This window comes from Medicago truncatula, chromosome 8 (assembly GCF_003473485.1).
Source record: "Medicago truncatula cultivar Jemalong A17 chromosome 8, MtrunA17r5.0-ANR, whole genome shotgun sequence".
In the NCBI taxonomy this organism is placed as follows: domain Eukaryota; kingdom Viridiplantae; phylum Streptophyta; class Magnoliopsida; order Fabales; family Fabaceae; genus Medicago; species Medicago truncatula.
The window spans coordinates 21405340-21477163 of record NC_053049.1 but is presented as its reverse complement, the minus strand read 5'-3'; the positions used below and the strand labels follow the sequence as shown (position 1 = coordinate 21477163).

The 71824-nt window shown below is 34.4% G+C and overlaps 7 protein-coding genes across 8 annotated transcripts in view; 1 reads left to right on the top strand and 6 right to left on the bottom strand.

Moving 5' to 3' along the window:
• LOC120575745 (uncharacterized) overlaps positions 1 to 860 on the bottom strand; it is a 2523-nt gene extending 1663 nt beyond the window's left edge. The window contains exon 1 of the mRNA XM_039828615.1: positions 1 to 860. This exon is cut by the window's left edge and continues 1663 nt beyond it. The gene's annotated coding sequence lies outside the window, so the exon portion shown is untranslated.
• Positions 1 to 4158, bottom strand: part of LOC25502475 (cell division control protein 2 homolog) — a 6140-nt gene extending 1982 nt beyond the window's left edge. Inside the window, exons 1-8 of the mRNA XM_013590009.3 lie at positions 3649 to 4158; positions 3289 to 3564; positions 3063 to 3198; positions 2807 to 2980; positions 2001 to 2164; positions 1826 to 1913; positions 1672 to 1725; positions 874 to 954 (exon numbers count right to left, since the gene is read on the bottom strand). Coding sequence (XP_013445463.2) covers positions 874 to 954; positions 1672 to 1725; positions 1826 to 1913; positions 2001 to 2164; positions 2807 to 2980; positions 3063 to 3198; positions 3289 to 3564; positions 3649 to 3695 — 1020 coding nt within the window. The 5' untranslated portion in view covers positions 3696 to 4158. The remainder of the gene's footprint in view (positions 1 to 873; positions 955 to 1671; positions 1726 to 1825; positions 1914 to 2000; positions 2165 to 2806; positions 2981 to 3062; positions 3199 to 3288; positions 3565 to 3648) is intronic.
• A 933-nt stretch (positions 4159 to 5091) lies between these two features.
• LOC25502474 (cold-responsive protein kinase 1) lies at positions 5092 to 9016 on the bottom strand. Its single transcript, XM_013590008.3, has 7 exons — positions 8847 to 9016; positions 8247 to 8395; positions 8003 to 8115; positions 7675 to 7885; positions 7309 to 7546; positions 6465 to 6615; positions 5092 to 5608 (listed from the first exon to the last, which is right to left on the bottom strand). Exons 2-7 carry the CDS (start codon positions 8317 to 8319, stop codon positions 5222 to 5224), a joined length of 1173 nt encoding a protein of 390 aa, XP_013445462.1. The 5' UTR covers positions 8320 to 8395; positions 8847 to 9016; the 3' UTR covers positions 5092 to 5221.
• A 3212-nt stretch (positions 9017 to 12228) lies between these two features.
• LOC25502473 (cold-responsive protein kinase 1) lies at positions 12229 to 14221 on the bottom strand. The gene is made up of 6 exons (XM_013590007.3): positions 14129 to 14221; positions 13911 to 14014; positions 13578 to 13788; positions 13223 to 13445; positions 12986 to 13109; positions 12229 to 12683 (listed from the first exon to the last, which is right to left on the bottom strand). The coding sequence occupies exons 1-6, from the start codon at positions 14181 to 14183 to the stop codon at positions 12453 to 12455; spliced, it is 948 nt and encodes a 315-aa protein (XP_013445461.1). The 5' UTR covers positions 14184 to 14221; the 3' UTR covers positions 12229 to 12452.
• A 3893-nt stretch (positions 14222 to 18114) lies between these two features.
• LOC25502472 (cold-responsive protein kinase 1) lies at positions 18115 to 20012 on the bottom strand. Of its 2 annotated transcripts, XR_005643348.1 has the most exons (4): positions 19377 to 20012; positions 19079 to 19284; positions 18791 to 18902; positions 18115 to 18407 (listed from the first exon to the last, which is right to left on the bottom strand). XR_005643348.1 is itself a non-coding variant. In XM_039828384.1 (3 exons), the coding sequence occupies exons 1-3, from the start codon at positions 19306 to 19308 to the stop codon at positions 18285 to 18287; spliced, it is 465 nt and encodes a 154-aa protein (XP_039684318.1). In that variant the 5' UTR covers positions 19309 to 20012; the 3' UTR covers positions 18115 to 18284. The 2 variants fall into 2 exon arrangements, 1 of the variants encoding a protein (XP_039684318.1); XM_039828384.1 differs by having other exon boundaries at positions 19079 to 20012.
• A 5134-nt stretch (positions 20013 to 25146) lies between these two features.
• Positions 25147 to 36052, top strand: LOC25502471 (DNA repair protein recA homolog 1, chloroplastic). The gene is made up of 13 exons (XM_013590005.2): positions 25147 to 25499; positions 28024 to 28115; positions 28274 to 28349; positions 28734 to 28796; positions 28901 to 29030; positions 29149 to 29234; positions 29331 to 29456; positions 29597 to 29701; positions 29891 to 29947; positions 32393 to 32455; positions 32530 to 32606; positions 33286 to 33358; positions 35604 to 36052. The coding sequence occupies exons 1-13, from the start codon at positions 25299 to 25301 to the stop codon at positions 35709 to 35711; spliced, it is 1257 nt and encodes a 418-aa protein (XP_013445459.1). The 5' UTR covers positions 25147 to 25298; the 3' UTR covers positions 35712 to 36052.
• A 15512-nt stretch (positions 36053 to 51564) lies between these two features.
• Positions 51565 to 52156, bottom strand: LOC25502470 (auxin-responsive protein SAUR71). The gene has a single exon (XM_013590004.2). The coding sequence runs from the start codon at positions 52071 to 52073 to the stop codon at positions 51720 to 51722; it is 354 nt and encodes a 117-aa protein (XP_013445458.1). The 5' UTR covers positions 52074 to 52156; the 3' UTR covers positions 51565 to 51719.
• Positions 52157 to 71824: the final 19668 nt, after the last annotated feature.

The following is a 71824-nucleotide window of genomic DNA, read 5'->3' as shown; positions in this document are numbered from 1 at the left end:
GGTTAAGCTGAACTCAACCTATCTTATGAATGACATATAATCGGCTCAGACTTTCCTATTATACACAAGGAGTTCATGAGAGTGCCAATAAGATTTAACTTTGAAAAACTTCCATCTCTCATTAGTAAAACGATCACAATATTAGTTGCTACTTTATGGTTAAAGGAGACATCAATGTTGATAACCACCAAAATGTATTTACTGAAATTGTGCACAACTTAATGATGGCTCTGATGGATGTTGGATTGCCCAAAGAATATGGAGCAATTTATGTGGAGGCTCTATCACAACGGCGAAGATGGTGATTCCGTTGATGGCGTTTTTGTGGATATAGAGAGGTAGTGTGAAGGGATAAAGGAGGAGCAAGATGATGAAGGAAGGACTCCCAGAGGGGAGGGAATTGGAAAGAAAAAGTCATGCGATTAGAAAAAATCTCATTCTTCATACAGTTATATTTGCACTAGCATGCTCTTTACCGACAGACATGAGAATTAGGAATCACTGGCATGAGTGAAGTTGAGGATGGTGAAGTTATTTTGGAAAATCAAACTGAATTCGTTTTTTATTGTTTAGTTATTGGTTACAAATAGCGCTAATTTGGTAAGGAAAAAACTAATGTAGTTAAATACTGAATAGAAAAGGGTATAAAAAGTTTCTAATGTTATTGCTACATTTAGGGAATTAGGTAGTATTGAATAGCTTAATGCTGGCTTTTATTTAAATTTTTGTGATGATTGTTAAATAGTCATCTACCATTGCATAGGTCTTACATACCTCATTCTTGTAGGTAGCTTTGAACACACACAGGCACAGATAAAATAAAAGACGTAGCAACAAGAGAGAGATAGTTTAAGAGAGTAGAATAGGATATACCGGATCCAAGTCATCAAAGTAAGCATGTCTAAGAGCAGCTTCGGCAGAAATCCTCTTGTTTGGGTCCAAGCAAAGCATCCTCTGCAATGCATAAGAAACCGGCATGAAAGAAAGTATTGAAAATGAGACCAAGAAAGGAAAAGATATAAAAAAAATTAGTAAATCACTGATTTTGTTCTTACAATACCAGTGATGATATAACTTGATTTATAAAATGAAGTTGAACAAAATTTTAAATTGTTATCTGAAATTTAAAATTCTTAACCACATTACTTGCTCTGTAAGAAATTTTTATAAATAATCTGATCAAATATTTTCAATTTCAAAAATTTGTTTATTTGATATATCAAATTTTCAAACACTTGCTATTTCATGCATTACATTGGTAACTATTTATAGTATTAAGGGAATGGGAAGAGAAAGAAAGTGAGATATGTGTGATACATTGACACAATGAAAAAGAAAAAAACATAAGGTGTGAAAGTGATGATAAGGTAAATTTTTAGTGGCAGAAGATCAATTAGTAATTAGCAATGTATATACGGATCTTCACAGCAGGGTGTCGCTAATGCGGTTTACATGACCACAAATTCACCTTCAATGAAAATATATATAAGCAATTTAAACTTAGGATTGTAAAAGCATTCATTTTTAATTAGGACATATTTTCAAGACAAAAGGGGTGAACTAATGTTATAGCAGCACCTTCACAGCAGCGTGTGGCTAATGCGGTGCAGTAAACCTAAGGATCTTCAAATCATGTTACCAAACCAAAATTAGTGAGAAAATGAGACTCACCATTAGAAGATTAAGACCAGTTGGATCAAAAGGAGGAAAAATTGATGACAGGTCCTACAGTACACACAGTTGCACAGAGGCACATAAGCAAGATCCAATAACAGGACAATTGGTGAAAAATAACTCATATATTTGAGAAGTGAAAATTTGGTACCATTGGTCTAAATTTGGGATAGGTTTGAAGGTTAGCACATAAAGTAGTGACCCCTGGCCATGTTTCCTCTGTTGGGGTGCCGAACATTCTTCATATATAGAAAAAAGGCTTTGTTGGTTTGATTGAAAATAAAAAAGGGGAAATAAATCCTGTTTTGTGTGAGTGAAAAAATTACCTGAAAATCGTCTCTAGTTCATCCTTGCAATCAATTGCTCGGAGAATTGGTAGTCCAAGTACCATCTCACCAAAAATACAGCCCACAGACCAAATATCAATTGGAGTTGAATATTGGCCACATTCAAACAATAACTCAGGTGCCCTATAAAACCGAGTTGCTACCTGTGACAATAGTGTAAAAGATATTTCAGGAACCATTACATTACATCTACTTTCATTATAAGATCTACTCTCAGAAACCATTACAATATCTCAGGTGTTTTTGGAAATAAATAAAGACAACTACTATGGTTATATCAGGAACCATTACATCAACTTTCATTATAAGATCACAAACTATTCCATTATAATTGACCACTCTTGTGAATAACTATTTCTTTTTTAATCCCTTTCAGTTACTCTAGTTGTAATGCTTTCAAATCATGACTTGTCTCTGTGTATATCTATGTCCAAGTGTCCTAATCAAAAATAACATTGTTTTCCAAAATTGACATATAACTAGATCTCTTACGCATATGGTCATGAGTTAAATTCTTGACTAGTGCGTATAGAAGAGCATCTGTTTCGAGAAGAGACAACTTATAATGCAGGAAAGTACTAACTCCGACACAACAATTTGAATCACCACAACTGGCTAACATTATAAATCTAATTTTATGTCACAATGATAATATGCAACAGAAATAGTGTTGAAAGATTAAATTTAACAACTATGCACTAAAAACATTAATACATATTAATTACATATGCACAAATACGCACGAAAAAGATCTAAGATTACTTGTGGAACGAGAAAAACATTACCTTCGGCGAATATAACACGTCAGGATCTCCCAACTCTCTAGCCAAGCCAAAATCAGCCAACTTGATTATCTCTTTAGAATGATCAATTAAAAGGTTACTCGGTTTCAAATCTCTATGAATAATCTTCCGAGAATGACAGTACTCCACCGCAGATAGTATCTGATACAGAAAACTCTGCAATAACACCAAAGTTAAATAAAAAATCACATTAATTACAAAAGATTACAACAAAATATCTTAGATAAACCTTATTTACCTTTTTAGTCATTGGATTGTTAATAGATGAATTGAAGCGTTCTGCGTCAATAATGTAATCATGAAGATCACAATCAAGATACTCTAAAACCAAGTGCACGAGTCTTGTTCCCTTCTTGTACCTTACCTTCAACAACCTGTGCATAACACAATCGTACAATTAATTGATAATTCTTTAACCTAAAGAAGAAATGAATTAAAAATGTTTCAATTTTAGTAATAATTACCTAACAATGTTAGGATGATTCAATTCTCTAAGAAACGAGACTTCTCTGATGATGGAACCAGGAACAGCATTATAAGTGTCAAGAATAGAGATTTGCTTAACAGCCACGATTTGTTTAGTTTCGACGTCGCAGCAACGGAAAACTGTACCAAAACCACCTTCACCAAGCTTCTCAAGAAACTCCATATCTTCAAACGGTTTCCCTTCATTGATGTTTTTCTTGCGCCTTGGATTACAAGTACTGCAGCATAATTCGCATGCTATGATGCGAACAAACCTAATCACAAGAAATTCGATTGATTAATTAAATAAATTAAGTAGAATTACTGAATGATTAGAGTGTGATTGATGAAGAACTTACAGAGAATCAGAGTAATTTGAATCGTGTTCTTGGAGATTTCTCAGCATTGTGAAATGGGAGAAGAGAAGAGAGAAAGTGAGAGGATTTGAGGAAGAAACCCTAATTCTTGAGGAGAATGATGAAATAGCGATGCGAAAGAAAGAGTGAGATTTTGAAGAAGAAAGGGTTTTTATTTATACTTTGATCTGTGTTTGGCGCGAAAATGTGAGTAACGAAATACGGTTACGAATATACATAGTTGCTTGCCACGAGGTATTTCATTGATTAACCAAACGTTATTACCTTGGTATGTAGGTAATGAACGCCAAGTAATGGCTTCTCTGCTCCTAGGACGACGGTGTAAGAATGCGTTGAATATGTGAAGTTTTTAGCGTATATGTATAGAGTTGTTAGTTAGTCGTTATACGTATATGTGAGTAGATTAGAGTGAGGACAACATATCATCCAAAATAGACGGTTTAGATTCATGTATGCGATCATGATTTTGTGTATTTCAGGCAAGTCTATGCAATAGCTCGTTTATTGGCTAGTAACTTGAGGTGGCGTGGTCTATTAACCAATTGGCGAAGTGGGGTGAGAGAGTTTTTTTGTGTGTGTTAACCCTCTAGTTTTCAGGATGAGTTTGGCCGCAAAGAGTATATTTTGACCAAGACTTATTTCACCATGGAATCGAATTCAAATTCTTCCGAATGATTCATCGTTTGACATAACTCATTAACCACTTGAGTTCAATCTATTGGTTGAAAAAGCTTTATTTTTCTTTCTAAAGATTCAATTTAATATTGTCTTTTAGTACTTATTCAATCTCATGTTGATGACTGCTCATCCGTGAGCACGGATTAGTTTCTTTTCTTTTCTTGTTCCCTTGTTTTTTTTTTTCCTGTGTTCTTTTATTTTCCAATTTATCAAAAAAATAAAAATAATAATAAACATGAGAAAAAATAAAATAAGCTGTGTACTTTTCTTTTCAATGCGTTCTTTCTTATTTTCCAAGTCAATTTTTTGGGCCTATAAGCTGCGTGTTAAGAACGCTCTAATCTAAAAGAAGCGTGTTTAGGGACCAATAGGAAAGGTCTTCGTATCATGAAGACTTTTGTTACATTGCCAAATTTCATAAGGCCAAACATAAGCATGTGACAGGTGTCCAACCTGTTTCCAACCCATACACTATATGAATAAGAAAACATGAAAACATCATTATTTTTTTTAGTAGATAGACGAAATGGTAAAACCATTATAAACTCACACACATAAGTGAAGGTACCGGGATTCGAACCTCGGTCATGGCATCCGACCTAACAATTTCGGTATTTTGCTAGTTGAGCTAGAACATCTGGATTGAAAACATCATTTCTACTATTTAATTAAATTAATTGTACCTTCAATAAAAAAGATATACAAGATTGTACATTTTACAAAACTTCCTAGTGGCACAGTATCAAATAATTTTAACAAATGAAATTATGGAATCGTCAACAAATTTACATGAGATAACACACCTCATAAGAAAGAAATAAAAAGTTATCTTATATCAATTGGAAAAATCATTGATGACTAGTTATGTTTACTTGCTTTAATCATATTTTACAGTAAAACTTGAAGTTGTTGCAGAACTTGAAGCAGCCAATGAAATGGTAGTAGTACCCTGGCTATCTGAGCTAGAGGAAGCATTGTATGAAGATGGAGCTGTCCCCATATTTATATTTTTTTTAGGTTCTCTAATTTTAAGGTCCATGACATCTGAAATCAAGCCTGGTTTTGTTATCTTGGTTTCATTGATATCCATTTCTCCGGTGAGCATTTTGACCACAGAAGACATGGTTGGCCGGAGCTTAGGTGTATCCTGAGTACAAAGAAGGGCAATCTTCAGAATTTTACAAGCCTCCTCAGCATCGAATTCGCCATTTAGTGATATGTCTACCAATTGTGCCAATTCCTTTCGCTCATAAAGTTGCCATGTCTGTAATTAAAGAAGCTTAACTAAGAGTTGGTCTAAAGATACCATAATGCAGTAGAGTATTATTTAATATCAATGTAATGAGTAAGCAGTACTAAGAATTACGTTTTGGTATCTCAGTTCACTGTTTCAAAATGACAGTAAAGTCATGTGGTGTTTCAAGATATAATGCAGATGCACAAACAAGTGAAATTCTATGTTGAACAAAGCTTGCAGTCACCTTTTGTTTAAATTAAATTGTCATTTTCTGTCCATAAACTAAAATATACTGTAAGAAACTGGTATCTTATTGCTGGAAATGGGGAACCCTTGTGCCTTTGATAACAAACAGTGGCAACTCTTCGAGGGCCTGCTAACTTCCTAATGCCGAAAGGCCCTATTTCACTCAACAAACATGATATCTCACTCGCTAAAATTACCCTCTGATTTATAACCAACTATCTAACACTTATTAGGATATGAACAGAACATACTCCTCTCAGGACTGTACCTATGACATATATATATGCGAAGAACAAGCACAAGAACAATGTTTTGCTTTTGATTATTGGAAAGAAATTCAAACGCAGTAGAACTAGATTTGTTAAAGATACAAAACACTGTTGTATGTTTAGATATATTTTCATAGCAAAAAGAAGAAGAAAAACACCAATAATTGAGACCAACAACACAAGGATTTGACTCCAATTATTTCATAGTTATTCCCATGCAACTTGAACCATAGAAAGGACTTATTTTGCTTGTTAGTTAATAGGGAGACGAGCACAATAAAGTGTAACATATTTTCCGTCTTACTGTCCATTTTAAAAATGTGAAAGATACTCGAACACAACAGAGGAAATAAGGTACACACACATACCGTTTCTAGAATATATTGATCTGCAATTGGTAATCTTGTATTTGTGTTAGACCTCCCACTGACTATCTCAACAAGGAGTACTCCAAAACTGTAAATATCTGCTTTACGTGTCAACTGCCCCCTTATTGCATACTCCGGTGCCAAATAACCTCTGAAATAAAAAAAAACAGCATTGAGTTCCTGATATACGTAATTGGTGAGAAATGGGAGATAACGCCACAAATAGTAAAAGAGATATGATTTCCTCATTCTCCCTTATGAAGCAACAGGGTGATGAATGGACATAATATACAAGATTATCCAGAAGAAAATATGGGTTTCCATCAACAAATGATGCAGTTTAGCAGCACTCTTAATTAGATTATGGTTATAGGTGATACATGAATTTAATACCAGCCAAACAAGAGTGTGCTGCATTTATTGGACTACAAAGTTACGCACATACCGGTTGACACCAAAATGAACTAAATTCGATATGAAATTTGATATGACACAAGTAGAAACCCCAATAAGGAGAGTTGATCAAATGGAGGGTAGTTTCAATTGGAAAGAAACGTAGAAAAACTATGGGCCAGACCATTAAAAAGAACATTGATTAAAACAGTTTGTCTCATTTATGATATGACATCATGACAGCATTTGATTTACGTAGCTAATTCACACAATATGAAAGATGAATGACCTTTGCTGTTGTTGTATAGTTAGACATTTTGCGTTTAAAATAGGAATACATAAGTGGTGGCACCCAGGTCGTACAGTCGGGAAGGGTACCCTGCTCTTTCAACGGGTAAATCAAAATAAATGCTTCCAAATTTTGTACGGACTGTAAATTTAAAACACTTACATCGTTCCTGCTACACGTGTGCTGACATGAGTCATGTATGATGGAATCAGCTTTGCAAGACCGAAATCTGAAATCTTAGGTGTAAGATCTTTGTCGAGGAGAATATTGCTTGCTTTTATATCCCTGTGAACAATATGTGGCAGTACTTCCTCATGGAGAAAGGCAAGTCCACGTGCAACTCCAAGGCATATCCTACGTCGTGTTTGCCAATCGAAGTAGATATTACTGTGACCTCCAGCTGCAAGTACAGAAAAAATAAGTCAAAGAGTTATTAATATAACAAGTCCACGAAATTCTGATGAAATACAAGTCCTTGTTCTCAAATTCTCGCAGAAAAGTTTGCAGAAAAAATGATAATGCATTTACCTAGAAGGGTTTGTGAAAGGCTATTGTTCTCGAGGTAATTGTAGACTAATATTCTGTGATCTCCTTCGACACAGCAACCATAGAGTATAACCAAATTTTCATGCTTTATTTCCGAAATCACATTAATCTCAGTCAAGAATTCCTTCACCCCCTGTTTTGATTCAGTCGAAAGGACTTTTATGGCGGCTAACTTCCCACCTTTTAGCACTCCCTGATAATCCACCAAAATATCGTTAAGGTTTCATTTTCTAAAGCAAGAAAGGAAAAAAACAATGATCAAAACAAATGATACGGTGATGAAAGAAATACTAGAAAATTGTTTGGTTACCTTATAAACAGAACCAAAACCACCCTCCCCGATTTTATTAGCCGGGCTGAAATTGTCAGAGGCAATTTTTAGTTCTTTGTAGGTATAAACTTTAATTCGAATGCCGGAAAGTCCTGTTAACAAAGTATGTTGAATTAAAATCAAGCATTGTAAATAGGTATTTGTTCATTATTTACATCGCAAGTATCTCAATAAATGAACGTTCTATTCCTAAAAAAATATCAAATGTAGGCCAGTTAGTTACCTTGATCGATTTCAGGATCTCGTCTTACATCAGAAGACACTTTCTTTCCAAATAAGAAAGGAAAGCAAGTCATGAGGTATTTCAAATGCGGCTTCGAATGCTGAATGGAATCAATATCTTCAAACCTAACCAGTTCCAACGTCACCTGGCTGATCCATATAAAGTGGAAAATCAGCAAAAAAATAAAATAAAAATGAAAAAATTCGGAAACTACATTATGGTATACTTGTATATCAAATTAGACATAACAGATATCATGGTTCCAACATTTTCAGCAATATTTCAATCATATCAGCATCGAAATTCGGGTCTTACAAGAAAGTTCTATCTAAACTAAACTACAATCAAACACAGATATCAGCACCAAATTGATGTTTGAGTAACACAAATTTAACTGATTAGTGATTACATCAATATTTTCAGTTATTAATCAATTAGAGTCTTATAACTCTTCCATAAAAAAAATAGTCAACTCACTGTATCTAAACTCAGAATTTGTATCCTAGACTATGGTACAGTTGAATTAGAGGGAAAACAGAAGCGATGATATTAAATTAAAAAACAAAAAATAGAAGAGAAAATAAAATTGTTGAAACAAACCTTAGAAGTTTAGAAAGAGGAGGATAAACTGAATCGGAAGAAATGAGGTTTTTGAGAATGGTAAGAAGAAAAAACGAAGAAGGTGAAGAAGATAATTGAGAGAGAGAGAGAGACGGCAAATAAATGTAAGAAAGTCAAGAGAGGACTTTTTGATGTGTAGTTTGGTTAGTCTGACCCGACCCTGCTCTTTCTTCTATTAATAGTACCAACTATTGCGGTTTGTTACTGCTGCTGAGTGCTGACTGACTCCATGGCGCGTGAACGCGGATAACATCAACAAGTTTGTGTAGTAGTGTGAATCTATCAAACTCTTTATGGACTAGACTAGACTAGACTCTAGAGTAGACTACACTATTTCAAATTGTTCAATACTTTACTAAATAAATTACTAACAACTTACTTAAAATAGACCTACCTACTTTTCCTATAATTAACAACAATGGAGACATAAGACTTTCAACTATCATTTACCTTAGACACCAAGGAAACATTTGGTGATTCATCAATAGGTCTTCCAAATTGCTCAATCACCCGTGGTGTCATATTTTTCGATGGCCATTTTTTGTGGAGAAATGATATTTGTACAACCACTTTTTAACAACTTTTGTAACAGTTTTCTCTCTCATACTCACATTATGTTTTTACTTTCTCTCTTTGTTGCTTTGGATTTTGTGCCAATACCTCTTTTTCTTTGTGAAATTATGGTTGTCCCAAAAGTTGTCAAATCAAATGGTTGTTTAAATAACACAACTCTTTTTGTGAGTAAATGTTAATCGTGTCGTGATTCACGATGGTCATTTTTATATAGATGTGACTAAATTAAGGGGTTTATTGAGCAATCATAAAAACAAAACAAAAAACTCTCCAAGAAGACTTGTATAAATAGTTTTACTAGATCAAGGTGGCAATATATAAGTAAGGGGATGAGGTGGTCACAATTATCCGAGTTAAAGTGCCACAATAAGGGTCACGATGAGGATTACAGTTACAATCCACCATTGAAGTTTAAGCACTTGAGAGACGTTTTGAAGGGCACTGAACTCCGGTGGTATAAGACCTTACCGACACTCTTGTCAGACAATTAAGTTGACTTAAAATAGGTGCCTTGTCCTGTAATAAGTTTGTTATCCTTATAAATATTTTCAATTTCGTTTTTAGTCCCACTAAAAAATTTTGGTTCATTAATTTTAGTGTTTTAAAGTTATATATACAGACACACACGCATACACATATATGCATATGCAAGTTGTGAGGCCGACTACATCCTAAACTATCCATATATATATATCTGTACCATTTAAATTTACGAATAATTACCCGAACTCAAACTCAAATCCATAAATGTTGCCATTTATCCTGCTCTTTAAATGTTGATATTTATCCAAGGGCGGTTCTAAGGCCCGGTGACCCCGGGCACTCGCCAGGGCTCCGGGTCAAATTTTTTGCAATTTCTTGTGTAAATCCCTATGAATTTCTTATATAAACCCCTATAAATTGGACAATTTCTTTACATTTTTTATTATTTGCTTGCAATTTCTTATGTACGCCCTATAAATGTGTTGCAAATTTGTTTTTGCCCGGACTTTACAATATTCCTGGCTCCACCACTGTATTTATCCTACTCTTTACATGTATTGTTTGCGGATGCCAAGGAGAATTGAGGTGAATTTCTTGCATAGGGACAAACCTGAATTTAAAAAATTTAGACACACTCGTACAAATAATTTATTTTTAAAGATAAAATAATTTAATGATATTGTTGAATAATTTGACTAATTTATTTATCTTTTAGTTTTCTTCATTATTGTGTGTATATCAAAATAATTTTGTTTGTATTTAACTCTCTGTAGCATCCTTACATGTAATCTTGTCTTGTACCATTTTTTAGTTTTATCCAATGTCTGCACCTGACCATAAATACAAAAAGGAAAGTTAAAAGAAGTTTTCCTTAATTTATATATTCAAAATCAAATCATGGAAAGTAGGAAATCAAAGAATGGCTGCCATAGAAAAACGAGTAGTATATGAATATCAATCACGTGGTTAGAATATTTTTGTCAAATAAACAAAAGAATACTTTTTCTTTTCAAAACGTGGTTGACTTAAAATCCAAAAATTTCTTACGTGCCCATAGATGGAAGAGTTGTAACCTCAAAATTCAAGAAAATTAAACTAGATAGTTACATCAAAATCAATATTTTAAAGGCTTAATTACTCTTTTGGTCCCTTAACTTATTTTTTGGTTTCGTTTTGGTCCCTTAACTATTAAAAGTTTCATTTTGGTCCCTTAACTTACTTTTTGGTTTCGTTTTGGTCCCTTAACTATTAAAAGTTTCGTTTTGGTCCTTTAACTTACTTTTTGGTTTCGTTTTGGTCCCTTAACTTTTCCTCTGTCAACCACTTTGGTCCTTTATGTTAGGATGAATGTATTAGAGTTAAGGGACCAAAATGAAATCAAAAAATAAGTTAAGGGATCAAAACGAAACCAAAAAATAGGTTAAGGGACCAAAACGAAACTTTTAATAGTTAAGGGACCAAAAGAAAACCCAAAAATAAGTTATGGGACCGAAACGAAACTTTTAATAGTTAAGGAATCAAAACGAAACCAAAAAATAAGTTATGGGACCAAAAGAGTAATTAAGCCTATTTTAAATTAAATTAAAATGAGTCCTCGTAAATATATAGCTCAATTGTAAGCTTTTATATCAAATTATGTATTCTTTTTCATTTTATATATTTGTATTTTTAAGCCCCTAAAATTTTCTTCAAACTTTATTCCTTATGTGTCTTTTTTTTCTTTTGAAGGATGTATACTACTTAAAAAGAAGTTTTTTTAGGAGGCTAAAATGAATTATATTACCACATCAAAAGGTCCTTCCTAACACAAGGTATGTCAGAGAAAGACACCAGAGTCACAAAAATATTTACAATGGAAATAAAACACAGTAACTTATAACATGGTGAAGGAACTAAGTCACCAACCATGATAGTTGAAGGGAAGAGATGGAAACTTCGCTTTCAACCACATGAATGACAACGATGGTTTTTTCTAAACATAGGATTTGATGTTATTGAATACATAATTCATGGTTGCTATTTTTGATTAATGTAGCTTACCGTATAACCTTTGTATTTGCAATTAGGGGTAAATTACCCCCAATTTATCAAGGGTTAATATCTCACCTTGTTAGTTTTGTTCATTTTTGTTAGTGTGTATCCACAATTAAGAGTGAAGGCATGTCTATCTCCAACACATGTCAATGACATACAAGACATGGACACAATCAACCCTTCAAGTGTTCCAAATCAACCCCTACAGGAGAGGCAAACATCCAACATTTTTCTACAAAATTACCTATTAGCCTAATTTTTCATCAAACAATTTCAGAATCAGTGTAATTATATAATTGATTGGCCATAATCTATAACCATACATTTTTCTGCAAAACTAAATTAACAAATAAAACTGGTGGAATAGTCAAACACGTTTAAATGAAACAAAACTCCTCATGAAAATGAAATAAAGTATTCTTAACTAAATCAAAGGGAAATTGCAGTATTTGAAGCAGTTATATGAAGCATTGTATGAAGATGGAGTCTTCATATCTATGGAATATCTGATACCAAGCCTGGTCTTGTTATCTTACTTTCATCAACATCCATTTCTCCAATGAGCATTTTGAGCACAGAAGACATGGTTGGTCGGAGCCTAGGCGAACTCTGAGTGCACAGAAGGGAAATCTTCAGATATTTACAAGCTTCCTCGAGGCACCATCCCCAGTCCAGTGATGTGTCTACCAACTCGACCAATTCCCTTCGGTTATAAAGTTTCCATGTCTGTCATAAGAACATAATCTTTAGTAAGAGCTGGTCTAAAAATACCATAATGCACTAGAATAAGATTAATATTAATGCAGTGAGTAAGCAACACCGAGAATTTTGTTTTCGTCTCGCAGCCCAGTGGCTCAGAATGAATGTAAAATTAGTCATGTGGTGTTTCAAGATTTAATGCAAAAGTACATGTGAAATTTTATGTTAGTGCCTATACACAAAAATTATTAATAGGGAGATGAGTACATGAGCACAAGATAGTGAAAGATACTTAAATTGTACTAACAGAGAAAATAGGACACACATACTTGTTCTAGAATACGTCGATCAGATCTCCCACTGACTATCTCCACCAGGAGGATTCCGAATCTGTAAACATCTGATTTACGTGTCAGCGGCCCCATAAACACATCCTCTGGTGCCATAGGACATCTGAAATAAAACACACAACATTGAAGAAACAAGGCGATTGATGAATGAAAGAATGAAAATAATATATACAAAGCAACTCATACATGCTTCCAAATTAATTTGTACACACTTACAATGAGATGAGACGAGTGACATCTTGTCGAATAAGGTTTGCAAGACCAAAATCTGAAATCTTCGGTTTAAGGTCTTCATCGAGGACTATATTGCTTGCTCGTATATCCCTGTGAACATTATTTGGTTGTTCTTGATCATGTAGAAATTCAAGTCCACGTGCAACTCCGATACATATCCTACACCGTGCTTGCCAGTTAAATTTGATATTGCTGACACCTTCACCTGCAATATGGGGTTGAAAATCAAAGGTTTCTGCATTAAGTTCATGAAGTATATTTTGATGAAATAAAATGTACATTGTTCTCAAATTCTCCCAAAAAAACTTTATCAAAAAGAAAATTATAATACATTTACCTAGAAGGGTGTGTTCAAGGCTACTGTTCTCAAGGTAACCGTAGACCAAAATACGGTGACCTCCTTCGACACAACAGCCATATAGTTCAACTAAATTTTCATGCTGGATTTCAGAAATTACACTAATCTCGCGCAAGAATTTATCGGCATTCAGACGGAATTCAAGTGATAGAACTTTTATAGCAGCTAACCTCCCATCTTTTAGCACTCCCTGGTCATACACCAAAATATAAATCCTTAAGGTTTCAATACTAAAGCAAGGAAAGAAAAAATGGTGATCAAAATATATGAGATGGTGATGATATAAATACTTCAAAGTTGTTTTTTGGTTACCTTATAGACCGAACCAACACCACCCTGGTTGATTTTATTAGCAAGGTTGAAATTGTTAGAGGCCTTTTTTAGTTCTTTGTAGGTGTAAACTTTCATTCCATTCCCTAAAAGTAATGTCATGAAGTATTGGTTCATTCATTCATTAATTATATCATAAGTATCTCAATACATGAATGCAACTATATTACATAAAAATAAAATAGAAGTGGGTAAATTACCTTCAAAATTGCCACAAGGCACTTTCTTACCAAATATAAAAGGTGAACAAGCCATGCCTGTATCAAATGGTTCGAATGTGGCTTCTAATGTCAAATGAGATCAATATCTTCAAAAGAAACTAGTTAAACTATCAATGTCTAGAAGGATATATATAATATAGTGGAAAGCCAATAAAAAGAACTCCTTCTATTCCAAATTATATGTCATTCTAGCTAAAAAAAATTGTTACAAATTATATGTCATTATTCCTTTTACTATTTATTACTTGTCTTTTTCCAATTCTTTTAATTTATGTTTTCCATGAATGATATTTTTGAAAAATAATTTATAATTACTCTTTTTTATTCAAAGTTAATTGTATTTCTAAATATATATGAAGTTACAAAAATGAAATATAATTTAGAACGGAGTGAGTACATGATGACAATAATGCAAAAACAATCAAGAGACAAACAACATTCATGGAAGTTATGTATTGCAAAACCCTAGCCTAAATGGAACCACAATCAAAGCACAAATATCAACATTGTTGAGGCCGAATTGTCAATTAAAATATATTTAAATAGGAAAAAAATTGAAAAGTTATATAACGAAAAAGTGATCTTTGAAACAAAATAATTTCTCAGAAATCCAAGGGTACTTAGATTCAGTTAACTTTGAATAGAAGGTATACTACATTTTTCATCAAAAGAAAATGTGCGATGATCAAATTAAAAGCAAAAGTAGTCATCGATTTTAAAGTTTGTGTATTTACCAAACCAAAAGACTATGAAGCACACATGACACGATACGAATACCGTCAAACCGACACTGTTAATAATTTAAAAAAAAAATCATATAATTCGATATAATTATATGTGTCGGTGTCGTGTCGTTCAAGACATATCTAATCCAAAAAGTGTCATTACTTCATAGTCCAAAGAGGATATGGAATAGTCTTCGATTTCGAAGATTTGTGATTTGTGTATGTTTGTGTAATGATCAAAACAAAAGTGGATTGATGTCGATATTCAAACAAGAAAACAAAGAATAATAATAATAAGATAAATTCAAACAAGAGGAAAAAAAATCTTTAAAAAAAACAACAACAACAATAATAAGATAAATTCAATAATTAAGAATAATGTTAATTAATGATTAAAAATAAAAATGGTTTCCCCTAAAAAAAGAATGGTATGTGCAACATAAAACAATTAAATGAATATGAGACTATGAAATACATACACTCCTCAGATTAGGTGTGTTTCGATGTCAAATATAGGTATTCGACATGACACCTATGATTATACTGAATTATGTTTTTCTTTTAATTATTATCCATATCGATGTATTGATGTCCGTGTCATGTCCAACAACCGTGTCTATTTTGGTGCTTCATAGATCAGGAAAAACCATATACAAACTTAAACCCTAGTTTTTTTTTACTATAGAACCAAAAAAAAAAAAAAGGAATTGACAAATAGACAAATGAAGAAAAAAATAAAGCATGCAGAAAACATACCGTTCTCCGGTGAGTTAAAAAATAGGCTTCTCTTTGCCCTCTTAATTTTTTGGTCTTCTTTTTTCATTCACAATGCAGGGTATTTATGGATTATAGATGTGCAATGGATTTAGAAAAAGGAAGAAAATTAATTATCCATTAAAATTGATTAAAATTAATTGGCAAAATTATTTCATGAAATGATTTCATTTCCTTTTTAGTTGATTCTCTTCTTAATTTGGCTTAATTAGATTAAGGTTTTTAGAAATTGCTCCCGCGTGACAGCTTTAATGACACTAATCTCACCCAAAAAGTGCCTCGGTTCCAGGCGATAATCACTTGTGGAAATTCCTTAAAAAAAAATAAAAAATCACTTGTGGAAATGAAAGGACTTTTATAGCTGCTATCTTCCCACTTTTTTAGCATTCCCTGATAATCGCCATAATATTGTCAATGATAAAAACAAGTGATATAGTGATGAAAGAAATATTTGAAAGTTTTTTGGTTACCTTAAAACCAGTGGCGGATCTTGACTTATTTTCTTGGAGGTACCGAACTATTATGGAATATATATTAAAATGATTCAGGTAATAGCAAGTTAAGTGCTTTGGTGGTTTGATTTGTTGAGAACATGCGTGGTTGGTATGGGCTCAAGTCCCCATGGGAAGCTTTTTTTGGATAAAAGATTAAAAATACATAAGAAATATATAAAAATGACAATTATAAAGGGTGGAACGCACGACCTTAGGCATACTGAGGCACCCCCTTCCACTACAACCACTAAGAATTTATTGTATGTTTAGGTATAATACTATACATATAGTAAATTTGGGGGATGCCATGACCCCTGCCTGTCCTTGAGAAGATCCGCCCCTGCTTATGTTACAGGCAATTCTTTTGGAGCAAAGACTACTAATATATAGGGTCGAACACACGACCTTAGGCATACTGAGGCACCCCCTTCCCACTGCAACCACTAAGAATTTGTTGTATGTTTAGGCATAATACTATACATATGTAAATCTGGGGGATGCTATGGCTCCGTCCTTGAGAAGATCCGCCCCTGCTTAAAACTACCCTCTAACAGAACTAAAACTACCCTGACCGATTTTATTATCGGGGCTGAAATTGAGGGGGGATGTGAATAAGTAGTAGATAGATTTTTGGAAGGACAAATGGTTAGGTAACGAACCATTCTGCAGAATTTTCAACGGTTGCGGACAATGGAATTTGGCAAAACAAATCATGGAGGTGGAATTTGAGCCGGGCCGTCAACAACGATATAACAGTTGTGCAGGAATTAACAGATTCGAAAGCAGTGTTACAAGGAATAACACCATCGAAGTAGTTTGCAGATTCGAGGAGTTGGATTCCAAACAGAATCATAGGTTTTTCAGTCAAAACATGCTACGAAATTCTGCAGAAGTCTGCGTCTTCTTCTTCACTAGAAGTAAGCCAAAAGAAAGTGATTAACAAACTGTGGAAGAATGGTGCCCCATCAAAGATCAACGTGTTCGGGTGGAGAATTTTCTTGGACAGACTCCCAATCAAATCGGCACTTATGCATCGAGGAATTCTTGATGATTCACAAACCGCTACTTGCGTATTCTTCTCAGAACATGTAGAATCAAGCTCTCATTTATTCTTTTCTTGCAGGCATGCTGATTTGTGAAAAGAGATACATGAATGGATGGGAATCATTATTCATGAAGACATTGTGAGCACGGAACACTTTCTACAACATGGACAGCAGCTGAAGGGAAAGGCATACCGGAAAACTCGCTTCTTGATTTGGCTAGCTACGTTCTGGAACATTTGACTGTTGAGGAATGCAACAGTTTTCATAGGGGTCATGGCAGATTTTACAAGTCTAAAGGCCAAGATTCAAGCTCTATCATGGAGTTGGCTAATTAGCAAGAGGGATATGGCATCTGATTTTGTATTCTCAAACTGGTTAGATAATCCTTTAGAAGTGAGTAGCATTCAACTGAGGCTTAGGGTTCTGTAACATTGGATCGCTATCCACATCAATTTCATAATTTTTGTTATTAAGCACGCACATGAGCATCTGAATTGTTGGACTCCTTATTGGAGTCTTGTTCATTGACCAAGTTAGCCATATCATGACGCTATTTCGATATAAAAAAATGATAAGATGTTAAAAATTACTATCTAATTGTAACCATTGTCGAAATATTTACAAGATTTCACAAAACTTCCTATTTCATCGTACCCAATAAATTTAACACAAAATCGTGGAGTAGTCAACAAATTTACATGAAATAAGACGGATTAGGATCTTCGACTGTGGTGTCTACTGTGCTATTCTCTGCTATGAGATTAATCCAACACCAATAAACAAATAGGTAAAATTAAAATAAAATGGCAATCAAAAGAGAGAAATGAATGGACCAAGGGAACAGAGCTTAAAATTTCAAAAGTTTAAAAACTAAAACCCTTAACAAGGTTGATTTAGTGATTCTAATCAGTAACATATTCCCACTCACTATCATGATTCTAGTCATAAAAAATTTCTGCGTAATTATTGTCAAAGAAAAATTATTGCTGCATATTTGCTTCCCATACGTACTGGTTTTGTTATCTTACTTTCGTCGATATCTATTTCTCCGGTGAGCATCTTGATCGCAGAAGACATGGTTGGCCGGAGCTTAGGATCAATCCTGAATGCAAAGCAAGGCAATCTTCAGATATTTACAAGCCTCCTCCACACACAACTCCTTGTTTAGTGATATGTCTATCAACTCCACCAATTTCTTTTGCTTATAATGCTCCCATGTCTGTAATAAGAACATAATCTACAATAAGAGCTATGGTCTAAAAATACGATAATGCTATGATTCAAGATTAATGCAATGAATAAGTGATTGATACTAAGAATTATGTTTTCGTATCTCAATTTATTGGTTCAAAATAAAAGTGAAATTAGTCGGGTGTGTTTCAAGATATAATGCAGAAGTGCAGGTGTAATTTTATTTTAGTGCCTATTTGATTCAGTGAGAGCTTACTTCATCTACAACATATGAATGCTTTAACATGTCAAACAATTTTATATATCATTTTGAAATTTAAAATATTACAAGTTCTAACACACACTTTTGTATGTTGAATATGATCATCACGGTAAAAAAGAGGATAAAGACACTTGTAAGGACACACATACTTGCTCTACAATAGATTGGATATATCTCCCACCAACTATCTCCACAAGAAGGATCCCATAACTGTAAACATCTGATTCATGTGTCATGATAACCTCTGGTGCATATACAGACCTAAAATAAAAACACACATCATTGAATTCTTGATATACATAATTGGTGAAAAATGCTTTCCTCATCCTCATATACGAATCAATAAGGAAATCAATGAATGAATAAATGGAAAGAATATCCAAAGCAACTCATAAATGCTTCGAAATTTTGTACCGGCTCTAAATTAAAACACTTACGCGGTGATGATAACACGAGTCACGGATATAAGTTTTGATAGACCAACATCTGAAATCTTAGGTGTAAGGTCTTTGTCAAGGAGAATATTGGTACTGGTTAGTTCCCCGTGAACAATATGCGGTTGTACTTCCTCGTGGAGAAACGCAAGCCCACTTGCAATGCCAATACATATCCTACATTTGCCAATCAAAGTAGATATTTCAACCTGCAATGTGTGGTTGAGCGTCATTAAGTTCTGATAAATACATGTCCATTGTCTCCGAGAAAACTTTACCAAAAAAATGATAATGCATTTACCTAGAAGGGTATGTGCAAGGCTACTGTTGTTGTCGATGTAACTGCAGACCAAAATCGCGTGATCTCCTTCAACACAACAACTATATGATTCAACTATATTTTGATGTTGTGTGTAGGAGATTGTATTAATATTGGTCAACAATGTTACTAAAAATTAATGAAATGTAGAGAAGTTACCTTCAAGCTTACTCAAAAGATCTAAGGAAAGAACTAGGAAAGATGAAGGAAATTCACATACACACCTTCGTGTTGGGGTAAAGGCATTCATTCACATAGTAAATTGTTTGATTATCATCAACAATAGACATGTACTCGATTGTGGACCATTGTTACACCATACATATATATTTCACTGTTGCCTAGTACCTGTATTCCACAGGTCACCGGCATTGTGGATTCGCTTCTGTTCTCTTCAGCCTTGCATGAGTTCAACCTCATCGCCGGGGGTGACGGATGAGAACGACGACGACTGATGGTGTGGTTGTGAGGATATATAACAGAGAGAGAACAATTCACACAAATACCCTTACGTCGTCTTCTAGAAGGTTTGGATCTACGCCTATTCATTCTAGATAATTGGGTATTGCCATGTAATTTTGTTTTTCAGTACTTGTACATTATTGGTGAACTCTGTAAACTTTGTTTGTTCTCTGTTCTAGAACTCCTTGTGCTAGTCAAAAGAGTGTTTCGTTAATGTAAGTTTCACTTTAGTTTGTTAAAAAAAATACAAAAATTTTGTTTTCTTAAGTGTTCTAAAGTCTTCCCAGTCTTAAATTAATGCATTATCTCTTGGTAGAAATTTGGCTAAATTACATTTTTAGTCTTTTAACTATTTACGTAGTATCGCTTTGGTCCCTTAATTAAAATTCGATTTATTTTGGTCCCTTAACTTCTCTTTGTTACATATTTTGGTCATTTCCGTTAGCTTTAATTCAAAAACGTTACGTTGTCTTCATCTTCTTCTCCTCTTTTTCATCTTCATATCATCTCCATCAACCTTCAACAACAAGAATCCCAGAATAAAATAAAGAAAATCTAATGTTTTTGAATTAAAACTAACGGAAAGTGTAACGGCCTATTTTATTATTTATTTATTTTATTGAGTTTAGATGTCTTTTTATAATTTAGTCGATTTATTTTGATGAGTGATATTTTGTTATGTTATATGTTGTTATTTATTAGTATAATATATATGTTATCTGGCGTAGAAATATATTTGTTATTTTTTGTAGAAATATATATGTTATCCGGTGTAGAAATATATTTGTTATTTTGTGTAGAAATATATTTGTTATTTGGTGTAGAGATATATTTGTTATTTGGTGTAGAAATATTATATATATATATATATATATATATATATATATATATATATATAGTAATGATATTTGAACATCCATTTTTTAACAATTTTTGTGACAACCCTCTCTCATACTCTCATTGTACTTTTATTCTCTCTCATCCTTTTTCTCTCTCTATTGTTATATATATATATATATATATATATATATATATATATATATATATATTAAAATAGAATATTGAGGTGTGAGAAATTAGGGAGAAAAGGGAGAAACCAAGAGAAGAGAAGAGAAGAGTCGGAGAAGAGAAAGCGGTAGAACCTTGCGATCATCTAACTTAAGGTAAGGGTGGGACTAGATTTCTCTAATAATGAGTTGTATAATTCTTAAAAAGGGTTTAACCTTGTAGTTGTTGTTAGTTTTGATGTTATAGAAATTAGGGTTAGATTTCATTCATAATCTTTTGTATAATCTCTTTTTATACTTCTACCCATAAGTGCCTATTTGTATAAAGTGATTATTGTGGATTTAATTGGTGAAATTTGTGCTTATGTTTTGATGCAATGTTTGGGTACGTGAATTTGATGTTAATTAAGTTGTTGATGATGAAATTATATGCTCAAGTTATGTATATATGTATACTTGTGTTTTTTCTCAAAATTGGTGAAGTATAATGTTGTTGTTGATGAATTTACTTCTGATTGTTGTTGTTTTTATTATGAGATGTTGTTTTTGATGATTGAAACCTTGGATAATCTTAACCACAGAGCTTGAAGTGAACTTTTGTTGTTCTTGAGAACTTTTATGAAAAATGCGTCAAATAGTGATTTTTGTTGAAATAATGTTTTTGGTCATGTTTTATATGGTTTTGAGTGCCTTAACATGTATTGAAATGATTAGGCAAGTTTTGGGATCAAATTTGGGAATAGGGAAGTTAAAATTGGAATTTTGGGTGAAAAATGGAGTTTTCCCGAGAGCTATCTGTCATAACTCGCCAGGCGAGTGGATTTACTCGCCGGGGCGAATTGCTCTCTGACAACACGTCCTGTTTTATGTTCTTCCGTCTTTTTCACACGTTTCTGTTTTGAATTGACCTTTGGTGTAAACATGAAAGTTGTAGATAATTGTGTTAGCATTCTAGTGGCTTTGGTTTGGCTTGAAAATGATTTTTGGGTTTTGAGATATGATCAAAATACTCCAAGAGGTCTTAGTGAAATTTTATGAAAATTCTGCATAACTATTTCTAGGTCAACCCAAAATTTATGGATTGTCTCCAAACTTCAAAGCTTTTGCACTATGAGTTCAATTAAGGTGTTTAAGAGTATTTAACATATTTTGTGATGAATTTATCTTGGTTTGACGTGAATATCTTTAATTGATGAATTATTATATGAATGTATATGTTGATGAATATGATGTTGTTCATGATTGATGAAGTATTATATGAATGTATATGTTGATGAATATGGTGTTGTATTATGTTGTTCATGATTGATGAAGTATTATATGAAGGTATATGTTGATAAATATGATGTTGTTTATAATTGATGAATTATGATATTATGATGCGAAGTCGTTGTTACTGTTGTTGTGCTAATATCGTTAAGCTGCAAGTTGTCTAAGTTGTTGAAGTTGTCTAAGTTTGAAGTTGTCTAAGTTGCAAGTTGTTAAAGTTGTTGGTTGCTGAGTCCTTGCATACTCATTAAAGTTGAGGGCTTGATGCCCTGTTGGATGTATAATCATTCATATTAAGGTGAGGGCTTGATGCCCTGTGAGCCCTTTTGTGCTCTATAAGTTGGGAGTTTGATGCCATGTGAGCCCTTTTATGCTCTATAAGTTGGGGGCTTGATGCCCTGATTGGTACCACATGCATGTTTAAGTCGTTGTCGTTGCATTGTCAAGTTGATGTTGTTGTCGTTGCATTGTCGTTGATGTCGAGTTGTCGGTGTTGTCGTCGTGTCGTCAAGTTGTCGAAATAATTAATGAGTTGTTATTGAGAAATATGTGAACCATTGTTGATGATGATTTGTTGTTGCATTGTGTTGATAAATTCTCTAACTTAAATTATTGTTTATAGATGTTGTTATGTGTTGTTAAATTCTTTTAAAGAATTATATGCTTATTATTATTGACTGTGAAATCTCACCCCTTCTGTTTGAATGTTGCCTCTACGTGGGTAACGTGCAGATAACCAGAATTAACTGTTGATGTGAGTTGACTCTCTCACGCGTCGTCTCAGGGTCGCTCTGATACGTAACGACGAGATGAGGATCTTTGCATTGTTTTTCATTTGTTACGTATATTTATGAATTATGTTGATGAACCACCTATAATGAAATTTTAATAAGTTGTTTATGTTGAGGTCGTAGTGCCATTTTGTTGAATAATGAAATGTTTTTCCGCTGCAAATGTAATTTGAATTATTGATGAAATATGTTTAAATAAATAGTAATTCTACTCTATTTATCTTTTAAAGTAGTATGACATCCTGTTTAAGTTGATTACTCTGATTATTATGTAAAAAATTTCAAGTTGGGAAAACTGATTGTTACATAAAGGACCAAAATGTGTAGCGGAGAGAAGTTAAGGGGCCAAAATAAATCAAATTTTAATTAATGGACTAAAGCGATACTCCTAAATAGTTAAGGGACGAAAAATACAATTTAGCCTAGAAATTTTGTATATATTAAAAATGTCTATACCACCTGAGCTAAACCACGCATGACCGACCTAAGGGAGCTGGGACTAAAGCAAGGGCTTTACACCCCCAATTTTTTAAGTCTTGTATTTGGTCTGCAAATCTTTTTCGTTTTAAATATATTTTCGTAAGTCAAATTCTTTAAACATTTTTTTGCAACTTGACTGATACTTGGTAAATGAAGAGTTGTAGACTTGTAGTTCATATAGCATAACAAATTTGATTTCAAATGTAGCTATTATATTAGTCATACATATCTTAAATTCCTTTTTTTTCTTCAGATTTCTATTAATATAATGTTAGTTCTTATAAATCTATTAAGATAGGTTGTTTGCAACCAAAATATTGAAAAGTAAACATTTGTGTTAGAATTCAATATTAATTTGTTGTTTCAAAATTTAACATTTGGTAAATAATGTGTATATTAAATATTATTTACAAAATGAAATAACTTTTTTTAGAAAAGTTCTTACCCTAATGAGATTGAGTCTAACGGAAGGAGTTAGACTCACAATCTAATGAGCGAGTCAAGTTCTGACTGCGAGCGATACTAATATTTAGGGTCGTTTTGTTATAAGTTTTTTTTTTTTTTTTAAATAGATTTTTGTAATGTAACATGTTTTTGTTATAATTTTTTTAACAAAGAAATTTTCAAGGAAAGCTTCAAATGAAAAGTTCGTTTGAATAGATTATCTTAAAATGTCATTCTAAGTATTTCATCATTTTGTTATAATTTTTTTGATACTAAAATTTTCAAAAAAATCTCTATAAAAAAAAGCTAATTCAAATTGATTTTCATAAAAATCATTTTTGAAAGATGTCATTTTAAAAAAATATGCAATTTTTACTATGTAAAATCTCAAACAATTAATATTTAAGTTAGTGAATGTCAAAATCTCTTTTTTAACTTATACCAAATGAGTTCTTTCAAAAAAAAAAAAAATTATACCAAATGAGTTTAAAATTATTTCTTCTATTTTTGAATAAATTTCCAAAAAATCCATTTTTTTTTTTTAAATTTAAAACAAACGGGTCCTTAGTGTTTTGACATGCTTCAAATAAGATTACATATTTAATGTTTTTTATTTTTATGTTTCTTTATCACCACACTTAAAATGTCTTATATTTCACTTTGAAAATTGCTTTTTTGTCATGGAATACTTCCTATTGATACAAGTAATTTACTAAAAAGCCCCTAGCAGCAGTTAACCACCGTTGGGCAAACTGGGAGCAGTTAACTGCCGCTGAACCCAACGGTAGTTAACTACCGCTGGAAAATTGCTTTTCTGTTTACAATTCATTTCTTCGGTTATTCCTTATTTCTTGTTCCTTATTCATAACATGCTAGCTACTATGATTTGATAAATAAGCCAATTCCTTATTCCTTATTTCCACAAATCACTAACCTTTGTTGTCTGCCCTTTCTTCTTCTAACACTCTACGAATTCATGGATCACAGTTCAAGGTTGCGACTTTTGAGTTTGCGCCGAAGAAAAATGGATAGTTAACTGCTGTCGGATCCTAAACGTAGTTAACTACCGTCAGAGGCAAAAAAGTCATTTCCATGTATTATTATGAAGTTTTGAATGTCGGAAAAGCAACTGTCTTTCACTTTAAGCCTACAAACGCATTAGACTGGCCCGAAACCAGATGGATTTATATAAATTTTTTGTTAATAAAAAGGAATAAATTTATTTATTTTAGAGTAAAAAAAAAAGAGTTTATTTATGTTAAAAATCGATGGTTTATATAATGAAATGAAAGAGAAGCATATTCTGTCTTGACCTGTTTCTTTCACCCACAACACAACACAACACAACACAACACAATCTCTGTCTGTTAAGTTACTCTCTTGTTCTGAAATACTACATTATACTAATACTCACAAGAGTGTTTGTTTAATCTATCTTGTTATTTTGAAAAATGGATTTTGTGTTTTTTACTCCTAAACCCCACACTTTCATTTTGAAACCACCCTCTTCTTCTTCTCTTCTATTTCATCCTATCAAGAAGTTTCACTCTTTGCCTCCTCTCTTTGCTTCTTCTTCTTCTAAACATGTCAAGATTCAATGCGAACTCAATGGTTCTCTTTCTGCTGATTTTGACGCTCGTTTTGTTGATAGGGTATGTATTACCCCCTTTTCTGCGTTTATTATTTACCTTCAATTTTACTTCACAATTGTTTCTTTTCTGTTTATTTTTGTAGTTGAATTGAATAAGAACAGTTTTTTGTTGGTTATTCACTTTTCTATGAGAAAGGGTTCACTTTCATATAACATTATTGTGTTTTTATCAGACACTTCTTATCGAAGACGTGTCCGGTGTCTAACATGTATCAATGTCTGTCACATGGTGATTACATTTAAGTTAGTTTAATGATGTCATTTTCATCAATTATGAGCGATAGTGCTTCGTAGGATTTTATTGTCTCGGTGTTGTTACTATGAAAGAGTTTTTTTTTTTTAGGCTAAAATATGATTTTAGTCCCTGCAAATATGCCTTGCAGGGATCAAAAACTACAAAACTGGTTCAGTTATAATGTGCCACGTATGCAAATCATCACAAAAGTGGGGTCAGGGACTATTTTCAAAAACAAAAAATTTTGCAGGGACCAAAAACCTTTTTTTTTTTTTATTCTGGTAGGTTGTTTTCCTTAAGTTATAGTGTTTGCAACAATGTTTTGTACTTATGTCTGCATTTTGTGGCATTTTCCATTGAACCAACTGAGAAGCTTTTACTATATTGAACGTGGAATGTGGAATTAGGCATTAAACGTGTTGAGACAATGCTATGTTTGCATTTTGTGGCATTCTCAATTGAACTACTAACCTAACAGTTTTACTAGTTTGGATGTGGATTGTGGAATTAGCGTTAACAACACAAGAAAATGGCATGGTTTTATATGTTGTTGTTCATGTTTCTTTTTCTCGAATTGATGGTAGGAGGAGTGTGCGTAATTCACTTTCTCGTATAGATAGTATTCTGACTTGTGGAATGTGAAGTTGATCATTCTCTTTCGAGAATGCGATACTTAAATCAGTCTCAGATGCCAGGATCTGAATTGGACTGAAGATTAAGTCTTGGAACAGTTTTTATCCTTTTCTATAATAAATAGGACAATGATTATTCTCTCTAAACATTTTATCAGTTGGTGGGTATACATTTAAAGATATATGATATAAATTGATTCTATCTTATGACATAATTTTTGGAAGGGTTTGAGTAAAATTAACAGATCATGAGAAGTGTGCTTGTTTAGGAGGTTGCATTGCATCACTCATGCAATATTCTTTCTCTGCTATTACTCTATACCTATCTCTTTCTTAAGATTTGTGTTTGGGTTCCTAGTAGAATTCAGAGTATTATGCGACACTTCTGTCTGTTAGGGAACAATGAAACTAACAGGGATCAATTGTTAATCGGAAAGTTTGTTTATTGTTCACATTTTACTTACTCAACAGGAAGGAAATCCGCTCTTGCAAACATATCATTGAAGAATTGCTTAGCTGTTTTAACCCCAAATTTTTAATTTGTCATTCTTTAGTGCATCGGGCTGCCCTTTTTTTCTAGATGTAAGCCTTTCGTTGTTGTATGATATTCAATGCTAGGCGATAAAAAAGAAGGAAGGTTAATGTTGTGGAGCTGATACTGCTATGTTGGATTGGATGAATGGCCACATAAGACAAGATGAAATTAGGAGTGTCGTTTTTTTAATGGCAGATTAGGAATGTCGTTATTTGAAAGAAAGTTGGGATAGTTCTCATCATATAGAGAAAATGGTAGAGTTTTGTCGTAGATGGTTTGCACATGTATGCCCAATCATCTTAGAAGGGTCACTATGGAGGATAGACAAGGCGAAGGATAGTCAAATACTTAGAGCAAGAGGAAGATCGAAGAAAACTATGTCAACCATCAAGAGAGATCTAGAATTAAAATGTCGACCTATATACATCATCCATGACAGAAAATGTTGGTGTCGTTTAATCGATGTAGTTGACTTTACCTAGTAGAAAAGGGCTTTGGTAGCTGTTTTCTGTTCTTGTTTTTGTTTTGAGAATTTCTTATCTCTTTAGTAACACCCCGCTTATTAAAATTTTGTCTAAATGTAAACTTTGGTCCCTTCATTATTTGTTGTTTGTTATAGAATTTGGTTGATCAATATGGTCCTTCTGTCATATGATTACATATTTCCACTTGGAAAAAAGACACAATACACTAGAAGATTAATGAGTGAGAAACATTATATGTGCATATGATAATTTTTTGGCTCTATATATTTAATTTTTTTTTGGATCAATTTGGTTCTATATACGTAATGCTATCATCTCTTATATTTACGTCGTTTCTAATCGTAATTTATACAAAAATCTCACCATATCATCTTTTGTTTTTCCCTCTGCATATTAGTGTTCACGGACATATATTGTTTCAAATTTTAATTTTAATTATTGCTCTACTGGATTCAGTTATTTTGTTAGCTTTTAGAATATATAGTACAATGTTTGTTATGAAATGGTTTTAGACAATTGTTCTATTGAAAATAGGATGTCAGTATGCCAATAAATATAGTAGGTTATTTGTTACATTGTTAATGGGATATTACTAATGTAGAAGAATATTTGGTTTGACAATTGAATTTCTTTTCTAGCAAAAGGCACTGGAAGCAGCAATGAATGATATAAACAGCTCTTTCGGAAAAGGCAGTGTTACAAGATTGGGCAGTGCTGGTGGAGCATTAGTGTATGTATCTTCTTCACATTCTCTATCATTTGTCTTGCCTATGCATCATCAACCAAACTGTTTTATATAGTTTGAAAAACATGACTTTATGCTGTCATTGTTTTCTGTGAATTAGAGCGCATAACATGACAGGTTTTCTATTGTCTGGAATGTTGCAGTGAAACTTTTCCCAGTGGATGTTTGGCTTTAGACTTTGCTTTAGGTGGTGGTCTTCCAAAAGGAAGAATTGTAGAGGTATTGAATTTAGGCTTCATGTTGTCATTCATTTCCTTTGGTGAACTTATTTACATTTTCTGGGTTCTTGGTCGAGTATAGTATATATTGTGCTTAAGCTTTATTAGAATATGTAACAGTAGTTTGTTAGGATCTAAAAACAAACCTTCTAAGCAAAATGATTTTAGGGGAAGTTTGGAATAACAGTGAGTTTGAAAAAATCATGGTGGCACACTGATTTTGCCAAATTAATTTCAAATCCAAACATTCATCTAATCATTAAAGATGTCCCAATTCCATTTATTTTTGATTCTGTGATAGAACTGTTGATTCTATTGTTTTTTTATCCTCTACTTATTTATACTTCAATGGGAAGCCGACATTATCTGCTATATCTGTTTCCAGATATTTGGACCAGAAAGCAGTGGGAAGACCACCCTAGCACTTCACGCTATTGCAGAAGTACAGGTAATTCGTCTGGAGTTTTTCCAATCACTAATTCCTGATGATAATTATCAATTATTCGAAGTATGTATTTGAAATCATTGTGCAATTTTGTTTATGTTGTGCAGAAATTAGGAGGCAATGCAATGCTTGTTGATGCAGAGCATGCTTTTGATCCAGCATATTCTAAAGCGGTAGGAGTGGATGTAGAAAATTTAATCGTGTGCCAACCAGATCATGGAGAGATGGCTCTTGAGAGTAATACCTTTGACTTGTGGTTGTGTTGGAATGGATAAGATAATTTTGGTGGTGCCCATATTGCATTATCAGGGTGCTGTATGGTGTCTGTGAATTGATTGAACTTTGCATATTGTAGTCGCAGATCGTATGTGTAGATCTGGCGCCATAGATCTTATTTGCGTGGACTCCGTCTCAGCTCTCACTCCCCGAGCAGAAGTTGAAGTGAACATCTGTCTTTCTTTGTTTGTTTTAGGTACTTTTATTATGTAATTTAGGAGATTGCATTTTTTTAACCATATTTTTTATATAAATGTATAGGGAGAGATTGGAATGCAACAAATGGGATTACAGGCTCGTCTTATGAGCCAAGCTTTGCGTAAGATGTCTGGAAATGCCTCTAAAGCTGGTTGTACTCTTATATTTTTGAACCAAATAAGATATAAGGTACTTGTAATTGAAGATTGCATGCGTTTAATTATGAGCACCATCTATTAGTAATTGCTTAATCACGAGTTCAATGATATATGCCACAGTTAAATCTCTTATTTCTGTTATATGGTTTGTATTTCTCTTTACTTTTCTAGATTGGTGTCTATTATGGAAATCCAGAAGTGACAAGTGGTGGAATTGCCTTGAAGTTTTTTGCATCAGTTCGACTAGAAATTCGTTCTATAGGGAAGATAAAGTCTGTAAGTACCATGGCTTTTTCATGGCACTGTTATATATTATCTTAAACCTTTCTGTTACTAATTTGCCTTTTTACTCCAAAATATCAGCACTTTTTACATTCAAATGATCATTTGTTCCTAATATCTTTTGATTATAATATCAAAATTGTTTAATTTGAAGAACTACTCTGCATTTTGATTTCCGTTTAGGCCAAAGGAGATGAAGAAGTTGGCCTTAAAGTTCGTGTAAGAGTGCAAAAGAGCAAGGTAGCCACAATATTTATATATCTGAAATTTTTTCTTTTGTGTTGTTTTTTTCATTATTCACGAACTTTTATGTCAAATTTGAAATTTATAAAACTTGTAGTAAGGCATGGACTCGGGTTTATTGGTGAGTGGAAATCCCCACCTTATAAACTTATTTATAGGCCTAAAACCATAACTAGCCGTTACAACATTTAGTCCGGAGAAGAATTGATTCCTCAGTCCCTAACTTTCCAGAACTTGGCAACAAAATAATGATACCACATGTCATGGAGGATGGTACCACCCTCTGATACTATGTTGAAATTATGGGTTTTAGATAAAAGAAATAGAAGAATAAAAATAATTATGGTAAATGACGTTTGATAATTAACCTTGTTAATATTTAAATAACTAGTAAATAATTATATTTACGTTGTAAATATATTTTAGCTTACTCTCTAAGTTACTTAGGATAGAATATTATGTAGAATAGTCATTATGTAAATATATCCTAGCTTAGTCTCTAAGCTACTTAACTCCTATATAATAAACCTTCCGTTGTGCTATTAAGACACACAGTTTTCATCATATGTCTCTCTTTTCTCTCTTTATTCAACATGGTATCAGAGCCTATTCAAGATCCACTGTTCGGATTCAGCATTGCCACACTTCATGCCCATTGGGTCCGAGCGTGAGGGGGTGTTTTGGAAATCCCGCCCCGAGCGTTAGGGGGTGTGTTGGTAACACTAACTCCTATTTATAGGTATATAAGTCTCCTAATTCTAAGTAAATAGTAAAATTAGGAAATAAATTATGATAAAAATTAGTAGTGTAGAAACTAATGATAATCCAAGATACTATAATATACTCCCTCTGGTACTATTTATAAGAGAATTTTTGGTCCAATTTATAAGAAAATGTTACAACTTTTAAGATGTATTTATTGTTTGAATTACTATTTTAACCTGATGTAGCATGTTGTCTTTTTAATATTACCGGGTGCATTTAATGTCTCACAATTTTCCATAAGGGGTATATGTGTAAAAACATTCAAAAAGTTAAAACAATAAATGAGCTCATAGGTTTTGATTGTTTTTTGTTTTTGTTTTTGATTGTTTTTGTCTTAAAGTCTAAGACATTTTAAGATATTTATTCATATTTTAATAGACCTTTCAAGCTAAAACTTAAAGGCTTTTAAGCTTGTTAGACATATACCTTCAAAAGAGGTGGCCATAACCAACTGAAGAAACCATTGCTGATTTTAACAAATATCATTCAAACCAAACAAAAATGATATTGGGCTAGACATTGTCTTAGCCTGAAGTAACCAACTTAAATGTGGTAGAGGTCACACTTTTTTTTTTTGTGGTTCTGTCGGAGGCTTAGCCATGACGTCGGTTGGATGATGGGACCACCGAAACAACCAAATTAAGAGAGTTCATCTGTGGCTGGTGCAGATGACTCAGTCTTGATGTTTGTTGGATGACAGAACTACCAGAGACTTGGAGAGATGACCGATGACCAACTTGGAATTGGTAGCGAGACAAACATATAGTCATTTGGCATGAGACGAGACAAACAAATTACGACTGTTGAGATTTTGACTATCTCGGGTTATTATACAAGAACGTGCATTTGATCACATGCTCAACTGTTGAATTTTCAATCAATTGTTATTTTTGTACTTTATCCTCTAAAGGGGGTGTCCTCATTTTAGAGGAGTCAAATTAACCTCACATTGTACTAGATTGTTTATGTTTATTAAATAAGGAAACAAATTAGAAGCCTTGTTGTTTCAGCTTCTTTCTATTGAAAAAATCACTTTTGACAAAAAAAATGAATTGGTTGAGAATCCGATTATTTTGAAAAGATTTTAGGGTACTTATGTAATTGTAACCGAACAAAAAATAGCTTATGCCAGTTTTATGTAAACTCTAAAAAAATAAATCACCTTTTATGCAACCTTGAAATCACATTTTCAAAAGCTAAAACTAATAGAAATGGAGAAACTCCATTGATGAGTTTGAGAAGCTTGAGTTGGTTAGAAGAGAGAGAAAGTAGTTAGAGGAGAGAGAAAGAGAAGAGAGGGAAAACTGAATTTGGAAAATGATAATATTTTGTTGTATTGATTATAGAGATGATTACATGTATATATAGTAGCTGAGACTAAGTGATAGCTGCTACTTCTTATAAGGCAAGCTTATCCTAAGAGACTCATTTACACTAAACTTACTTGAGTCTATATTACAACAGAGACTAATGTTTATATTCTAACAAAAACAAGGGATCTAAATATTGAATAACTCACCCTTAGCAGATTATCCATTCTTGTCTAGATTGTTCTGAAGATTAATCAAGATACCGGAATATTATTTACATCTATCGGAATCAGATATAATTGTTGTATTCTTCGTTGTCTTAATTTTTTTTTATTGTGGAGGTAATTAACTTGAGAAGTTGTTTTAGGTGTCAAGACCTTACAAAGTAGCCGAATTCGATATTTCATTTGGAGAGGGAGTCAATAAGCTGGTAAGTGTTGGAGCATAAAATTATCTTTAACATTTATTGAATACCATTATTTTGAATTTTCATTTTGAATGCAGGGTTGCATTTTAGATTGTGCAGAAATGATGAATATTGTCTTAAAGAAGGGCTCTTGGTACAGTTATGGGGACCATCGGTATTGACTGAAAACTCTTGGACGCTTAATATTTATACATTTGATAAACTCTTTGATTATTCTGCTTTGTGTTTTACATCCTCCAACACTGGGATTTGTGAAGGAAAATTTAGTTGAGCTACTGTAAAATTGATTTGGAAGTAAATTAAATTATGCAGTTTTATAATCAGTCTGTGGCAGAAAAAGTTTTAAATGACAAATGTTCAATTACAGTAATCATTCATTGGTTCATAGGCAATAGCTTGAAATAAAATTAGACTTGTAAAGAGAAAGACGGACAATATAAGATTCAGATTTCAATTATGATAATAAATCTGTGGTGTAACCATATAGCAGAGATCAAATTAGATAGGTAAAATTATAAATACAAGTACCACAGCATTTCTAATTATTGTAGTTGCATGATGTAGTTGGCATATATGCAATGAACCTAGACACTGTTTACATTTCAACACTTTCCATTTGATTCTACATGCTTTTGTGTTTTACATGACATTCTTTTCATTATGATGACGCCTCCTGCCTTCCGTGTTTCTTTTTTATTCTGTTTATCTCTTTTGTCATCTTTTCTCATCCTTCTTTGCCTTTCCCATTGTTTGTGTCTCAATGGTGGGCGGATTCTCTTTGTATTTGAGTTACAATGTCTTAATGTTGATCATCCAAATCTGTCTTGAAACAGGTTAGGACAAGGAAGAGAGAAAACATTGCAGTACTTGAAGGAGAACACACATCTTCTAGAAGAAGTTGAAAAGGTAGGATGATCTAATCCTGCTATATGCTACAAAACGCTAAACGCTAACCTCTATTTATAGAGGTACAAGACTCCTAATCCTAAATAAATAGAAAATTAGGAAACAAATCATAATAATAACTAAGTATTATGGAAACTAAATTCTAGGAGATAATTTCTAGAACATAAGAAAATATCTTGATAATATATTATGTTAGAGAATCGTAGTTATCTTAATGACAGAGTATCTGGGACTATCTCCTAAGAGTAGTTTATTTTTACCTATTATTATGATTTGCTTCCTGCTTCATCTATTTATTTAGGATTAGGAGTCTTTTATATCTATAAATAGGGGCTTAGTGTTTAGTCTTTTGTATTATATAAGTATAAATTTATTATCAATAATATACATAATGTCATTTCCAAAGTATTTATTATTCACCTTCTTATTTTATAAAAAAATCCACAACTTCAACATGGGATCCTAGTGGTACGATCTTCAATGACCTGCCCGTCAGTATTTTGCTGCCCAGTTCTTGAATGTTTAGAAGTTGGAACTGTAACAACAGTTGTCTTCATAATTCATTTTGAAGTCACCCTCTTAGTGTTTATGTTGCTTTTGCTCTATTTTTTTTTTGGACACTTTTTACCTTTGTTTCGGTGGTCACATGTTTGCTTCAACCGCCGGTTCCTGATGCTTGAAGTCCATGTGCTTCTACTCATCAATTGGTTGGTGTTTAGCCTCTAGTAGTTATGTTTTCTGCTTCTCGTCAGCTCCCAATGGTTGTATATGTGTTGTTGGGTGGTTTTGCTTTTGGTTTGTTTGCGACTCTCCAACAATGGTTTTACTTTGGCTCTTGTATTTATATTCTCCCTGTTGTATAATTTTCATGTGGCTATCTGTGTAGCATGGTGTGGGCACTTTGGCTGCCCCACAATTATTTTCAAACCTCAGTTTATCATTCAAATTTGGTTAAAAATCGTGATGCCACCAACACTACCGACACCACCTTCTGTTGTAGTATCGTTAGGACTTCCACTTCAGGTAGCACCGGTCCAATATTGTTTCAGTATTTTATGAATTTGTGTCACCATCAAATGAGGGTTTGAGTTTGAGCTGTTGTTTGCACTAGCTCAATATTGTCTCAGTTTGTGTTGAAGCTGTGACGTCTTCTGGTTTGGGATTTAGAAAACTTCTTAACAATTTTTCATTACAAATATCCTAGTTCATCCGGAAAAGTCATCAATAAAAGTAACAAAATATTGATAACCCAAACATGCAACAACACGACTAGGACCCCAAATATCAAGTTACTACCAGGTCAGGGGGAACCACTGAAAGACCCTGGCAGTTATCGACGTTTTGTCGGCAATTTCAGTTTGGTTTGCTTGCTATTCATGAAAGTTAAAACTGGTTCTTTAGTTGGAGTTTGGTGGTTTGTTCTTGATATGTTTTTGGGTTTAATTATGCCGAGTTATATTTTCTCTAGAAAGGGTATATTTTAACAATATTGAAGTTTAGTAAGCTTCAACTCGAGGGTGTGTGTAAGAATTTAAGACAGTATCTTGGAATGTTGTTGTGATATTTTGTTAGAGCGTCCTAGATTGTCTACTTCCATAAAACTTGGAGTTAGTATTTAGTCTTTTGTACCATCTGAGCTCAAGTTATTAGCAACAATATTACATGATACTATCTTTCAAAAGTTTTTGTTATTTCTCTTCTTGGATTGTCCTAAAACATTACGCTTCAGTTAGCTTTATAAGTCTATGCCTTAACTTGGTCTCTTATTCATTGCACTTTGTATTTTACATTTATCAACCAATATTCTTAATTATCCAATATTCTATATCCTGCCAGAAACTCTCATATTTCATTAATTCATCAAGTGTTTAGATTCATTAAAACTAACGATTTTATGACATGAAATGTCTCTAGAATCAATAATTCATGATGTTGCATGCATGAATGATGATAGGTTTTAGTTTTACTTAGTAGTTACAAAGATGATTGCAGCATTTTCCAATGCTGATTTAGTTAATTTTGCCATTTTGGTGAAAATGCTTAGCATAAGGCAAAAATAACTTATGTACTTCAGTACTTCCATCATGACACTTGCACCATACACGAAAATATGTCTCGTAAGTTTATGGTTGTATTGCAACAGTTTGTGAGTACAAGTTTAACTTTTGAGATTTGCATGTGTTGCATACAAGATATGTATGATTTTATTAGAAATCATAGAGTAAAAGATTAAATTAATATGCAGGTCGTTCGGTCTTCAATGAATGATGGAACTAACCAAACAACCTTCTCACATACGAAGAATAGTCCAATGCTTCCTCAAGACGAAGATATATTTGAAGAAAGTCTGTGACGAGGAAGTTGATTTTTCTGATAAGTTTGGGTGATAGATTGCAGGTTTATAGAATTGAAAATATTCTTTCTTCAACATAAATGGAACTGGAGGTAGCTTCAATGATTAGGTTGTTTTTCTTTTTCATCCTGTTCCATGATATATGTTTATGTAAACTGATGACATATGAAGCATAGAAACAAAAAGAAAGGTAAAATTGAAATTCAGAGTATCTTTGACTCGACCAGTTTAATGGTCGAATCGGTGATGCAATCGGTTGAACAGGTGATTAAAGTGATGCCTTGGTCGGGTAGTCGGACTGGCAAGTCATATTATATTTTACATCTTTTATTTCCTTTTTAGTTTTTAGTTTTTTGATCAAATTTTTTAGTTTTAAATTTGGTTAAGCTTGTCTCATTAGCAAATATACGAAGTTAGAAAAACAAATTGTTATTAATTTTATGAAGTGGTTATATTTGTTCACTTAAAATGACTAACCATTCATATTAACATTATATACTTTAAAAAAAAAAAAAAAAAATAACATTATATAATTGAACTGTTTTTTTTTTTACAATATCTATACATGAACCTTGAAATAAACAAAAAAAAATGTTATTGTCTACTGAAGGATGATGTGAATTTCAGAGTTTGGCGGCGTAGGATTGAGGTTTTCTGCGGTGCCAACCTAGTTGGGATGTCGGTGTTGTGTCTCTTGATACCTATCCTCTCTCCTTGCCTAGCAAAAAAAAAAAAAGCAATAGTTTTTTTTCTTTCTTTTTTTTAACAAAAATTTATATGAATAGTGTGGTTAAAAAGTCCTGGGTCATCTCGGTTAAAAAGTAATTAGCATAGTTAATCATGTTTATTTAGGATTGGATAACTCAACTGCTTTGAGTCAAAAGATTAAAGAAGTTGAAGAGTTAAAGGTCTATTTAAGATTCGTGCAGGGTAGACCAAATTCAGACATATAAGTATAAGCTTAAAAATATATGAAAACTGATTTTAATGTATCAAGTGTGATTATCTTGCAGGAGTACTTCATTAAACACCAACATGCAATGATAATACAAATTGTGGCTGAGTTCTAGTTATTAATAAGTTATAGTTGAAGCTATTAATAAGTTATAGTTGAAGCTGAATTGATTAAGAGCACTTTTTTTTATTAATAAACTTTGAAAATGCAAAGACATCATTTATGTTATTACTATGTTTTAGGGCAAAATTAACACTAACAAATTTAACATCATATATGTTTTGTTATTTTTACAACATTAACAATTTTGCTCAACAAAAAAAAAAACTAACAATTATTACTATGTCTCCTAAAAAATATACTTGATTAAAAAACTATTATTACTCTAATTTATGCAAAAAGAAAAGCAAATTTTCAGTTAAAAAGGGGAAAAAAAAAAAGAAAAAAGAGAGAAGCAGTCCACAAGTTAAAGCTCAATTGACAAAATGTCAAAATTGTTAGGTTGAACATCGTGACAGAAGTTCGAACCTTGATTCCTCTACTTATGTGTGTCAATTTTTAATGACTATTGTTATTTCGACTACTACCAAAAAGAAAAGGAGAAGCAATTACAAATATGAGACGATGAACTGATGAAAAGGAATTATATTATTTTGCCAAACAAATCTGTACCATCTACTCTTTCGATGTGGTTAAAAAAAATCATAGTTAAATTTATTTATTTATTTGCTATAAATCACATCAAGACACATCCACATAAAATATTTCAACAATCAAAGTATGGAATTTGTATTGTTTAAGATTCAAATTTATTTTGTCAAAAAATACAAATTCCTGATTTTAAAAATATATTTAGAATTCAGTAAATTTCTTATGATTAAATCTATGGTTGAAAGTGCAAGTGACCATGTTGGTGCCCAACAATCATGGATGCACTTTATAAGCTACCTTGAACTTTGCATGGTTCAAACTTCAAAAAGTAAACATTCATCTTCAAATGTCAATCATCTTCACCATTACCATCTTCAACTTAAAATCCATAAAATTCAAATAAAAAAAATCTAAATCTTCAAAATTGTTGTAGCTCAAATTAAAACATAAAAACACCAACCTTACAAATTGAAGAAATTAAACTTGGGATTTTAACATTTGTTGCAATTATCGAATCACCAAAATAACTCTTCTTTCTGCACCCACATAACGTAGTCCATTGTCGTAATACGTCTTCCTAGTTGAAACCGATCGAAAAAATGGGGTAATGTGTAAGACCCTGAACCCCGCATATAATATTTAAATAATAATTCAATAATTAATCAAATACTTTGATGTGTTACTTTTCTTCAATCATCACATAATAAAAATTCCATCATGTAATATCAAGTCACAGCGGAAAATAAGTCTCACCATCATAAAGTCATGCATCATATCTCAAAGTAGATACATCAACAAAATGAACTCGTGGTTCCTCAACAAAATTTGATAACATAAATGAATTTCCAACAGTCCTAATCAGTGCAATACTAAGCTAGACACCAAAGAAAATGCGGTAAAGACGAGTAGGCTCCAGAGCCGTTATTGGGGGTACTCACTCAACTATATGTCCCCAACCTACAAGTCTACACTGCAAGGATGTAGGCGACCAACAACCACTGGAGGGTGGGATATACATTCAACATAAAGGAAATATGAACACATGTATTGTTCAAGGATAGACAGATATGTCATGTATACAATTATTAGATATTCATCATGTATAAACATCAATCTATTTCACATATACATATATATTCATGTCATAAAGTCAACAAGTCTAAAACAACATCTTAAAGCATAAATATAAATATCATTGACAATTAAGGATATCAAGGTATACACCATTCATATGTAACTACAATAAACTCATCACCAAATATCACATGCTCAAATGATATTCATATGAATTCTCATCCAAGTACTTATATAGAATCAACAAATCTCCAATCATCATCTCAAGAGTATAAACAAAAAAATCTTCATTATCAACGAAATTACCAAGATGAATGCACATCTTCCACATAGTTACTCATAGTCAATGCACATCTTTCATATCGTATGCAATGAACCTGACTCGACTCTATATGCATGTATACCAGATTTTGGATATCAACGGTATTTTACTGAGTGATCCCACGACATCTTGGACGTTAGAGATATATTACTAGGTGGTCCCACGATGCATGAATATCTCACCATGACTCGACAATGCACAACATTTATACGACTCGACAGTTACACACCAACAACATCGTCATATCATCGTCACAACCATATCGTCATGCATTCATCACATCAACACCGTCCTATATTTATCACATAGTTATATAATTCACTTCATTATATAACACATCACCACATCACCGTTTAATCACATCAACATATAATTCACATCATCATATTAAGTCAACATCTTTATATCATCATATCATCAACTCATTTTGTAACACCCTATTTCTATTAAAGCAATTAAACATGCGAATAATTCATATATTCAAGAAATAGACGCTACTTTCACCAAATCAAAGGAAATCAAAATCGAATCAACGGTCAACATGCATGTATATAAAACCTCATCAGTCGCAGCGGATACAAATTCTTATACATCAAGCATACATGTCATGTGATCTCAAAATACATAAGCATAAATCTCCAAGTCCGACACATGGACAAAATCTCAAAATATAAAAATAATCCAACAAGATCTAGAGCTAACAACAAAACCCCAGATCAGAGCCAACTCTACTCTAAGACCCGATAGTGGAGAAAGCTCCCACTATCCACCAACATCAGGAACTCACCAAGCTACTAGTCCTGCACAACGTCTACTCACCCCCACAGGCAAGTAGGCGGTTAAAACCACTGGGGGTGAGTATTACATCAACATAATCAATAAATACAGATAAGCAGGAATAGCATAATCCAATATCATGTAATGAATCAAAATAGATAAATTCCATACATGCATTAACACACAATTCAAGTCTCACCGTCATATATTCAACGAACACATCATCATCAATAATCAGCATTCACAATTCCACTACTTCCACGAGTTTATCAATTCACATAATTAATCATAACATGACACAACAATCCATCAAGTACAAACATCACCATTAATCACTTACAACCACAAGTACATCAAGTAATTTCACAACTAGGACTCATGTCACCTCATGATATGATCCTAGACACAACACCTATATGCATGCGGTACTGGTCATCACCAATATTTAGGCCGTCGCCCATCATCACCAAAATCATCACCAATTGGATATATAAACATATCCGTCATCACCAAATATGTATGCATGAACATATGACTCAATAATAATGCATATGTCTACACAACAACTCACCAAATCATCACCAATATTTATTTGCATTTATGCAATCACACCAATAATTCATCACCACATATATAATCAATAATACATATCATATTAACAATGTATATGGACTCACCAATATCATCTCATCATTACAATATTTCTCATATATCAAGTAAGAGAACATACAACACATCATGTTAATATCATATCCAACATATCATAATTCATCCATACATCTCCATTTTCAAAGTAAAACCAATTAAAGTTCAAAGGAACCAATCTCATCCATTTCCAGAAATTCAATAATCATTAAGCAACATTAATCCCATTCCATTTCTTAAGAGAAATCACATTCCGGAAAAATCGACATTCTAAGTAATTTTCCAAATTAAGTCTCAATTTCACAAACCAAGTCTCAAATACTCTAAAACCTTTAATTGAACTTATAATAAACAGACTTTGAAGTTTGGAAACAATCCATAAGGTTTGGGTTGACTTAGAAACAATTGTGCGGAATTTTCGTAAAGTTTTATTAAAACCTCCTTAGAGTATTTTCTTCATAACTCAAAAACAAAACATTATTTTCAAGTCAAACCAAGGCCAATGGAATGCCAACTCAATTGTCTAAAACTTTCATGTTAAAATCGAAAGCCAAAACAAAACGGAAACGAGTGAAAACGACGCAAAACGCGAAAACATGGGATGATGCAACTGGGCAGCTCGCCTGGCGAGGAAGGTTGCTCGCCATGCCGAGTTAACACAGTAGCTGCTCGCCACCAGCTCGCCTGGCGAGTGAGCACAGTTTCAGAAAATTCTGTTTTACGGGAAAAATCCATTTTCACCCCAAAATCCCAATTTTTGACTTCCCATTACCCAAATTCGATCCCAAAGTGCATCCAAACGTTTCTCAACATGAAAAGACACTCAATTTCATAAAACCACTTAAATCAAACATCATTTTAAACCAAAATCACCATTTGATCCATTTTTGCAAAACAACCAACAACATCTCAATTCTCACCAACAATCATGATATATGCACACCCAAGTTATAAATCATAAACAACAACATATCTCAGCAACAACAACATCAATTGAAACTTGATTCTCACCTCAATCCAACAACAACATCAATTAAGCATAATTTCACAACTACCCCTTTTCATACATTATGAACATGTTATTTCATCACCAACAATTCATTTATCATTCAATTAACATACTCAAAATTATCACCAAAACAAGAGCACGAAATTCAAAGATTGGGTTCATATAAATACTTACTCAATTAAGCACTATTTCATACAAACCAAGAAAATTGCAAACAAAACAATCATGATTATGAAGAAGACTAACCCCCTTACCTTAGATAATGATTAATCCAAACTTAGGCTTCACTTTAGCTCCTAATTCTTCAATCTTCAAGTTTACCCCTTTCTCTAACCCTTGTTCTTCCTTTCTCCCACTTTCTCTCTCTACCTCTCTCTAACTTTGTGAAATGAAAAGGAATGAATGGATTTCTCTCCAAGTTTTAGGTTTAGATATGCTCCAACTCAATTGGGCTCAATTCTAGACCCTAGTGGGCTTAACCTATTCTAACATAACTCTAAAAAGTTTCTATACACTCAACGGTAAATTACTAACAACAGTAAAATATAACCAACGGTCATTAAACGGTAAAAACTAATTAGTACACTAGTGACTTAGTAAAATAATGGTTCTCACTAAACACTAAAAATAATTCTCACCAAAATTACTATTTTACCCTTACTCGCTAAATGACCAAAATATCCTTCTAATACGGAAATCCATGAAAATGCACCCAATGATGAATAATCACACACAAACACAAATAATCACATAATAAATAATTAAAATAAATCTAGCTAAAAATCGGACTGTTACACATTTCATCATGGATATCAACAAGTATTCACATTATCGCATATTCACATCACTTATCATAATTTCTCAACACATCGTTATACATCAACAAACATACTTCATTAATTTCATATTATTATATAGTTCACATCATCATGTCAAAACATATAATCATCATCTTTATTCATTCATCGTAATATAAACATCTTCATTCATATCATCAATATAAATAAACATCTCATTTATATTCAACATTTAATCATATCAACATGTGTTCACATGATCTCATAAGAAAATTCAACATTGTATAATCACATGATTCTATCTCATCAAATATACCTTATTAATCATCTAATAAGTTCATAATCATTACATAATCCTATTTAGAATTAAATCACAAGTTCTTTAATAATTATTCCAATCACTATGTTTATTCAAAAATATTCTAAGTTAAATCATTCATGCTATGATAACTTATTTCATCAAAATCAAGTATTCATCATCATGTGTAAATCATGTATTCATATCTTTAAATTACAAATTATCTTCACATAATTAGGTACACGTCATTAAATATCACAACTTCATAAATACATGTTCATTTATTCACTCTAATACTCATTATTAAATTCAAGGATGTTTCACAGTCCACTGAAAATGTTATGCTAAAGTTTCATGAAAAATGTAACATGAACTCCATGTAGTATTTTGATCATAACTCAAGTTCTATAAATCTAAATGAAGTCCAACCAATGGCAAATGAAAGCTAACATCCATATCTTCAACTTTCAGTTCAGAGCGAAAAATAGTGAAAAAAGACGATTTTCCCAAGTTTGGAGAAAAGTCTGAGAGCTGAGCACGGAGTTCACCATTTTAAGCTCTTCTAAGGTTTCTAAACCAACCCCAACCACACCCAAATCATCATACTAATGTCATCTAATCAATTGAGTTGAGATCTTTTTCATTTATAAAAATAAATGGAGATTGCCATTAGGAAAGAGATAGACACAAAAAAATAGGTGGTGAATACTATTATTAAATAGGTCCCACCATCATTACTTATTTTCAAGATTTTTGTGTGTCTTTATCTCTCCAAATGGAAGAAATGGAAAAGAGTTTAAATGGAGAAGATCTCAACTCTAATCAATGATACATTAATTCCATCATAACCAACTTAATTCTACTCATTTTACCACTAATTAACATGAACTTTAATCTTTCAAATCTCATCATTTCAAAACTCATTTTCATCACGATAATTCACACTCAACATAGTAGCAGCAACAACAACAACAACAACTTTTCTTCAGAAATCAACAACAACTCTTCTTCAAAGATCAACAACAACAACATTCATCAATTCAATTCATAATAACAATAACACAACAATTAAGCATCATTTTTCATGAATTTCACTAAGTCAAACATAGAACTCAAAACACAACAACAACATATTCAAATTCATTGATTTATCATCATAACTTCATAAATTCACAAACATTCAAATACCCATAATATAATAACATATTAGAACACAAATTCATCATTATTCCATCAAAAGATTCATGAAAGTAGAGAAAACATACAACCCACAACCACACTGTAACGCTTGTTTTGGTTTATTTAATTATTTAATTGAGTCTAGAATTTATTAAGAGAGTTTAGAATATATTTATATGATTATATGATTTATTAGGTGGCTTATTATATAATTTAATAGAATAAGATTAGAAAATAAAATAATATTGAGTTTAGGGGTTGTTATGAGATTTTAAAAAGTTTAGGGGGAGAAAGAGAAATAAGATAAAATAGATGGTGGAGTTATAAGTAGGAAAGACCTAGTTTAGAAAAACGTAACGTACGACCAATTTTGGAGAAAAAGGGAGGAAAAGCCAAGAGAAGGGAGAAGCACATAGAGGCTGCGATTTTCATATTCTAAGGTAAGTGTGAGACTAACTTTGCAATTCTTTTAAGTTTGTGAATCAACGGTTACATTTAACATGAATTAGGATGAGTTTAAGAAGAATCAGAAATTAGGTCAAATTGAGAGAATTGATGATTAAACGGTGAAAACTTGTTAAAAAGATGTAGAAACTGTCCTTAGACCTTAGATAATGATTATGATGAATTCTGGAATCGAGATTAGGCTTAAAACCATGAGAGTTGATGATTTTAGGTGAAAACTGCATTCTACCCATAGCGACATTCATCGCTCGCCTCCCGAGCTATGATCCTCGCCACGGCGAGTGATGAACTTCATCGCTCGCCACGCGAGTAACCTTTCCCCGCCTTGCACGTTGCAGCTCGCCACAGCGAACACTTGAACTCGCCTAGCGAGCTAGACCAGAGAGCATGCAAGATTTTGTAATTTTGACTTTTAAGTTGAACCTTAGATGCTTTTGAGTGCCTGAACATGTCTAATAATGATTAGGAAAGAATGTAGAATGAGATTGAACCTAGAAAGACTTAGAATGAAAATTTAGAGAATCTGACCAAACTTGCCATGGCGAGTAGAGGCTCTTGCCTCGCGAGCGTTTGTGTTACAGAATGCCTTTTTAGGTTGAATGCGATCTTTGTTGTTCGAGTTAATGTGAGTTGATCTTAGAGGTTAGAAACTAAGTTGTTTACCTTGCTGTTAATGTTCCAGTAAGACTGATGCCTATGAATTAATGTTGCTTATAATGTTATATAATTGTATATACATTACATGACTTAAGTTTGATAATTGAGTTGTTGATTTACATTCAATATTATTATATCATGATGGTTTGCATACTGCCTATGTTGCTGTTTGTTATTTAACTAAGCTGCATGAGTCGGTCTAAGTTGTTGAAGATGATGATGTTCCAAATTATTGAATTAATATAAGAGGTTGTCGAATTAAGATGTTTTAAGAGGTCGAGTCCATGCATTAGCATTCGTTGTTGGGGGCTTGATGCCCTGGAGCTTTGTACTCACCACGTTGGAGCATTAGCTCAAATTAGCGATTGTGGCTTGATGCCCTGGAAGTATAATAATACTCAAATAGCGATTGGGGCTTGATGCCCCGTATTGGTACCACATGCATATAAAAGGTCTAAGTTGCATAGTCGAGTTAGAGTCGCATTGTCAAGTCAAGATGTTTATGTTGATAAATTGTGAAGTTGTAATTGTTAAATGATATATTATTATCTATAATGAATGTTAAGATGATTTTATGTCGATTAAATATAATTGTTGAATTATATGCTTAATATTATTGTTTTGTGAAATCTCACCCCTTCTGCTTGGAAATGTTGCTCTTCCTATGAGTAACTTGCAGGTGATCGTTAGTAGGTGGTTGCTGTTGCTGTCGTGAGTGACTTATTCCTCACTGAGTCTTAGGATGCTCTGATACGTAACGGGATGAGATCTTTTGTGGCTATTTACTATTCCTTTACGTATTGTTTATGTTTTAATAAGGCCTGCGTGCCAAAGACTTATCTATGTTAATGAAATTTAATCCGCTGCAAAGTTTGAAATAATATGTTGAGGATTTTTGGAACGATGAGTAGTTAATTATCTCATTTATCATGTTTTAGAAGTGTAGCATTCCGTTATATGTTGTTTACTCTGATAAATATTTATGAAATTTTTAAGTTGGGAAAACGGGGTGTTACACACACAATTGCTCATAAATCCCATATGGTGAAAATAATCTCCCCCCTTACCTCTTAATCCAATAAGCTAGCCTCCTACAAGCTTTAACCTCCCTCTTCCTTTTGGTTCTTCAAGCTTTCCTCTTCTTTCTCCTTAGATCCCTTTCTCTTCTCTCTCCTTGCCTCTATCTCAAAATTTAGCAAATGATTTTTTAACCCTAAATTGTGAAGACTACCATTCTTTTATATCCGCATGAATTGGGTTTGGTTCACTTAACTTCTATTGGGCTTAGTCACTAATCTTCCTCATAAAAATAACACTACACATTTACTTCACTTAAACCCACCCTTTTTACTATTAACTTTTATTCTCTCAATTCTTCAAAATTTCTACTAACTTCACTAAATTACCCTCCACTTCTAAAATACTAAAATACATCAAATAAACAAATGAATAATAAACAATTAAAATAATAATAAATTAAAAATTAGGATGTTACATAATGCGAGGATGATGATTAGTTTGTGAGGATAAAGAAGATTGAAAAGTTTGGGGTCTTATCCTTCTTCTGAGAAATAGGCAAAGTTGTTTCCTTCTAAGATCTGTGGGAGTTGATGAAGAGTAAGGACGCTTGGATTTTCCAAAGGTCGAGAGTTCAGTGGTTGAAGGAAGGAGATGGTAATACTAGGCACCTATAGATGTCATAGAAGTTCGAGCCATTCTCGAATCATTTCTCCAAGTCCACTCTTGACATGCCAACATTTGATGACTTTGACTTCATGAATATTTCCTCAAAGGATAAAATTTTCTTATCAGATTCGTCCATTTCTTCTAAAATCAACGTAGTCGCGGTATCTAGAGATGATAATAAGATTCCGAGTTATGATGAGATCAACTTCTCTTTCCTTAAAACATTATGGTATCTCTTTTGGGGGATGTTTGATTGATGAGAGATGTTTTAGTAGTTCCACTCCAACGACAACCTACCACATAACTTTTCATCATATTTCATTACTCTTATATCAAAGGTCTATTTTCCTTAGAATCTCATGTATTATTAGTTCATCTCTCTGACTAGGTCCTTGTATAAGTTGCTGGATAAAGTTCTGGAGAGTAGGAGGATGTCATCGATGATGGATAAGATTATCTCGTCCAACCATTTAACCATTATTATGAATTATAATATTATTTTAAATGAGATCATAGTTAAATGAGATCGTAGTTAAAGCCACCTTCAGCACTACAAAATTGATTTTTCTATGCAAGCATTCCTTGAGAGATATGCACATAATTAAATGTTGTAATTGTCATTTATGTGATGATTTGGGAGAGAAATTTGGGATTAGGGTTGGAAAAGTGCTTATTTGTCTGCTTAACATTTTAAGCAAGTAAGAAGTAGCCTAAACTCTTACCATTATTCTGAATATTCCTGACAAGCGGAAGGTCCTTGAGCTCCAAACAATGTTTTTTTTTTTTTTTTGTGATCTCTTAAGATGCAATGTGAGGTGGTTCTTGAATAGAAGATGAATTCATTCATCATATTTTTCATATCCATCACTTCATGGATGGTAAATACCAATTTCGGATGCTATAACACAATATTAGACGCTCAAATGGATTTGAGAGAACAACAAATTTTCATGCTAAATTGCTCTGCTAACTGAATATGTTATTACGGTATGTGTGTATGAATGTTGTGAACTGGTTTGTAATTGTATGTGTTGCACGGGGTAACTGACATTAATTACATAATTTTAAGAGGTATTTTGCACGGGCTAATTGACAATAAGTGACAAATTTCGAGGGTATTTTTCTTGTTAGTTCCTATCATGTTTGCTTAGTTTTTCTGTCATGAGTTAATTTGTCAAAGTGTAAGCATTAATCTATTATGTAAGCATTGGCTCAAACTGTATGCATAGTGTAAGCATTGATCTATTATGAATTAAAGTACGTTAAAGTACCATAAGCATTATGGCCATGGGCGGTTTCTAGGCCTGGCGACCCCGGGCACTCGTCCGGGCTCTGTCCTAAAGCTTTTATAATTTCTTGTGTAAATTCCTTTGAATTTCTTATAGAAACCCCGATAAATTGGACAATTTCTTTAGATTTTTTTATTATTGCTTGCAATTTCTTATGTAAATCTTTTGAATGTTGATTATTTGCTTCAAATGCAATTTATCCCAAACTCAATGAGTGAAAGAGGCCTACATGTCAAAAATTGTAGAGAAAAAAATGTGTTGCAATTTTTTTTTTGCCCAGGCTATAATAATTCTGACTCCGCCATCGATTATGGCAAAACATTGTGTCAAGACAAAACATTGTTTTTCGTTACTGTTATTAATAAATATCACCTTTTTAATATTTTCTCTTGTAATTTTGTTGCTCAAAGTCTTATACCAACTATGTAAGAAGTGATGCATGGAGTGACACATAAATATTGGGCAAGAGATGATTTCTCTTCTAAAATTAGCATTAGTGCAACCTTTCAGCAACTCTAATCAGTGCAATCCTTTCACAATGACATTTTAGAATGACCCAATTCTTGCTTTCACACATGGAGGAATAATTTCTTGATTCAATATTCTGTGTAGGTGAGGAAGAACATGCCGTAAGGTTATATGGTGGGGGGAAGAAGTAATCATTGCAAAGTCTTATTGAATAAAACCAGAAGTATGCAACAACATCCATGAAGTGATGGAAATGAAATATATGAAGAATGGATTCAATAAAACCAGATCTTCTTATTTTTCACAAGTTATTTAGTTTACCTAAAATTAATGAAATTTATTCTCATCATAAAAGGGTTAGATTGTAGACAACACCTTATGGAAAGTATTTTTTGATATTAGACATTGACAATGGAAACTATGCAAATAAGATTGTGAAGATTTATTTAGGATTTGTGTATAAAGGTTCCAATCATGAATTGATTTCTTGTGGAAGATGATATCAGTGGGAAATGATTTCTTTGAATTCAGTTTTATATTTATTGATGATCTAGGAAAAATATGGTATGTAGGAGCTTGGATTCTCAAGTATGGTATTCTACATCTATCTAAAAGGAAAACATAATTAATCCCAACAATCAAAAGAAGACAGACAAATATGCATGGATTAGAATCATTGATCTTCCCCAAATAGGCTATGATGTATAGATCATACATGACAAATATATGAGGAGATAATGGTAGAAAAATAAGTTTTGATATTTCATGAGCGTGATTTGTTGAGAGAGATGGATATAAAAAATATATAGTGGGTTCTACTATTAAGTGAGTCCCACCATCATTAATTATTCTATTATTTTGGCAAAAAAAAAAAAACTACAAAACTGCCTCCTAAGTTTTGCAACTGTAGCAGTTTTGACCCTCAAGGCAAGAAAAATATAAAAAATAATACGTGACACCTCACTTAGGGTGTCACGTCAGCGTAGACCAAGTCAAAATTGATCTTGGAGGCCAAAAATGCCACAGGTGCAAAACTTAGGGGGCGGTTTTGTAGTGTTTTTTCTTAGGGGACCAAAACACTATTAGGAGGCTAAAACTGCTATTAAGCCTATTATTTTTTCAAAAAAATTTGTGTCTTCATCTCTTCAAATGGAAGAAATGGAAAGAAACATAAATGAAGATGATCTTCACTCCCCAAAACAAATAGTATTCCATTGTCTAATGATGGTGAAACTCACTTAGTGGTCTCATGTTCAATTCTCCCTGATATCAATTTGGGTGGTCTAATTTAGTTTCTTAAAAAAAAAGTATTCCATCGTCTAAACCGAGTTAGGATTCTCCATTTATGATAGACTCCATTTCTTTTATTTAAAGAGATAAAGATACAAAGAAAGTTTGAAAAGAAATATAAAATAATTAATGATGGTGAGACTTACTTAGTGGTAAGATCTATTATCTATTTTGTGTCTATCTCTACACGTATAAGCATACATCTTTTCCGAACATTCAAAATACAAATTGAATTTAGTCAAAAAAAAATACAAATCGAATTTAGTCAAAAAACTAAAATACAAATTTAATATTTTTATTTTCATTTATTTTATCCAATTGAGTTAATTATATCCAAAATACTGTCAAATACTAAGCACTTCCTTCTTCAAATTTTGAACATTGATTTGTCTTTTGAATAAAAACAAAACTGAGAAATGTGCAAGGTGTGAGTTATTTTTTATCTTATTTTAAGACATTTTGCTTAAACTTTTCCCCCTGAATTTTTTAATTAATTAAAATGAAATAAAAGTGCTAGTAACTTCTTTGCTAGTTTCAAAAGAAATTGTACGATAAAAGTTTTAAAAATAAAAGAAAGTTCAAGCCCTTTAATATAATTTAGAGTTTTAAACATATTATTCACCATTTTTACGTGTCATGTTAATCTTTTGTGTTTTTAAAATGTCAATAATATTGGATCAAATTTCATTTTTATGTCTCAAGTTAATTCTTATGTTTTACCAATAGTCGTACTAGAAATTGATCAAAAATTGTTTAATTGACCATTCTAAGAAATGACATCTTCAATTTATCGAAATTGTGTTTAAATAATACCATAATGACGATAAATACAATATATAATCCCTCAAAATTAACATTTTATTCTTTTTTTTTATCTAAAACTGTGACTTCGTTGATTTGTTTTTTGACCAGACTTCATTGTTGTCAACGAGGGTTAATTTTGGTGATGAATGGTAAACTATTCTCTATAGTATATTATTCAATGTTCATGTACACAAAATTGTTCCTTTGTTTTTTGAAAATACCAAAATACATTTTTTAATCATTTTCTACTATATATATATATATATATATATATTTATTTATTTATTCCTATTTCCTCTATTAATATTTACATTTATAAATCATAAAAATATTACAATACATTTTATATTATTTTATTTAAACTATCAACTGTTCTCCAAATATTTTATATAATAAAATGTTGTCTAGTAACCTGCAAGTTTTTCGTATACAATTCTATGAAGTACATCCTTCAAAAAAAATAAAAAATCTATGAAGTGCATATTCTTTTTTGGCTAAAAACAAGTACTCTTTTTTTTTTTCCAAAAGAAACGAACCCTTGAATTAATATATTTGACTTACATTTATGATTATAATAAAGTATTAATAATGTTAAAAAAGTGAAATATTAATAATTAATAATTCCGGTGCTTTTTATAAGAAACAAATTGGTCAACCAAAATTGATGTATTTGGTTCATAATGTAGACTAAATACATCAATTTTTTTGTCTCATTTATTTCTTATAAAAAAGACCGAGGAAGTATTACACTTTTACTGAAAAATTATAATATTATTACTCTTTGTCAAAAAACCATATATTTATTACGTTTAAGGTGATATCTTTGTGGTAAGAACTTAGTTTTTTAAGCTCATGTGTTCAAATCTTCTCATTGTAAAAAAAATAACTAATAAGATTAATCAAGCATAGTTATCATTCTGCTTTTTAATTATAATATTCTTTTAAAAATGTCTAAAATCATCAAGTGTGTTGTTGAGATGTAAAAATTAAAAGAATTGTAAGTAATATTTAGCAAAATTACTCATGTGACCCTTTAACTTAATTTTTTTGCAAAGATTTAGTCAATTATTTTTCTTTTTTCTTTTCTTTTGATGTTTTGGTCTTTTACCCTTGTTTGGGTATGAATTTCAAACTTCAACTCTATAGTTTTCTTTCGTCGTGAACTCGGAATCTTAAATATATGTTATGCCTCACAACAAAACCATAGAATTTTTTTTAAAAGAATAAAATCATAGATTCTAAGCTTAAAAATTCATATATAAACATGGATGAATGACCAAGTCAACATTAAGATAAAATACACAATCAAATCAAATCGTTATCTTAAATCAAATTAAGGGACAGTGAGAACAATTTTGCCTTAATATACTATACAATGTTATTGTAGAGTTTTAATGTTAATGTTTTATCATTAGAATTATTTTTTATTTTTATCACAATCATTTTAAAGTCACGCAAAAAATGAATTGTGATGTGATAGAGTCTAAACTTGCTTAACACCGATGATGCATGAAAATTATCCACAAACTAAAAAGTAACACTTAAAATTGTCTTTACAATTACCCAAAGACAAAAAAGCCAGAAATTACAAACTGATATTACTAGCTTTTCAGTCATTCATTCCCTAATTTCCGACTTTCTCCTAAAACAACTCATCGGAACTGAGAATGTCATGAAGTACACTCGAGTCACCATTGCGTCGAAGCACTTCAAGAACTCGTTCAAACACGGCGACCTTGCAGGGGATTCGAAGCACTCCTTCGTGTTGATAACCATACTCTTGAGCAGCCCGGTTTAAGAGGTTGACGAAAACTGGATGGTTCAGCAGCTCCGCGTTGATCACAAACAGCTTCATCTCCTCTCCTACATACACCGGCACATGACCCTCTGGGACGTCATTCTTTTGTAATAGTCTGTCCTGCAGGGTTGAGTCGGATCTTAGGATAGTGTGGTTTCTCCGCAATTTGGCTGAGAGTTTGCGGATTAAGTCCTTCATAGCTTTGTCAGCCAGAGTTGGAAGAAAAAGAAGATGATTGAATTGTAAGAGAAGAGAATAGTGTTGTGTGCAAGGTTTTTTAAAACATGATGGTGGTGGTGGGTAGGATGAGGGGTGTGGGGGATTTATATAGAGAGTCGGGCGGTGCAAAAGTGATATAAATCTTGTACCACGCGCAAATTAGTTTTTACCTTTAAATTAATAAATCTCTGCGTTACATAAAATAAAGTAAGAGACTTATTGATTGCCTTTACTTAAGACTATTTTATTTGTGCACGTTACACAAAGTCGAAAAATTTGGGGTACTTACGTGGCGTTATTGTGGTTATGAGAGAGAAGATTGTTGTAAAATTAATGATGAGAGGAAAGTTCTCAAGGTCCAGGTACATGCGAGGAAGCAAAATGTGAGAAAGAAAAAAGAACGTGAAGGATTTCTTATATAATTTAAAAAAGATTTTATTTGACTAATTAATTGAGATTATCTTATTTTAAAGTTAAAAATACACTCAAAATCTAGAAGAAGAAAAAAAATCCTTTGACTAAATTTAATTTTTTAAGTCAAAAAATTTAAAATGTATTTATTTGTTATATTTTTTATTAGTATTATATATATAAATCATCATTAAAAACAATGAGTTTATAATTTATATAAACATTAAACTATGAAGATATTTGATATTTTTTCTAATGTAAACTAGATGTTATTTTGGTTAATTGTTGATATAATTTACGTTTTAGGACTTTTGACAACACAAATAGATAAATATTAAAGGAAATATTGTTTAATATTATTGACATTTTTAAACATAAAGAACTCAAATATTTGTCCCTCTTATTATAGTATAGTGGTTTATTTGAGTATGTGCTGGTCAAAGTAAATAGCTTATGTTGTGAATTCGATGAAAAATCACACCAATAATAAACTTGATGTGTGGAGCAAGTGATAATGAAGCAACCAAAAAATAAAGTGTATGGAAGTTATAATCACAAACAAAAGTAGAAAACAGCGAGAGAAAAGAAAGAGAGAACACACGAAATTTGTTTACCCAGTTCGGTCCAAATTGACCTAGTTTGGGGGAGAGAGCAGCCCTCCGTTTCTTTATAATGATGAGTAACTTTACAAAAGAGATATCAATGGGTTACAAGAATAAGTCACTCGCCTAATTCTACCCAAAGCCCCAATCTCTTCCCATAACCAAGAGACTCAATCTTAATAGTGTTTCCCAAGGTGACTCAACCCAACCCTAGTGTTTGTTGCCAAGAGCAAACTTTATACAAACCCTAGTTTGATTTCTAAACCCTTGTTTCAGTCCACTCTATCTCAAAGTTTACTCTGATACAAATTCTATATTTATAGTAAAAGAATCCTAAAAAACTGGAACAAATCTAGGCCAAAATACGTTATATTTTTATTTTATGTTCCGCAAATTTGGCCACCAAATTTGCTATTCGACCACCGAAGAAACATGCATCAAAAGAGCTAAAAACTCAGTCGAATTCGGCCACCGATGTTGACAATATCAGAACTTCAATTTCTTCAATTTTGAGTCACTTTCACAATAATCTCCACCTTGACTCTAAATTAGTGATGATGCCAATTTAACATCAACCACCATGCTGCTCTTTCCCTTGCTTCCCACTACACCATGTAGCTCCACAAGTTTACACCTTACCTCTTCAACTATTGGAATGCCTTCCGCCTTTTGAAGATTCTTGCTTCCCATTACGCTGGAAATTTTAGGTAGTTCCGCAAGTATCCACCATAACCTCTTCAACACAGGACATCTCCCGCTTCCTTGAAGATCTCCTTGCATCCAATCACCCTTGGCTTTTTAGGGTAATCTAGCAAGCCGTGTTATACATTCCTCCGTCTTCATGAAGAAATCCATTGCTCACCACTAGAGCATAGCTCCCAAGGTCTTCCATAGTCGTACCATTTCCGATGTGTTCAAATCCACCTCAAGTTGAGCTTCCAACCTCTCAACTAGCAAATGTGTAAATCCCACTATGTCTTCCACCTTGAAACTCCACCTCAACAGGTAGATCATGAGTATTGTTACCTCCGCCTCTCCAGACTGATCATGAGTATTCTTACCATCGCCTCTCCAGGCTGATGTTGAGTGTTTAACGTCTCTCTTGACGACCACCGCTCTATCAGGCAACACTCCCAAGGTGAGAAACATCACCTTCTTCATCCTCCATACAACGCACCACCAAAACACATGCATCCTCATAACCCTCAGAGACAATATACTCCAAGTCATCAAGGATTCTGTTGAACTCCGCAAGGTTCTCCATGATGGTCTTTGACTCTACCATCTTGAATGAGTAAAATTGTTTCTTTAGGAATTGGCGATGAGCCAAAGACTTTGTCATATACAAATATTCGAACTTTGACCACATTGATGTCGCGGTTGGTTCATTCGCTACTTCTCTCAAAAATTTATCTCCGAGGCACAAAACAATGGCACTCTTGGCCTTGCCCACCATCTCGATCTTCTCCGCTTGTGACATGGTGACCGGTAACACACCTTCACCCTTCAAAGCTTTCTCACACTTTTGTTGTATTAAAACCGCTTCCATCTTTACCTTCCATAACCCAAAATCGTTATCTCCGGTAAACTTCTCAATATCCCACTTTGAACCCATGGTAGTTGATTATCCTTTGACCCTTGCCCCACGTTGGGCGGCAATTGTTGTGAATTCGATGAAAAATAACACCAATAATAAACTTGATGTGTGGAGTAAGTGACAATCAAACAACCAAAAAACAAAGTGTATGGAAGTTATAATCACAAACAAAAGAAGAAAACAACGAGAGAAAAGAAAGAGAGAACACACGAATTTTTTTTACCCAGTTCGTTCCAAATTGACCTAGTCTGGGGGAGAGAGCAGCCCTCTGTTTCACTATAATGATGAGTAACTTTACAAAAGAGATATCAATGGGTTACAAGAATAAGTCACCCGCCTAATTCTACCAAAAACCCCAATATCTTCCCGTAACCAAGAGACTCAATTCTAATAGTGTTTCCCAAGGTGAATCAACCCAAACCTAGTGTTTGTTGCCAAGAGCAAACTCCATACAAACCCTAGTTTGATTTCTAAACCCTTGTTTCAGCCCCATCTATCTCAAGGTTTACTCTAGGCCAGAAGATCGTCCTTGGAGTGTCCCTATTTGTCTCAGTGAAGTATTCCGCCCTATTGCTTCTGAAACTCAGATGCCTACTCATCAATATGCAGCTCATGTTCCTCTGCTTCCTGTAAGAGCTCCTCCAGTTGTCATGACTTATTCAACACCTATGATGCATACCATTCCACAAAATGAAGAACCCATCTTCCATTCAGGGAACATGGAGCCCGATGATAGAATGAATGACTTGCGGGAAAAATATGATGAAATGCATCGAGAAATGAGGGCTCTCCGTGGGAAAGAAAAATTTGGAAAGACCACTTATGATCTCTGTTTGGTGCCGAATGTCCAGATACCTCACAAGTTCAAGATCCCAGATTTTGAGAAGTATAAAGGGAACTCCTGCCCCGAGGAACATTTGAAAATGTATGTAAGAAGGATGTATGCATATGCTCGAGACGATCAGGTCCTCATTTGCTACTTTCAAGAAAGTCTGGCTGGTCCCGCCTCAAAATGGTACACGAATCTAGAGAAAACGAGAATCCAAACTTTTCGTGATCTATGTGAAGCTTTTGTGGAGCAATACAGTTATAACATGGATATGGCGCCGGACCGAAGTGATCTTCAGGCTATGACTCAAGAGAGCGAGGAAACGTTCAAGGAGTATGCCCAGCGATGGAGGGATACCGCTGCCCAAGTCAGCCCGCGTGTAGAAGAGAAAGAAATGACCAAGCTCTTCTTAAAAACTCTCAATCAGTTCTACTACAAGAAGATGGTCGGAAGCACGCCCAAGAACTTTGCTGAGATGGTTGGTATGGGTGTACAATTGGAAGAAGGAGTCCGAGAAGGACGATTGGTCAACAATACCCAAGAAATTGCCGACTAGGTGGAGACAGGATCTCTCTTGCACCTTCCATCAAGGGGCACAAGGTCATGACGTTGAGCACTGTTTCTCCTAGGAAATTGAAGTCCAGAAGCTGATCGACGACAATGTGTTGCATTTCGAGAAATTGAATCCGAGTGTGTAGCTGCAATTGGGTCGACGTTTTGTCTTCTGCTATTCAATTTGTTTCCAGTGATGTGTTTGTTCGTTTATTATCTTTTCAAAAAAAACATCCTTTCATCCCGCCCAGGATGAAAGTGAACTAGTGTAGGGCTTTTTGCTTTAAGATTTGTCATCATTAATAAAAAGGTCGTTTTGATCCCGACTTTATTTTCATTTTGTGCTTTTTCTTGGAAAAATGGTAATACAAAAAACCCAAAAAATAATTAATCATTCACAAATATCTGCATAATCATAACTTTTGTTTACTTGTCAAAATCAACAACAAATCATGCATTAATAAACCCGTTGAACACATTTACCATGTACTCTCTTCCAACTTTGAGTTCCTTGTATCCGAAGCTGAAAGAGACATGAATGAAGAGACTCATGACAAGATCTCTCGCCTACTGGGGCATCTAGCCATCAAAGCTACCAAACAAAAATCATGAAGATAATCCAGAAGATGGCACTCACTTACAAAGACTAGTTCGAGGTGCTACCATTCGCTTTGCTCGGATATCGTGCTTCAGTACACATTTCAACAGGGGCATCCCCCCTCTTTCCCTCAAGTATACAACAGGGAGGTGATGCTTCCCGCACGATCAAAGTCCCAACAATAGGAGTTATGTCAAAGTCCAAGCTTGAACAAACTTAAAATGCATGACGACCTTGTGCAATCATGTCAAAAAAAGTTTGAAAACAAACTTCCAACAAGAAGGTTCGTCCCCGTGAAATTCAAGAATGAGACTTTGTGCTCAAAAGGATACTATATTTCCAATCAGACTCCAGGGGCAAGTGGACGCCTAACTATGAAGGATCGCGTGCAATAACTTCTCCAACCATGGATGACAAACTCGCACTTCCTATGAATGCCGGTGCGGTCAAGAAATACTTTGTCAAAAAATAATAAAGCTCGATAAGTCGCAAACCTTAAAGTACGGCTTAGGCAAAAATGAGCGTCTCGGTGGACTGAAAACCCAAAAGGGCGGTCCGGGCAAAAATTAGAGACATGAACAAAAATGATTATCCTGATAGATTGAAAACCCGAAATGGCGATCTATGCAAAAGTTAAGGATCAAAAGACAAAGTAACTGCATCCGGTCAGGCACAATCCACCTGGGGCATCCAGCTATCAAAAGACCTCCGATCCGAAGCATTTGCAGATCAAAGACTCGGAACAGGGGCATTCAAAGTTGTTAGGGAGAATAATGGTTACTGTGTTCAATGTACCCTCCCCATTACATTTACCATTTTTCCAAAATTTTCAAAAAAATCCGTGGAGCCATGCCCTTGGCAGGTCACCACTCAATTCATCAAATTTGAGCCTGCGCCCATTTATTTGGAATTCTCATTTATTCTATTTGCATAATTTCTTCTATTTTTTTGATGGCAATACTTAAAGCAAAAATTTTAAAAAATACAAAAAAACATGTTTACATTTTTTGAAAAGTGTGAACAACAAACACACTCTCTTGGAACTCGTGAGTAGGTGAAGTGTACATCAGCATCCGCCTCGAGAACAGTTACACTCCAGCACTATGAAGAGGACCTCTACTTTGAGCAAGATGCTAACACAGTCGAAAAATACAAAAAAATCAAAGCTCGCTAAGTTGAAAACCTGAAATGGCGACTTAGGCAAAAATGAGCGTCTCGGTGGACTGAAAACCCGAAAAGGGCGGTCCAGGCAAAAATTAGGGGCAAACAAAAAGAATATATTCCCGGTGGACTGAAAACTCGAAAGGGCGGTCCAGGCAAAAGTTAGGGATTTTCAAAGAAAAATAAAACAGAAAAAAGCATGACTACTGAAGCATACCAATGGAAGGACACTCTGTGCCGGTTTACAAATGGCGACTTCTTCCAGACTTCTTTCATCAACAATGGGCTCACCCCCCAGGAGGCATCGGTGGCTACCTAGTGCCAGGTTCTTACACCATCAACGGCTCGATTTGCTCACAATAATATCATCTCCAAGGAAGGTTGCCGAGTGTTTGTAATGCAATGTCGGTCCGACTCCCATCTTACCTGTCTTGTCTCGGTTCATCGAGTCATCTAGCATATACGGTCTATACAGTCATGCCGTTATACAGTCTATACAATCGTGTAGTCACACATCCATACAATCATACAATCACGCATTCATCAATCTTCTCACATATTCATACGTTTATACGTTCATAGCATATGCACAACATCAATTCACACATAATTGCATCAATCATCCAGAATTTCATTTTGGTCGTGTCTCTTCAGTTCGGTCTTAACTTATCGTTTTGTGAACCCGCAAGTTTCTAACAAATGAACGTCTTGTTTTACCTTCTTATCATCAAAGTGTCATCCCCAACGTAGTTGTTCTAGAGATGTCACCAATCAAACATTTCAAGTGGCAAGTCCCAATCAAACAACGGACAACTTGCATCTCCCTTTTACCTTATGACAAGTGACAAGTTCCAACCAACGAACAACTTGCATTTACCTCTTTATCTTACTTCAAGTGGCGAGTTCAACCAACAAACAACTTGCATTTATCTTTTTACCTTATAACAAGTCACCAAGTCCACCAACGGACGCTTGAGTTTAATGTTTATCTTATTTCAAGTCTCGCAAAAGCCCGGTGGATTCCGGCAAACCTTTATCAAAAGCCCGGTGGATTCCGGCAAACCTTTATCAAAAGCCGAGTGGATTCTCGCAAAAGCCCGGTGACTTCCGGCAAACCTTTATCAAAAGCCGAGTGGATTCTCGCAAATGTTTACCAAAAAGCCCGGTGACTTCCGGCAAACCTTTTATCAAAAAAGCCGAGTGGATTCTCGCAAAAGCCCGGTGGATTCCGGCCAACCTGTTTATCAAAAGCCGAGTGGATTCTCGCAGATGCTTATCAAGCCGAGTGGATTCTCGCGAACCTTTTTATCAAGTTAAAAAGTGTCACTAAAAAAATCTGGTCCCCATTAAATTGTTGTGGACAATCATTTTCCCCAGTGAAACTACAACATCCCCCTAGTGGAGTCGGATCCCTTTCTCAAAGAGTTTGGATATCCGTTGTCATTTCTCATTCAAGTCAAATCATCCTACATTCATAAATTACACGCATGCATTCATCACATCAACGCTTCCATGCACTCATACAACCACAAACTCATAACAATCATGCATTTACTGATAATCATGCATTCGTGCGTACACAACATGTGCACGACATCAATTCATACATAAACTCATCAATCGGTTCGGTCATGTCACTTCGGTTCAGTCTTAGTTTACCATTGCGTCAAGCCGCAAGTTTCTACGAGTAAAACATCTTCCATTTCAATTTCAAATTTCAACTTTAGTTTCGAAGTGTCATCCCTGGCGGAAAGCCGTACTAGTCATGGCGCTAGTTAATCTCGATGTCAACTTCAACTTTAAGTATCATCCCCAGCATAGCTGTTCCAGAGATGTCACCAATCCAACTTTTCGAGTGACTAGTTCCAACGAACGAACAACTCATATCAATCTTTTATCTTTATGCCCAACGACCGATTCCAACAAACGAATAGCCTATGTCAATTTCTTTTTCTTTCGAGCAACTAGTTCCAACAAACGAACAACTCATGTCAATCTTTTATCTTTATGCCCAACGACCGATTCCAACAAACGAATAGCCTATGTCAATTTCTTTTTCTTTCGAGCAACTAGTTCCAACAAACGAACAACTCATGTCAATCTTTTATCTTTATGCCCAGCGACCGATTCCAACAAACGAATAGCCTATGTCAATTTCTTTTTCCTTTCGAGCAACTAGTTCCAACAAACGAACAACTCATGTCAATCTGTTATCTTTATGCCCGGCGACCAGTTCCAACCAATGAACAGCCTGCAACAAGTGGCCAATTTCAACCAACAAATAACTTGTATCCTTCTATTACTTCATTTTCAAAACCAAGTCCACAAATGGACATTGGAGTCTGAACCATTGCACTTTGTTTCGAGGCATCGAGACGATGAGGAACAACCATTTTCCCCAGTGAAACCAGATTCCCCATTAAAGTCGGACCCCTTTCTTCGAAGAATTTGGGTATCCCAATGTCTTTTCATTCCAGTCGAGCCGTCATTGTCATCATGCATTCATAATTAAATCATGAGCATTCATAAACATCTTAGGTCAAAATTGGTGCACTTTTGTATTTAAGTCTCTTCGGTTCGTCGAGTCAAAGATTTTATCTTCGAATCTCTGAGCGAAGAAACTTAAATAGGGGCATCTGTCATACCCCAAATTTTGACCTAAGGTCCCACTGACACACGTCTCCGAACTCGGACCAGACTCACATTTCAGTGAAAAATTCGGCAGGGAGGTATTTTAAAATACCTCATAAAGTTCCGAATCGGGCCCTCTTCTCTCAGTCTTTAATTATTTATTTCCATCTTTTAAATTTTTAGTTTAGAATTCTAATTTTAATTTTAGTCCAAGTTAGATTAAATTCCTTTTATTCCCATTTTAAATTTTTTCTTTCTTTTTATTTAAAACCAAAAATGTAGATATTATCCTTTTATTATTAATTTTTCTTTTTAATTAAGTCCCAAAATTATCCATAAAAAGTCCAAAATGGTCCAGGTTCAGAGTAACAGTGTCACGCGTATGCCATTCCAATCCAGCCTTCATCAATCCTCATCCGCAAAAACTCAGGAACACAATCGCGTCCTCCTTCTTTCATCCTAATCCAACAACCGAAATTGCTTTTTCTCCTCCCCAAGCTACTGAACCCTAGCCTCAACCTCACTCTATAAATAGAGACCTGCACAACACAAAGAACACACGAAAAAGAGAGGACGGCAGAAACAACAGGAAATCCACGGCAGAACACAAAAACACGCACAGAAAGTCAGAGACGCGCCCACACAGCCGGAGTCCAACCGTGAACCTACCACGCCGTACAACACCAAAACCGTGACACAACAGCACCGGTAGCCGTTTCCAGCATCAAAGAAACCGTTGAAACGCTTCAATACAGGCCGATTCAACACCGTTCAAAGAAAGTCCGAATTTAAAAAGGTATAAAAAATTTCTTCCCTTTTTAGATCTAGGTTGAACCGTGCCCATTTTGAAAGTTTCAGACGTAAAATTGGAACCGGAAGAAGGAATAGAGTAGGTTTAGAGAAAAAAAAAATAAAAAAAATTAAGTTTAGGGTTCTGGCGCGGTGGCGCCGCCGCACCGGCCGGCCAGCCGCCGCCGGAACCCCCTCACCTTTCCGTCGGAGAAGGGAGAAAGAATAGAGAGAGTTTGAGAGATTTAGGGAAGAAGAGAGAGAAGGAAAAGAAAAATGAGGAAATTAGGGTTCACACCCTTTATATACCTCTCAAATCCGGGTCGACCCGCCAGGCTTAACCCATGACCCGCTCCGTTTCTATCTAGGCCCAAACCTGTATTTTTACTTTCTGCATACCCCATAATACTGCTACACCTCCCACCTTGTGATTGAACCTTTTATTTATTTCTTCCAAGTCTTGCATACATTTTATTTATCGTTTAGCATTGTAATTATTAATTTATGTTCTCTCATGCATGTTAGAATGTAAATTAGGCCTTGATGTAAATAATTTATTTACTTTTTCTTATCATTTATTTTTTTGCAGACCTTAGAATGTAAATAGGTTTTTTTTGTAATAGTTTAGGTGCATGTGTGCGTGTGTGGGTGTATGCTCTACTTTTCTGCTTAGGTTATTACGTTTTATTTTCTTGCCCCGTTAGTTTAGCAATTATTCAAAAAACAACAAAACATGCAAATAACCAAAAAATCATAAAAATACTTTTTTTAAACCTTGATCCTAAATCAAGTGATCGTCCTTTTTATTTTATTTTCTTAATCAAATATCAATCAATTTAACTATACTTTGAGTCTATTTTCATTTAAATTAAAAAACAGAAATCCATTCCTATTTTGCCACTTGGCTTTTCATTTTAAAACCTTTTTCAAAACTAATAAAAAACACAAAACCAATCAAACGTCGATTTCTACCCCGAACTACGAGGTTTTGATCCCTCACGGGTACGTAGGCAGAGGACCATGTCCTTTCAAACAATAAAAATGTAGATGTTTAGGTCTTTATCTTTTTTTCACTTTAATTCCTTCTTTTCAAAAATAAGCAAGCAAGTTATAGCACGAAAATTAAATAGAAACCAAGAGGTTCCCGTAGAGTACTACGGACATAAAGGGTGCTAATACCTTCCCTTTATGCAACTAACCCCCGAACCCAAAATCTTTTCAAAATGGGGTAGTTTGAACTTTTCTCCCCTTTTCTTAATAAAAATCAAATGTTCAGTCGTGAAATAATTAGCGAGTCAAAAGCTAATCAAATAGCCTTGATCTCCGAAAAATGACGCGACAGAAATGGCGACTTCACTGGGGATACCCCCTAAAGAGGGTTGAGCCTAACTTGGCCTTATTTAATTCTCTATGCTATAACTTGCTTAAAACAAAAAAAAACAAAAAAACAAAAAGATGGAAATAGTTGTACATATCTTCTCTTTTCTTTCTCCTCTTAAACATGAGTGGTGAGATAAGTCCTACACCCGGGCTTGAGAGAAACATAAGATAGGACGGTGGTATAACCAAAGTGCCTTTCCGAGAGTCAAGTCTCGTGTTTGGGTTCATGTGGTACAACCCCACTCAATGGAGGGATCTTGGAAGTAATTTTATGTTGACATGAGTAGTCGTGTTGGCATCGTATTTTCAAGTGACCGTCAAAGTTGAGGACCTTTAGTTACCTTAAACCCATCTTGGCCTTTTAGGACGTAGTGCGGTGGCTAATCAAGAGTAGTCTTGAATTAGTTGATACGCGATACTACACTCAAACGAAACTTTCATACGAATCTTATTGGATCAAGAGTAGTCTTGTAACCCGATAATATTCAGAAGTGGTTAATGACTTTGGGAACTTGGTAGAACCCGTGATACAGGTACAAATGAAACCATAGTCCTTACCAAATGGCGTTGTTACCCTTAAGCTCCAACATTGTGGACTTAACCTCACCATGCATGATCATGCATACATGCATTCATCCATAAAAAACTTTTTTTTCATCAAAATATCGAAGGACTTAGATAAGTTTTCGTAAACATCAAAGATATGGTCCTTGTAAGAAGGAACACCAAGAAACCCAAAACTTCAAAAAGGGCTTTAGCTTTTGTTAAGAACTTTTTCCTTGGTTTCGTTCTTACTTTTGAAAGGGAACCAATTGCAACGTCTTTACAATTTTTAAATAAAACAATGTTCCTTATCAAGTTTACAATTACTTTGACAAGTCCTTCAAAAAAGAAACGTGTCTGTTTTTGCATAAGCATGCATCATTTGCATTCATAGTTTCAAGTCAGAGTCTTACACTGTGTCTTTTCTACTAAAGGTCAGTCCATCTCAAAGAGTCATGGCATCCTCGTCTGAAACTCACTCGCATTTACAACACTCGAACAATCATGAAGAAAGGATGAAGTTTCTCAAACAAGAAAATCAATTGCTCCGTGAGGAGGTGGCAGTCATGCGAACTAAGATGGATGAAATGACTGAATTGATGAAAGCATTGACGGCTGCACATAATCAACCACCATCTCCTCCTCCTCCTATCAGCACTCAAGCCGAAGCAACTGTCTCTATTTTTCCTGAATGGACGATACCTGTCAGTACTTCCCCAAATTCTAGGCCAGAAGATCGTCCTTGGAGTGTCCCTATTTGTCTCAGTGAAGTATTCCGCCCTATTGCTTCTGAAACTCAGATGCCTACTCATCAATATGCAGCTCATGTTCCTCTGCTTCCTGTAAGAGCTCCTCCAGTTGTCATGACTTATTCAACACCTATGATGCATACCATTCCACAAAATGAAGAACCCATCTTCCATTCAGGGAACATGGAGCCCGATGATAGAATGAATGACTTGCGGGAAAAATATGATGAAATGCATCGAGAAATGAGGGCTCTCCGTGGGAAAGAAAAATTTGGAAAGACCACTTATGATCTCTGTTTGGTGCCGAATGTCCAGATACCTCACAAGTTCAAGATCCCAGATTTTGAGAAGTATAAAGGGAACTCCTGCCCCGAGGAACATTTGAAAATGTATGTAAGAAGGATGTATGCATATGCTCGAGACGATCAGGTCCTCATTTGCTACTTTCAAGAAAGTCTGGCTGGTCCCGCCTCAAAATGGTACACGAATCTAGAGAAAACGAGAATCCAAACTTTTCGTGATCTATGTGAAGCTTTTGTGGAGCAATACAGTTATAACATGGATATGGCGCCGGACCGAAGTGATCTTCAGGCTATGACTCAAGAGAGCGAGGAAACGTTCAAGGAGTATGCCCAGCGATGGAGGGATACCGCTGCCCAAGTCAGCCCGCGTGTAGAAGAGAAAGAAATGACCAAGCTCTTCTTAAAAACTCTCAATCAGTTCTACTACAAGAAGATGGTCGGAAGCACGCCCAAGAACTTTGCTGAGATGGTTGGTATGGGTGTACAATTGGAAGAAGGAGTCCGAGAAGGACGATTGGTCAACAATACCCAAGAAATTGCCGACTAGGTGGAGACAGGATCTCTCTTGCACCTTCCATCAAGGGGCACAAGGTCATGACGTTGAGCACTGTTTCTCCTAGGAAATTGAAGTCCAGAAGCTGATCGACGACAATGTGTTGCATTTCGAGAAATTGAATCCGAGTGTGTAGCTGCAATTGGGTCGACGTTTTGTCTTCTGCTATTCAATTTGTTTCCAGTGATGTGTTTGTTCGTTTATTATCTTTTCAAAAAAAACATCCTTTCATCCCGCCCAGGATGAAAGTGAACTAGTGTAGGGCTTTTTGCTTTAAGATTTGTCATCATTAATAAAAAGGTCGTTTTGATCCCGACTTTATTTTCATTTTGTGCTTTTTCTTGGAAAAATGGTAATACAAAAAACCCAAAAAATAATTAATCATTCACAAATATCTGCATAATCATAACTTTTGTTTACTTGTCAAAATCAACAACAAATCATGCATTAATAAACCCGTTGAACACATTTACCATGTACTCTCTTCCAACTTTGAGTTCCTTGTATCCGAAGCTGAAAGAGACATGAATGAAGAGACTCATGACAAGATCTCTCGCCTACTGGGGCATCTAGCCATCAAAGCTACCAAACAAAAATCATGAAGATAATCCAGAAGATGGCACTCACTTACAAAGACTAGTTCGAGGTGCTACCATTCGCTTTGCTCGGATATCGTGCTTCAGTACACATTTCAACAGGGGCATCCCCCCTCTTTCCCTCAAGTATACAACAGGGAGGTGATGCTTCCCGCACGATCAAAGTCCCAACAATAGGAGTTATGTCAAAGTCCAAGCTTGAACAAACTTAAAATGCATGACGACCTTGTGCAATCATGTCAAAAAAAGTTTGAAAACAAACTTCCAACAAGAAGGTTCGTCCCCGTGAAATTCAAGAATGAGACTTTGTGCTCAAAAGGATACTATATTTCCAATCAGACTCCAGGGGCAAGTGGACGCCTAACTATGAAGGATCGCGTGCAATAACTTCTCCAACCATGGATGACAAACTCGCACTTCCTATGAATGCCGGTGCGGTCAAGAAATACTTTGTCAAAAAATAATAAAGCTCGATAAGTCGCAAACCTTAAAGTACGGCTTAGGCAAAAATGAGCGTCTCGGTGGACTGAAAACCCAAAAGGGCGGTCCGGGCAAAAATTAGAGACATGAACAAAAATGATTATCCTGATAGATTGAAAACCCGAAATGGCGATCTATGCAAAAGTTAAGGATCAAAAGACAAAGTAACTGCATCCGGTCAGGCACAATCCACCTGGGGCATCCAGCTATCAAAAGACCTCCGATCCGAAGCATTTGCAGATCAAAGACTCGGAACAGGGGCATTCAAAGTTGTTAGGGAGAATAATGGTTACTGTGTTCAATGTACCCTCCCCATTACATTTACCATTTTTCCAAAATTTTCAAAAAAATCCGTGGAGCCATGCCCTTGGCAGGTCACCACTCAATTCATCAAATTTGAGCCTGCGCCCATTTATTTGGAATTCTCATTTATTCTATTTGCATAATTTCTTCTATTTTTTTGATGGCAATACTTAAAGCAAAAATTTTAAAAAATACAAAAAAACATGTTTACATTTTTTGAAAAGTGTGAACAACAAACACACTCTCTTGGAACTCGTGAGTAGGTGAAGTGTACATCAGCATCCGCCTCGAGAACAGTTACACTCCAGCACTATGAAGAGGACCTCTACTTTGAGCAAGATGCTAACACAGTCGAAAAATACAAAAAAATCAAAGCTCGCTAAGTTGAAAACCTGAAATGGCGACTTAGGCAAAAATGAGCGTCTCGGTGGACTGAAAACCCGAAAAGGGCGGTCCAGGCAAAAATTAGGGGCAAACAAAAAGAATATATTCCCGGTGGACTGAAAACTCGAAAGGGCGGTCCAGGCAAAAGTTAGGGATTTTCAAAGAAAAATAAAACAGAAAAAAGCATGACTACTGAAGCATACCAATGGAAGGACACTCTGTGCCGGTTTACAAATGGCGACTTCTTCCAGACTTCTTTCATCAACAATGGGCTCACCCCCCAGGAGGCATCGGTGGCTACCTAGTGCCAGGTTCTTACACCATCAACGGCTCGATTTGCTCACAATAATATCATCTCCAAGGAAGGTTGCCGAGTGTTTGTAATGCAATGTCGGTCCGACTCCCATCTTACCTGTCTTGTCTCGGTTCATCGAGTCATCTAGCATATACGGTCTATACAGTCATGCCGTTATACAGTCTATACAATCGTGTAGTCACACATCCATACAATCATACAATCACGCATTCATCAATCTTCTCACATATTCATACGTTTATACGTTCATAGCATATGCACAACATCAATTCACACATAATTGCATCAATCATCCAGAATTTCATTTTGGTCGTGTCTCTTCAGTTCGGTCTTAACTTATCGTTTTGTGAACCCGCAAGTTTCTAACAAATGAACGTCTTGTTTTACCTTCTTATCATCAAAGTGTCATCCCCAACGTAGTTGTTCTAGAGATGTCACCAATCAAACATTTCAAGTGGCAAGTCCCAATCAAACAACGGACAACTTGCATCTCCCTTTTACCTTATGACAAGTGACAAGTTCCAACCAACGAACAACTTGCATTTACCTCTTTATCTTACTTCAAGTGGCGAGTTCAACCAACAAACAACTTGCATTTATCTTTTTACCTTATAACAAGTCACCAAGTCCACCAACGGACGCTTGAGTTTAATGTTTATCTTATTTCAAGTCTCGCAAAAGCCCGGTGGATTCCGGCAAACCTTTATCAAAAGCCCGGTGGATTCCGGCAAACCTTTATCAAAAGCCGAGTGGATTCTCGCAAAAGCCCGGTGACTTCCGGCAAACCTTTATCAAAAGCCGAGTGGATTCTCGCAAATGTTTACCAAAAAGCCCGGTGACTTCCGGCAAACCTTTTATCAAAAAAGCCGAGTGGATTCTCGCAAAAGCCCGGTGGATTCCGGCCAACCTGTTTATCAAAAGCCGAGTGGATTCTCGCAGATGCTTATCAAGCCGAGTGGATTCTCGCGAACCTTTTTATCAAGTTAAAAAGTGTCACTAAAAAAATCTGGTCCCCATTAAATTGTTGTGGACAATCATTTTCCCCAGTGAAACTACAACATCCCCCTAGTGGAGTCGGATCCCTTTCTCAAAGAGTTTGGATATCCGTTGTCATTTCTCATTCAAGTCAAATCATCCTACATTCATAAATTACACGCATGCATTCATCACATCAACGCTTCCATGCACTCATACAACCACAAACTCATAACAATCATGCATTTACTGATAATCATGCATTCGTGCGTACACAACATGTGCACGACATCAATTCATACATAAACTCATCAATCGGTTCGGTCATGTCACTTCGGTTCAGTCTTAGTTTACCATTGCGTCAAGCCGCAAGTTTCTACGAGTAAAACATCTTCCATTTCAATTTCAAATTTCAACTTTAGTTTCGAAGTGTCATCCCTGGCGGAAAGCCGTACTAGTCATGGCGCTAGTTAATCTCGATGTCAACTTCAACTTTAAGTATCATCCCCAGCATAGCTGTTCCAGAGATGTCACCAATCCAACTTTTCGAGTGACTAGTTCCAACGAACGAACAACTCATATCAATCTTTTATCTTTATGCCCAACGACCGATTCCAACAAACGAATAGCCTATGTCAATTTCTTTTTCTTTCGAGCAACTAGTTCCAACAAACGAACAACTCATGTCAATCTTTTATCTTTATGCCCAACGACCGATTCCAACAAACGAATAGCCTATGTCAATTTCTTTTTCTTTCGAGCAACTAGTTCCAACAAACGAACAACTCATGTCAATCTTTTATCTTTATGCCCAGCGACCGATTCCAACAAACGAATAGCCTATGTCAATTTCTTTTTCCTTTCGAGCAACTAGTTCCAACAAACGAACAACTCATGTCAATCTGTTATCTTTATGCCCGGCGACCAGTTCCAACCAATGAACAGCCTGCAACAAGTGGCCAATTTCAACCAACAAATAACTTGTATCCTTCTATTACTTCATTTTCAAAACCAAGTCCACAAATGGACATTGGAGTCTGAACCATTGCACTTTGTTTCGAGGCATCGAGACGATGAGGAACAACCATTTTCCCCAGTGAAACCAGATTCCCCATTAAAGTCGGACCCCTTTCTTCGAAGAATTTGGGTATCCCAATGTCTTTTCATTCCAGTCGAGCCGTCATTGTCATCATGCATTCATAATTAAATCATGAGCATTCATAAACATCTTAGGTCAAAATTGGTGCACTTTTGTATTTAAGTCTCTTCGGTTCGTCGAGTCAAAGATTTTATCTTCGAATCTCTGAGCGAAGAAACTTAAATAGGGGCATCTGTCATACCCCAAATTTTGACCTAAGGTCCCACTGACACACGTCTCCGAACTCGGACCAGACTCACATTTCAGTGAAAAATTCGGCAGGGAGGTATTTTAAAATACCTCATAAAGTTCCGAATCGGGCCCTCTTCTCTCAGTCTTTAATTATTTATTTCCATCTTTTAAATTTTTAGTTTAGAATTCTAATTTTAATTTTAGTCCAAGTTAGATTAAATTCCTTTTATTCCCATTTTAAATTTTTTCTTTCTTTTTATTTAAAACCAAAAATGTAGATATTATCCTTTTATTATTAATTTTTCTTTTTAATTAAGTCCCAAAATTATCCATAAAAAGTCCAAAATGGTCCAGGTTCAGAGTAACAGTGTCACGCGTATGCCATTCCAATCCAGCCTTCATCAATCCTCATCCGCAAAAACTCAGGAACACAATCGCGTCCTCCTTCTTTCATCCTAATCCAACAACCGAAATTGCTTTTTCTCCTCCCCAAGCTACTGAACCCTAGCCTCAACCTCACTCTATAAATAGAGACCTGCACAACACAAAGAACACACGAAAAAGAGAGGACGGCAGAAACAACAGGAAATCCACGGCAGAACACAAAAACACGCACAGAAAGTCAGAGACGCGCCCACACAGCCGGAGTCCAACCGCGAACCTACCACGCCGTACAACACCAAAACCGTGACACAACAGCACCGGTAGCCGTTTCCAGCATCAAAGAAACCGTTGAAACGCTTCAATACAGGCCGATTCAACACCGTTCAAAGAAAGTCCGAATTTAAAAAGTTATAAAAAATTTCTTCCCTTTTTAGATCTAGGTTGAACCGTGCCCATTTTGAAAGTTTCAGACGTAAAATTGGAACCGGAAGAAGGAATAGAGTAGGTTTAGAGAAAAAAAAAATAAAAAAAATTAAGTTTAGGGTTCCGGCGCGGTGGCGCCGCCGCACCGGCCGGCCAGCCGCCGCCAGAACCCCCTCACCTTTCCGTCGGAGAAGGGAGAAAGAATAGAGAGAGTTTGAGAGATTTAGGGAAGAAGAGAGAGAAGGAAAAGAAAAATGAGGAAATTAGGGTTCACACCCTTTATATACCTCTCAAATCCGGGTCGACCCGCCAGGCTTAACCCATGACCCGCTCCGTTTCTATCTAGGCCCAAACCTGTATTTTTACTTTCTGCATACCCCATAATACTGCTACACCTCCCACCTTGTGATTGAACCTTTTATTTATTTCTTCCAAGTCTTGCATACATTTTATTTATCGTTTAGCATTGTAATTATTAATTTATGTTCTCTCATGCATGTTAGAATGTAAATTAGGCCTTGATGTAAATAATTTATTTACTTTTTCTTATCATTTATTTTTTTGCAGACCTTAGAATGTAAATAGGTTTTTTTTGTAATAGTTTAGGTGCATGTGTGCGTGTGTGGGTGTATGCTCTACTTTTCTGCTTAGGTTATTACGTTTTATTTTCTTGCCCCGTTAGTTTAGCAATTATTCAAAAAACAACAAAACATGCAAATAACCAAAAAATCATAAAAATACTTTTTTTAAACCTTGATCCTAAATCAAGTGATCGTCCTTTTTATTTTATTTTCTTAATCAAATATCAATCAATTTAACTATACTTTGAGTCTATTTTCATTTAAATTAAAAAACAGAAATCCATTCCTATTTTGCCACTTGGCTTTTCATTTTAAAACCTTTTTCAAAACTAATAAAAAACACAAAACCAATCAAACGTCGATTTCTACCCCGAACTACGAGGTTTTGATCCCTCACGGGTACGTAGGCAGAGGACCATGTCCTTTCAAACAATAAAAATGTAGATGTTTAGGTCTTTATCTTTTTTTCACTTTAATTCCTTCTTTTCAAAAATAAGCAAGCAAGTTATAGCACGAAAATTAAATAGAAACCAAGAGGTTCCCGTAGAGTACTACGGACATAAAGGGTGCTAATACCTTCCCTTTATGCAACTAACCCCCGAACCCAAAATCTTTTCAAAATGGGGTAGTTTGAACTTTTCTCCCCTTTTCTTAATAAAAATCAAATGTTCAGTCGTGAAATAATTAGCGAGTCAAAAGCTAATCAAATAGCCTTGATCTCCGAAAAATGACGCGACAACCGGACAATTAACACAAACAAAGGAAGTAGCCACTGAGCCATTGACCGGGGTATCGATGACCATCCCTCTCAATGGGCTAGGTTTCTAATATTCACAATGGGCCTAAAACTCTTACTAACAAATTCTAAAAAGTTACCACTCATTAAGTCACTAAAATATCAAATAATTATCATCTCCAAATAATTACATCAACTCACTAGTAACTTGGTAAAAATCACTATTCTCACTAAAACAACAAAAATAACATTCTTAATAAAATGACTAATTTACCCGTACTCATCAAAAAACCAAAATACCATTAATCTCCAAAATGAGAAATATTTTTCTAGGCCAAAAATCCACTAATTCTGAATTAATTACACACAAAAATAAATAAGCACATATAATAAATAAATAAAATAATTGTAGCTAAAAACGGGTTGTTACAAGATGTGTGTTAACCATGGGATATCTTTTCAAAATGATGGAAAGTTTTGTTCTCTAGTTAAATCCCTAGTGGCGTCTCTACCGATCATGTCATA

Excerpts from the sequence above, each read along its gene's own strand:
- LOC25502474 (XM_013590008.3), bottom strand. The coding sequence starts at position 8,319 with ATGACTTGCTTTCCTTTCTTATTTGGAAAGAAAGTGTCTTCTGATGTA. Across the intron at positions 7,886-8,002 it reads GTTTTGGTTCTGTTTATAAG|GGAGTGCTAAAAGGTGGGAA; the intron begins GTAACCAAACAA and ends GTGGATTATCAG. Across the intron at positions 5,609-6,464 it reads ATCAATATATTCTAGAAACG|ACATGGCAACTTTATGAGCG; the intron begins GTATGTGTGTGT and ends CTTTAATTACAG.
- LOC25502473 (XM_013590007.3), bottom strand. The coding sequence starts at position 14,183 with ATGGCTTGTTCACCTTTTATATTTGGTAAGAAAGTGCCTTGTGGCAAT. Across the intron at positions 14,015-14,128 it reads GCCTTGTGGCAATTTTGAAG|GGAATGGAATGAAAGTTTAC; the intron begins GTAATTTACCCA and ends CATTACTTTTAG. Across the intron at positions 12,684-12,985 it reads ATCGACGTATTCTAGAACAA|ACATGGAAACTTTATAACCG; the intron begins GTATGTGTGTCC and ends TTCTTATGACAG.
- LOC25502472 (XM_039828384.1), bottom strand. The coding sequence starts at position 19,308 with ATGACGCTCAACCACACATTGCAGGTTGAAATATCTACTTTGATTGGC. Across the intron at positions 18,903-19,078 it reads ACTCGTGTTATCATCACCGC|GTCTGTATATGCACCAGAGG; the intron begins GTAAGTGTTTTA and ends TTTTTATTTTAG. Across the intron at positions 18,408-18,790 it reads TCCAATCTATTGTAGAGCAA|ACATGGGAGCATTATAAGCA; the intron begins GTATGTGTGTCC and ends TTCTTATTACAG.
- LOC25502471 (XM_013590005.2), top strand. The coding sequence starts at position 25,299 with ATGGATTTTGTGTTTTTTACTCCTAAACCCCACACTTTCATTTTGAAA. Across the intron at positions 28,350-28,733 it reads CAAAAGGAAGAATTGTAGAG|ATATTTGGACCAGAAAGCAG; the intron begins GTATTGAATTTA and ends ATCTGTTTCCAG. Across the intron at positions 29,948-32,392 it reads TAAGAGTGCAAAAGAGCAAG|GTGTCAAGACCTTACAAAGT; the intron begins GTAGCCACAATA and ends AAGTTGTTTTAG.
- LOC25502470 (XM_013590004.2), bottom strand. The coding sequence starts at position 52,073 with ATGAAGGACTTAATCCGCAAACTCTCAGCCAAATTGCGGAGAAACCAC.